The sequence below is a fragment of the Miscanthus floridulus genome, chromosome 3 (assembly GCF_019320115.1).
Source record: "Miscanthus floridulus cultivar M001 chromosome 3, ASM1932011v1, whole genome shotgun sequence".
NCBI lineage: Eukaryota > Viridiplantae > Streptophyta > Magnoliopsida > Poales > Poaceae > Miscanthus > Miscanthus floridulus.
In genome coordinates this window covers 131,656,005-131,728,093 of record NC_089582.1, presented here as the reverse complement: position 1 = coordinate 131,728,093, position 72,089 = coordinate 131,656,005, and the positions used below count along the sequence as shown (strand labels likewise).

The window sequence follows — 72,089 nt, the reverse complement described above, 5'->3', positions numbered from 1 at the left end:
AGGCATGGAGAGAGATGGCGAACGCGTTGGCGTCCGCGTCCGGGGCCGCTGGTACCGCCTCCACGGCCACGGGCGCACCTGCGGCGTCGGGCGCCGCGTCGTCGTCGACGTAGTCGGCGCCCTCTATATAGAAGAGGCGCTGACACACGTGGCCCGGCACGTACGGTTCGTCGCAGTTGAAGCAGAGGCCCTGTCGACGGCGCTCCAGCTGCTCGGCTGGAGTAAGGCGGCGAAAAGGTCGCGCGCCCGGGGCTGCGGCGGCCGCCGCGGCGCCCGGACCAGCCAGTGCGTGGGGCGCGGCAGGGGCACGGCCTGGTGGAGGCAGCGCGGGACGCGGCGGAGGGCGAGCGCCACGCGCGGCCGGCAGTGCCTGCAGGGCTGCCGTGCGCCGCTCGAACGCTCGGGCGTAGTACATGGCCGTTTGAAGATCCGGCGGAGCGCGCATCTCCACGTCCACCCGGATATGGTCCGGGAGGCCGCCCACGAACAACTCGGCGCGCTGACGGGTAGAGAGGTCCCCGGTGTGGCACGCCACTGCCTGGAAACGGCCCGCATACTCCTGCACAGTGGACGTAAAGGGTAACCGGCCGAGCTCAGCCAGGCGACTACCTTGCAGCGGTGGACCGAAACGCAGACGGCAGAGGTCGCGGAAACGCTCCCACGGCGACATGCCCTCATCCTGCTCCAGGGCGTAGTACCAGGTCTGCACGTCGCCCCGGAGGTGGTAGGAGGCAAGCCACGTCCGATCAGACGCCAATGTCCGCTGGCCCCGAAAGAACTGCTCGCAGTGGTTGAGCCAGTTCAGGGGGTCGGCCGAGCCGTCGTAGCTCTGGAACTCGAGCTTGTAAAACTTCGGCGGTGGAGGCTCCGGGCCGATGACCGAAACAGCGCCCCCGGCAGTGTCGTCGTGTGCCGGGGACGACGATGACGAAGGCTGCAGCGAGCCCCCATGGAACAGTGGTCCGTCGACGCCCCCGTACAGGATGCCCGACGCGGGCACCCCACCGTGGGCAACCACTGGCCCTGACGAGGGCGGCGGCGGCACGTAGGGAAGTGCAGTCGCCGTAGTGTAGACGGGTGCCGGCTCCGAAGGCCAGCTCGGAATGCGCAATGGCGATCGGGGAAACGGAATCTGGGTGATCGGCACGCTGTGGGGCGGAGGCGGCTGCGCGATCAGTGCTGCGGAAGAAGGCGCGCCGTCGTGGGGCATGCCGTAGATGTATCCGGCCGCAGCAGGCGCGGCCGCGGACGGCGGCGCCGGTCGGGTTGGTGCCAACGACGCGTGCTGGACGGACGGCAGCGATGGCGCCGGCAGGAGCTGCTGGCTGTAGGGCAGCGGAAGGGCCGGTTGCTGCGGAGGCAGGGGCTGGGTCGGCGGTTGCGGCCCGTGAGGACCAGCGAGGAAGGCGTGAATGGCCGCCACAGACCGCCCCAGGTCAAGTATGGCCGCCGTCATCTGTTTGGCGGACATGACGGGCGCCGTAGCCGCGGCCAATGGCGCGATCGATCCCGACGCCGTGACGAGGGCCGAGGACGACGGGGACAGGGGCGCGGTGGTTGCAGCGATGGTGGTCGAGGACGCGGAGACCGCTGGCGAGGGATGGCCAGTCGACATCGAACCTGAGACTGCTGATACCAGTATGGGATGCCCTACGACGGGACCACGGCGCCGGTCATCTCGTACCAGTATGGGATGCCCTACGACGGGACTGCGACGACCCTCGCCGCGACCACGGCGCCGGTCATCTCGTACCAGTATGGGATGCCTACGACGGGACTGCGACGACCTTGTTCCCAGCCGCGCCGCCGTCGTCCCAGGGCGTCCCCATCCAGCAGATCCAGTTCCCGCCGTCGGCGGAGCTCGCCCGTCTCCCCTTCGTCTCTATTGTCCAGGACTACTCAGAGCGCTACAACGCCGTGCTCTGCCATGCCCGCGACCTCTCCGCTCGCCAAAAGGCGGAGTTGTACGTGGGCGGCCTCCCGGACCACATCAGGAAGCAGGTACGGATGCGTGCGCCGCCGGACCTCCAGTCCGCTATGTACCTAGCGCGGGCCTTTGAGGACTGCGCGTCTATGCCGGTGCCTCCATTCACACGTGCACAGCCGGGCAATCAGATCGCCACTGCGGCAGCAACCGTGCAAGTGGCGCTTGCGCAGAAGAGCGATTGTCAGTCTGCGACGATGCGATTACAGGCTGCAGCACGCGGCCTCCTAGCGCGGCGCCGACTGCAGGAGATGCGCCGGCAGATGCATGAGGCGGCCTTGATGGCGATCGACCTCGGCAAGGGGAGGCACGACCTCGCCCCGTCGAACGGCCAACAACAACCGCGCCGACCCGTTGCTGTCTCCAGGCGCGAGCATGGTGCTGTTCCCGCAGGCGGCGCACTCCAGTTCTATGGGAGTGATGATGGAAGAAGCGTACTCCTCTTTGTCACCAGCGGAGACATACTGCCTAGCGCTGCCGCGTTTCGCTGTCGGCCGCCACGAGGTCGTCTCCGCTGGTCGCTGTTGCGATTGTTTCCAGACAGCCATACCCGTGCAACCCTCTCGTTTCGATGGTCTCCATGGGATCCAGGCGGCTACACGAGCCTGTCCAGCACGCGGAGGGTGTCCGCCGCATCTTCAGGATTCAAGAATAAAGAGTCGAGTTTATTTGAAATAAGCCGAGATGTAAAAGGCTTGTTCTTAGGTGTTCAGTTTGTGTCTAGTGAAGCCATAGTTAGCATCATTGTTAGGTCGCAGCTCGAGGACGAGCTGCATGTCCGGGTGGGGAGTAGTGTTAAAGGAGTCAAGGGCCTATTGGGCCTTAGCCCGTTAGGGTTAATTAGTCGCTTGCTTAGAAGTCAAGTAAACCTCTCTATATAAGGAGAGGAGATGTATCAATCTAATAAAGCAAGAGATTAGAAGGAAATCCCTTCTCTCTTGCCGGCCGTGGGCGAAGCCCCGCGGCCGGCCTTCCCCAGCGCCCTTGCAGCCCTAGCCGCCGCTAAGTGAACAGTACCCGCGCTACTGTAGCACCGCGGGTACTGTAGCACGCCCGCCGCCGTCGCTCCCCTCGACTCTCTCCTCTCAATCCTAGCAGCCACATAACATAACCCAACTTGAGTGCAAACTTCCATACTACAAACTGAGCTGTGAAGGCTCATGAGACAATGATAAGTATTTGGTAGACGCAGCAGGAGTGAAGGCTCATGAGACAATGATAAGTATTTGGTAGACGCAGCAGGTTTGGGCTATTTGGGCAAATGAACATTGGGGGGAAGATACAGCCAGTTTTGTTTCTACATTGAAGATCAATGAACTGAAAAGAGGTGTACCCACATGTGTACAGTCTGCTTGTAGTTAATATCTTTCAGTCTTAACCACTTAACAAGTCCTCCACAACTACCACGGATGCCAATTATTTTCCATTTGTTGATTTCTGAAAACTTCTCAACAACTTCCAATCAGTTGATTTTTTTGTTTAATAATCCACATAACACATAAGAATGATATCCAAACCAGATGTTGCTGCTTTATGTCAATTAATGGAGCATATTGTACTAACACATTTCACAAGCCAAGTCAGAGCAATATGCTTGAAAAATCCACAATCCTCACATCCAAAGGTGCATTGCAGAAACAATTTCCTAGTCGTTTGGAACAGCATGCATGGAGCGCACATACAATTTGGTATATAAATCAAGGTATTGACACATTGAGAAACTATTCATGGCTAAAGTGTATTTTCAACATAAAATTGAGGAGGTATCTCATGTTGGAAAACCTGAGGGGTTTCGAATTTATAAATGTTAAATCAAATTTAGGTTACAAGGAAATTTCCAGAAAAAATGGATAATAGAGGGAGGCTGTCGCTGGGCCACTTCAATGTTTGGGTCAAGTTAGCCAGCTGGCTGCCAGCTCCACCCATGCCTTACCTCGTGAAGGAAGGCAGCAGCTCCTGCCTCCACATTCTGCAGCTTATCTCCACAATGGGCACAGATCAGCTGGCTGTGAAACCCTACCAGAGAGGCTTCAAACACAGAGCAGAGTCTCCCTTCTCCATCAGAACACACAACTCTCCACCAGATCTCCACATCTCCCTGTTGTCCAGTTCCACTGCTGTCCCTGTGCTCCTTTGGGCTGTGTGGCAGAAGCTCAGCGGCTCACTAGTATTGTGCTGGCAAGCTCGTGCTGTGCTGTGCATGTGGGTGCGGCCCTGGTGCTTTTGTGCCAGCAGTTATCACAACCACACTATGGACATTGTGTTTCCGGTGCAAGGTGGCTGTGCACCAACCAGAGGTCGCCTATCCCTGCGCGACACAAGCAAAGCACAATGCGTGCACAACACCACCCATGCCAGTGAGCTGATCGAGCTCTGTCACCATGCCTCAGCTACGCGCAGTCACACAAACAACCACTGCTTAGGGCTGCAAGCTCACCAAGATAACACCATGGCTGAGCACCACCACCAAGCCACAGGGATCACATGAGACCGGCACAAACCATACTGACCTAACCAGGACACAAGCACGCCACAGCCTTTTCGTGCTTTTGCTTAGTCACAACCGTACAGTCACTAGGCGCCATGCGCAGAACGAGGAGACGAATACGCACAGGGCTAGCAGACTAGCACTAAAGCATCACTGAACAGGAAGATGGAGAGCAGGTGGAGGAGCAATGGGGAGGTTTCTGCGCTTTGATTGCCAAGATTGCAGAGTCTGATGGCATGCCACTCCACGCCCATTGTAGAGAAGTGCCGCACCAGTAACCCAGTTAGAACAGAGGCACGAGCTGCAGCCACTGTGTTCCTTCACGAGGAAGCAGGGCCGGCCCTGATTTTTTAGAGGCCCAGGGCAAAACTACAATCTGGGGCCCTTTATACATACGTGACATTGATAGTACTAAATGTAAATACATATATATAAACACTTAACTGCGGATGCAATAGCAATATTCATATGAAACAATTCATAAATATCAAATTACCTTAAAAATTCCTATATTAAATTACCTTAAAAATTCTTTCTAACATTCCTCGATGCGAAGTCATCGATGATGGTATCAATATGATCTCATCCAACAATTGCTTCTCAATGCATAATGCTGCCAAACCATTTAACCTCTCTTGAGACATTGTAGATCTCAAATAGTTCTTCAACAATTTTAGTTTTGAGAAGCTTCTTTTGATGGATAAGTCTCATGTGTGGCTGGTCTTTGTGGGGCTGTGATGCTCACATGGTCCTTGTGGCTGTTTTTCTGTTTTTAGGACAGCATCTTAGACTAGAGGACAGCATCCTAGAGGACAGCATCTTAGACTAGAGGACAGCATCTTAGCTAGGACAGCATATTAGCATCTTAGACTAGCATCTTGGCATATGCTTGGCTGGCTAGCAGCCTATAAATATGTAACCCCAACCCCTCAGGTTGATATGGCATTTGTGTGAGCTTGTGTGAGAAATAGACAAGAAAATTGCCCCAACTCCTAGTGTCATCCTCTCTCGATGAGAGTAAGAATTCTCCTACTACCAAGAGTGAGAATTCAGCGACTAACATCTTTCAGCTGATGCCACAGTAACAGACATAGTAAACAAGATCCGATAAGCAATGGAAGCATTAGGATAACAATCAGCCTTTGTAACAAACTCAAAAATCTCCATAGTTGTTATTGGTGTATCCGGCAAAGTGAATTGTAGAACACTCAACTCAAAAATTAGATCATTTAAATCAATGTCAGATGAACCATTTAGAGAGAAAATTGCTGCTAGTGTCGTGCAACACACTTTTAGCTCAGGACCATCCAATGCCTTCAAGTTTGCTGAACTCGTTAAAAATCCAGATAATTCTCTGATTTCAATTCTTGAAATCTAGTCTCCAATGAACGGACTGCCATATCAATTATAACCGCGAAGTAACTAACTTTAAATTCCTTCTCACCTTCCAAGAGTGCTTCCTCACTATTATTTTCATCAAAATGCTTCTTTCTAAGAGCACGGCGTTTTACTGGGAACGATGGCTCGACGCCCATTTCAGATGCAATTTCCGTTGCATTCACCTTACTAGAAGTATACCCATCATTTCTATAGGTTTTAAAGTAATCCATTATGCCTTGTATCTGCTGCATGGTAGACTCAATGCACATAGATGGTGATTGCAACTTCTTGCTTACTTTATTGGCAACAAATAAAACATCATGCCAAATAACCATGCCAAATATAAATTCAAAGCTGCCAAGTACTTCAAATAAATTCTTTGCATCACTTCTATCATTTGGTTCTACATCTCTATCTTCACTCAATGCAAGTAAAGCTGCCCTTAGCTGAGGAGCTTGATATCTAATTGCTGCAACACTTTTAATACGACTCTCCCAACGTGTGTTGCATAAAGATTTCACAGTTAAACCATCAACATGATCAAGCAAAAATTTCCATCTTTTAGTAGAACCAGCAAATAAGACATATTCGTTGCACAATTCCAAAAAAAGAGTCAGCTTTGCTACAAGACTTAGCCATATCACAAAGAGTAAGATTAAGACTATGGCAAGCACATGGCATATACAAAGCTCTTGGATTTATATCACGCAATCGACTTTGAACCCCTTGTGTTTTCCTTTCATACTAGAACCATTATCATAACCTTGTCCCCTAATGTCATCAATATTAAGACCAAAGGACTTAATGGAATCAACCAAAACATTGAAGAGCCCAGAACCAGATGTGTCATCTACCTTTAGGAAACCAAAACATTAATTTTACCTTCACTCATGTTAACACATCGAACCAACAAAGTCATTTGTTCTTGATGACTAACATCTGGGGTGCAATCAAGAATAACTGAGAAATATTTAGCCTCTTTAACAATCTTGATGATAGAATTTGTAATGTCAAAAGCCATAGGAGAAATCAACTCATTCTGAATTTTGTGGCTAAGATAATGATAATGAAGATCATTACTTTGAATACGTCTAAGATGGTCTTGCATTACCAAATCAAACTCTGCGACCATATCAACACAAGCTAAGAAATTGCCATTTTGGTCATTATAAAGCTGCTCGTTAGATCATCTAAAAGCCAAATTACGTCTACCAAGGAATTTAATAATGGCAACTATTCTCATCAGTACTTGCCTTATGTGCTCTTTCTCCTTGGAGATTTGCTGCTGTAACTCTTCATCAATTGTCTCTTGTTTGCCTAATCTAGTTCTTAATTCATTCCATGAGTTCATATTGGTAATATGCTCAACAGTAATTTCATGTTCCTTCAGCCTCTCATTGATATGTTTTCAGTCTCTATACCCATCATTCCCCAATGAACTGTTGCACTTTTTAGAATTAAAAAGCTTACAACAAAAGCAAAATACTTTATCCAAGTATTTGGAATAAACTAGCCATTTCTTGTTACGTAGCTCTCCGTTACTCATTTTTCTATGATAATGAGAATATGCAAAATGCCTTAATTTGTTTTCTTACAATACGTGCTCATCAATACTCACATTGTTTTCTTCCATGTTAATGCCAACATTGTCATCAAGAGGACCTTCAATAATCTGTGTTGGTTCCTTCCATACAACTATCGCCAACTCGTTTGGATCTCTTGAAGTCTTTGGATTATTCTTCAAAAACTTATGCATAAAACCCCTCTGTGATGGTATGAACTCATCTATTCGTGCTTTCTTTTTTCCTTTTCTCACCGCCGGAAGCATACTTTCTTGATGACATGATGTTGTTAAGATTTAGAGAAATAATTAGCTAAAAAAGGTAACTCATCTACTCGTGTTGGCTCGTTGCTGGCTCAGTGTGGGCGTGTGGCTCACCGCCGATCGTCGATTCGTCGTCGCTCGTTTGGGTCGGGCGGAGTCGTGGAGATGGCAGCGCGTGCGTCGCGTGGCGTCGAGTCCAGTGTCTCGCGGTCTCGCCTCGTGTCGTCGCGCAGGCGCAACAGCCGCGCCCTCGCGTCTCACGTCGCTGGTCGCCGGCTTGCCAGTCGCTACCGCGCGTGTCGCGTCCGCCCGCCGGTCCGCGTGACCGCAGACCCGTCGCCGCCGCGGAAGAGGAGTCGAGGAGTCGAGTCGCGTGTCGGCGTGTGCGTGTGGCTTCTCGCGGACACTAGTTCTTTCTTTCTTTCTGTCTGTTTTTTTAATACGGACACCATCCTTCTCGCGGACGCCAGGACTTGCATGCCGGCAACGTTCAGTACTGGGCCAGATACTAATATACCTAGTGTTTGCATACTTGGGGTGGGGCCCTACCTAGTTGGGGGCCTAGGGCGGCCGCCCCGCTTGCCCGCATCCAGGGCCGGGCCTGCGAGGAAGGGCTAAGGCACCGTCAGAGCAGGCAGGTAGCTGGTCCGCTCGGCCTTGGACCTTGAAGTGGCCTAGCAGCAACTGCTCCCCTTATTCCTTTTTTTTCATTTTTTTCCTCTTCTGTAAACTCCCTTCTAATTCAAATTTGACTTCCAAATTTAAAATCAAAGTTTATGTGAAAACACCTCAAATTTCAAACACTCCTTGCCCATGTGCCCCTTGTGGCACTCGATTGTGTCAGTGACAGTTAACACAATCACACATAGAGAGATAATTACAAGAGCAGTCTCAAAAAAATTAGCGCTGATACACACCAAAGTCCAAACTAAAAGGTTTCCCTACCTACCAAAGCAACCTAGCTAGCAAACACGGCGAGCATATCAACCCACATTGACATATTATTATTGTTGGATTGAGTTCCAGTGTTCCACCAATAACAGTGTCACAATAATATGGCAGGTTATTAAAGGCCCGGCAAAATAATTGACAGAACGAGCCTCTGTGCACACATATATAATTATAAATATAAAAGTAATAGTAATTGCTGCACTGCAATTAGCTTACTTGTTGATCGAACCGAGCGCCGCGGTGGCCGACGATGGCTGCTTTCCCTCGGACGTATCCATTGCTGCCGGGCAAAGAAAAAAAAATCATGAACCGAGCCATCTTATCGAAGCTAAAATAGGCGAACACAAAAACACCCCAAAAATTAAAAGAAAATGAAAGGGGGGAATTACGTTGTGGGGCGTCCGCGGCAGTGGATGTGGCAGGGCCGCCCTCAGAGGTGTCCATGGCGGCGACGCCGCCGCTCTTCTTGGCCTTGTTCTTCTTGTTCCGGTTCTTCGCCATGGCTGCGCGGCGCCCCCTGCTGGTCCAGGCCCTAGGGGCTAGGGTTTCTCGGGGCTTTGGTTTGGTGGTGATCACGGAGGTCGGAAGTGTTGGAAGCCGGGAAATACACACGACAGTTTGGGCTGGGAGTTGTGAGGAATCAGGTGCATTTTGATGGGCCGTTGTTACATTCCATATCTGGGCCAAATACAATTTTGAACCCAACCATTCGACTTTATTTTTTTTCCTCTCTTGTGTTTACTGTTCTTTTCCTAAAAGAAACTGCTTTCAAATCAAATGTATTGACAGTGTACAGTGCATGGGCTTCTTTGTTTTATTGCAACGAGAAAAAGGCTCGCATATGCAGAAGTGCTGAACTTGGATTCGTCCTCGACAATGAAACCACCCTTACTATTCTCAATTTCTCATGTAACAAGTTGGTGGAGCCGAAGCTTACAGTTATAGGCACATGAAGTCAAGAACCAACCACTGGCACGTAAATGAGACGATTTGACGAGAACATATGAAAAGAATTGACAGTTGGTGGTGGAACTTTATCTTCTGCTCTACTGCATGCTATGTCTGCATGGACCAATCATGCATGCACCTCAGGTAAAGCGTAAGCCGGTCGGCCTGCCATTCTGAAGTCAAACGTCCTGACTGCACGGCCGCCACGCGTCCGAGCTCCAACCCACGTCACAGCAATTGAAAAATCGCTCCTGCTGAATTTCCAGCGCTCCAGAGGTCGCGGTGCAGGCCGTTTCGCTGAAAAAAAAAAACAAATCGAAACATTGTTTTAGCTGATTTATTGTGAGAGAGAAAAATTGTTCCGACTAAAAAAAGGTTAAAAAACAAACTGAAAAAGTACTGACTAAAAGTACGGATTATAAGAAAAACCAACGGGGCCGCAGATCGGTCGTCAAAGCGTCACCACCAGAAAAAGAAACGTGGAATAGCCGAATAAAGGTATCCGTCGACGACGACGAAGTCCTATGGATCATCTAGCGATTGACAAACCCAGGCCATGCATCCCAATCACCCCTCGCCGCCACGACCGCCTGCCCCGGCGGAAACCGCAACCACGCACTGATGCACAGCACGTACGCCGGCGTCAGGCGGGCGTGCCTCCGTCAGCGGGGAGCTCCCATCCGGTGCGTGTAGCCGCCGTGCGTCCGCTTGGTGCGATCCAGGCCAGAGAGCATCAGGGATCAGGCCATCGCCCGTGAACGATCGCCTGCCGTCGCTTTCCTCCCAGTCCCACCTCCGCTCCCACCAAACAGAGCACGCACGCGGCGTCGCTTTCGCCGGGACTGGACTGGCGCGTCGTGATTGGCCGGGCTCACCAAACCTGCAGGCTGCAGCAGCAAGCAGGCGCCGGCGGGGCGAGGAGGATGGACAGATAGCACGCAACGTGGTGCGCTTTTCCGGGGCGGTGCCACGGGCCGGCCGGCCACGACAAGCGTAAACGGCAAAGCAAAGCGAAGCAAGCATGCACGATGCACCCGGCCCAGGCCGGCCGTCGTGTCGTCCGAGCGGCCACGCAGAAAAAACCGCGGCGGCAGGGCGCGTGATGGGGAGGTCGCCTCATGTCGTTTCCCTGTCACCGCACTCTGAAAGTCTGGATGGTGCATGCTCCCGTTCGTTTCCGTTTGGCGTACTACGGCCGCTCGGCCTTTTCATTCGGTCATGGGAAAGGGAAGAGATTTTTTGCTTGCATGAAAGTATTATTACTATTACACGTACAATTCACACATGAATCAGTTCACATAAAAACGAGTGAGTAGGAGCAGAGACGCGGGGGGGGGGGGGGGGGGGGGGGGGGGGGGGGGGGGGCGGGCTTTCATGAGATAATATTCCTCTAATATATTATTTTCCGTCGTCCTCTGAAAACATATCATCTCGCTCCCTCCTAATGTCGTTGTAGGTCGTGTTTGTTTCCGATGGCCGCCCCACCGCAAAATCAAAATAATCCCACTAAGCAACTTGCGAGAATCTTCGATTTTTTTCAACGCGCGAGACATGGCCACCGCAAGAAACTCGTGTTTTTCGTGCCAGGTACAATGGGGACATGCGAGGTGGACACGACAAGGCGAGACGGGGGTGGCTGCGGCACGGCTAGGCTCCTAGGGATTTCGATGGATCCTCGTTCCTCGATTCCTAATAGGGAATTCCCTTATCACGTATCGTTTATATTCCAAGATGTATGGGACGGGGATACTTCTAGAGATTATTCCCGGCACGGAGACAAGGATGAGGACCAAATCTTCCCCGTGAGCTTTGGCGAGCGGCGACGGTGATTTTCCCTCGTATGGGAATGGGGATGGGGATTGGGGAGCCATTCCCCTACGGACAATTCCCATGTGATGCTCTTAATGGGGATGAACTAAGAAGATGAAAGAGACTACCATCCGGGCCCTAGCTAGCTGACGGTTGTCTAACGATCCAAATGACCATTTGTCCTCTCGTTTCCGTCTCTTGTAACAAACATAAGCTAAACATGGATAACCCCGATCTCTCCAACTGAATAAAGATGACATCCCGGCCCCTCCCATAAATTTGAGACGGCACACTTCATCAGCAAATCAAACACATCATAGTACTATGCAATGTGTCAAAACATGTACTCACTTCATCTATAAAAGAACGCAACTATAGGATCTGTGCCGGTCAACCTAACTTAAATAGTATTACTATTTAGGTCTTCAAATAAATTTATTATAAAAATATATTATATAACTAATCTAATAGTATTTTGACTCTTTGAAAAACGAGAATCACATTATTTTATGGACAGATGATTTTTTTTTTATCAGGTCAACAAGTGTCAGTCAGGAGAGAGGACAATGGCGTTTCTCTTGAATAGGTGTGTCCCTTGCACTTTTATTATTGCGAGCCACTATAGATGTAGATAAATGTTCGTAATAGTTGTATTTTAGGCTGAGATTATGTGGACTAGAGAGCGATGTGTTTGGTCGATTCTTGAGCCCAAGACTCGTGACAACTAACTACTTAAGTTTAAGTAGTTAGTTGTTCAGAAAAATGTGGCTGACGCTATGCAATATCACATCTTAAGCCGGCACATCCGATTCTGCGATAGCACAGAGAAAAGCATGGCTGGATTTAATTGCAGCGGTGTTTAATTGTCTTCTATAAAAAAACAAGTTAATTAAGCTGCCAAACCAGGTCCAGTTCAACACGGATGTCATCCGGTGAGTTGGTTCTGTGGCTGTCAAATAGTACTGCTCCTTGTTAAATAGCTACTCCTACTCCCAAGACATTGCTACTAGTGCATCAAACTAAAAGCGACAATTAATTTGGATCATATGGGGGTGTGAATGTATATATTTGCTACACATGGAAGTGCAAAAGTAACCATTCAGGTAGTAGCTTGCTTGCGGAAACATGGAGGGTTTATGGTTTCCGAGTGACAGGTAGATCCTTCATTCCATTATACAATAAATAGATCCTTCGCTCCATGTCGCCTTTGAAACAAAGAAAAAGGTAATGGAGGAATTCCATAGGTTCAAAATCTTGTAGGAAAAGCTCCTAGTGAGCTATCTAGAGCAAGTATGATAAGATTACAAGCAGATGTTAGCTGAGGTACAGGAGACAAAAAAAAAGTGTGCAGTAAATTTACAGCCAGTTGAGCACGAGCTCCAACTTTAGACTGTCTCCAACAAGGGAGACCTAAATACGACACATATTCCCAGTTTTGGGTTATGCACAGTAAAAGGTCACACACGCATAACTCCGTCATCTCCAACAGCGACGCAAAAAGCAGAGCCCGAAGCGGAGGACGACCGCACAGCCGAGGACGCCACCGAGCTGACTGACTCGCCCGCCGCGGCCTCGACGTTCACCCGCGCCACGGCCTCCCACACGGGCGCCTCCACCTCGTGGAAGTAGGCGGCGCACGGGTACGTCGCGCCGGCGTTGTTGACGAGGACGCCCACGTCGCGGCCCTCCACGGCGGCCACCACCCTAGCCACCCCGCGCCGCGCGTCGTCCTCGGTGACGGCGAGGTCGAACGCCATGCTCCGCACCTTGCACGACGGCGACGGCGCGGCGGCCAGGACCTCCTTCGCCACCAACGCCGACACGGCCTCATCGGTGACGGTGTCCACGGGAACATGGCTCCGGCGGCGGAGTCCAAGCCATCAAGGCCGCTCCCCACCTCCACTAGCTCGTCGCAGCAGCCGACGAGGCCGAGTGCGTTGCTCCTGTCCTCCTCGCAGAGCAGCGTGGAGGAAGCACCAAGGCAGACGATTCCCATCCTCAATCAATCAAAATCGCAGCAAACTGCGGCCTCCTACTGCTAAAGTAGAAGTAGAACTAGTAGTACTACTTGGTACTGGAAGACTCGTCTCCTTGGGTACTCATGTGAAGTAGAGGAGGAGGACAGAAGGGAAGAGGCAGACCGGAGGGGAAGGGATGGAGCAGGGCAGAGCACGACGACGGCGGCAGCCTCGACGCTCGGCTCCGGCGGTGCTTCGACGCGGCGGCTTCGGGCGGAGCTGGCCTGGCAGCGGCGGGCGACGAGCCGGCTGCGGTTTCATCTCTAGCAGGCCAAGACAGAGCTCCAGTGTGGGCGCCTGTGGATGGAGCAGTGCATCTCCGAGCGACGGGCCGGCTGCGGAGCACGACGGCGGACGGCGTCGGCGGCGCTCGGCCCGGTTCGGCGAGTGCGCGTGCGAGCTTGAGCTCGAGTTCCCCGAAGGCAGCAGCGGCCCAAGGCTACGCCGGCTCAGCTTGTGCTGCGCAGTGAGCGGCGGGCCGAGGTGGTGCTCCCAGGCGGCGGCCGTGTGTGCCGAGAGGGAAGGGAAGCTCGGCCATTCCTTGCTTCCGCGGGCGAGCTCCACCGTCGAAGATTTGTCTAGCGAGGAGAGAGGCGACGCTTTTTTGCGTTTCCTTCGGCCTGGTACCCAGAATGCGTCTCGTGGTTGGGTCAGCCATTGGAGCCGGTATCTGATAGGCAAATCACTGTGCGCGACTTATTTTTGGGGTTGGGTAGCTCTGTTGGAGTCAGTCTTACGAGAGAATAAAGTAGGTCATGTATTAATGAGAAATATGTCCTGATAGCCAACTAGAGCTGTAAACGCACGTACAACCAACAAGGGGTTTTGAAAGTGCATCTAGCCCTTTAGTGGGTTTTGGATGATTGAATGACAACGTGATTAAAGGACTAACCCGTTTGCTAAGTGTGGACAGGTAATAGGTTATCTCACAGGCACTTAATGAAAGCCAAAATGATGTGTTGTTGTATAAACAATCTAGTTCAAGCACAAGATAACAATGCAAATGGAATTCATATGAAGGCTTATTTATTGTGGGATTTCCATATACTATGTGAAAGCAAGCTTGTGATTATTAGTTAATGAGACATGAGGGATTGCATATGGAATGGTCTCATATTTGAAGCTTGCTAAATTAAAATGAAAAAGATAACAATACATATGAATGGATGATTCAACACAAGATGTGACTTGATGGCTTGAGATGGTGAAGATAGCAAGGAAAGGCTTCGAGGTACTAAGCAAGGGTGAAGGGCAAGCGACGGCTTGGCGGTCGAAGAACCTAGCTAGGGTGAAGAAGAAAGTACTTGCATTTAGTTGAGGTACTAATCAAGCTTAGATGGTCATATTGATGTGAAGGATCAAATCTATAATGAAGTATTTGATGGAAGTGACTTGATATATTTGGGATTATTCAAACTTGATGAATGGAATCAAGTCACATGCTCAAGATGGCTATGCTCAAGTGAAAAGATCAACATCAACATGTTAGCACCCTTACTTGATGAAGATTGGAAGGGACGGCATCAATTCAAAAGAACAACTCAAGTGGTACAAATTCATATTTCTGTTTATCTTGAGTTTAATAGGTATGCCGTACTATTAAGAGGGATGCATCATGTTGATAGATAATGTTTCATAAGTGCTCAAGCCAACCCATGTGAGTTTTGAGAATTTGAGCGACAAAAGAGCTAACTGATTTGTTGCTGGTCTGGCAATACCGGACGTGTCCGGTATTCATACCGGACGTGTCCGGTATTTGTCCAGCAGCTGTAAAATTGTTGTTCTCGGGTTGGTTAGTCGGGAGTTCCGACGTAGGTCGGGAGTTCCGACGGTCGGGAGTCCCGGCATGGGTCGGGAGTTCCGACGTGTCGCACTTCAACTGACTTGGAGGGTTCACTGTCCTGGTCATACCGGACGTGTCCGGTATGGATGACCAGAAGCCAACGGCTAGTTTTCAAAAGCCGTGAGGGTCGGGAGTTCCGACGTAAGTCGGGAGTTCCGACTGTCGGGAGTTCCGACATATGTCGGGAGTTCCGACACCTCACTAACTTTAACTCAGTTACATGTTTTTTTTAAATTACTGAGGGTCGGGGGTTCCGACTTGGGTCAGGAGTTCCGATGGTCGGAAGTCCCGGCGTTCTTCGGGAGTTCCGACGCCTCACAACTTCACTGTAACTTAGTTACCGTTGGCGCAGTATGAGTCATACCGGACGTGTCCGGTATGCATACCGGACGTGTCCGGTATTGCAACGGCTATAAAACGGCTAGTTTTTCAAGGGGGCTATAAATACCCCCAAGCCTCCACCTTTGGAGGCTGCTGATTCTGCTGAGATAGACACACGTTTTTGAGCCTTGCCAACTCTCCTAAACCCTCTCTTAGTGAGTGTGTGATCCAAATTACAAAATCAATTTGTGGGTTGAGAAAGAATTTGAAAAAGAGAGGAAGCCACCACTTGAGCACTTGTGCATATTGTCAATCTCGTGATTCGCATTTGTTACTCTTGGACTCTTCGGTCCTAGACGGCTAGGCGTCGCCGGAGAGCAACCGAGAGATTGTGGTTGCTTCGGAAAGTTTGTAACGGTCGATTCCGCCGACTCGGAATCATTTAGTGGAAGGAGGAAAAGGAGTTGGAAAAGACTCCGGCTAGAGTGACCTTCGTGGTACCCTCTAGGGCTGACCTTCGCTGGGTCGCCCGCAGCCCCCTCAACGGAGAGTAGGACTCGAACGAGTCCGAACTTCGGTAAAACAAATATCGTGTCTTAATTCGCATTCCATTTGATATTTGTGTTGCTCTAGCTGTGCTGCAGGTTCTCTGTGTATATTGTCATCTCTATTAGGTGCCTGCAGTTTGGTTTGAAGATAGAAAACGAAAGGAGCAAGTTCGGGGCTGATCTGCAGAAATCGTGTATACCGGACACGTCCGGTATTCATATCGGACACATCCAGTATTTCCTGCCTACACTGAAAATATTTATTCTCTATTCTAACTTGGTGTTGCAGGGTTGTAGCTTCTAGATATATCCTTTATACCTTGTTTACTTTGTGGCTAACTTGTGAGGGGTGGTAGTACTCTTGATTTGGAGTTTCCATTTTGGAAACTCCCCTTTCTAATTGTTTCCGCATTTAAAGGTGTTAATTTTCAGAAACGCCTATTCACCCCCCTCTAGGCGGCATCCTAGGTCCTTTCAATTGGTATCAAAGCGAGGTTCTCACCTAAAGCTTTACCGCCGTGAGAAAAGGATGTCGACGCCTATCAAGTCGGAGCCGGTGCTTCTCCAAAATGATGGTTCAAACTTTCTACCTTGGTCTATTCATGTACTCAATGCTTTTAGACATATTAGTCCTATTGTTGAGCATATTGTGTTTGCAAGCATACCTCTTCCTATAGTTAATTGGAGCAACTATAAGAATTTATCAAAAGAGGAAGAGATATGCGTGCAACTCAATGCTCAAGCTATTAATATCATTTTGAGTACATTGAGTGCAGAGGTTCAAGATGAGGCAATATTCAATGGACAACCACCTCCGGAGAGTGCTCATCTCATTTGGACCAAACTCGTTGAGTTATATGGAGAATCCAAATGCGATGATGCACTTGAGGTCGAGTCAATGGAAAGTATGTCCATTGTGTCTTCATGCAGCAAAGAAGCCTCACAAGACCTCACGAGCACCGAGCCGGAGCAAGAAGTGCAAGCAGCACATGACGTGCTGTCTGCCTGCACATACCGGACGTGTCCGGTATTCCTACCGGACGTGTTCGGTATGGCCGAGGCAGTCGGACAGCAGATAGTCTGTGATGATGAGGCTCAAGCCCGGTGGCGGCCAAGTGATGAGTCAACCTCAGTATCTCATGATACTCATCAGTTGTGTCTCATGGCCAAGAAAAGCAAGAAGAAGAATAACAAGAAAGATCAAGAAAAGGAGAAAGCACAAGTAGATGATCAAGATAAGAGTGATGTTGAAATTGAAGACAACTACAACCTTGATCATCTCAACCATAAAGACAAGTTCATCATCATGAAGATAATTGAAAAGAATGATGAGCTTGAAGAAGAGATTGAGAAGCAAGAGCAATCGCTTCAAAATCAAGAAAAGTTTCTCATCTCCAAATTGCAAGAGCTAAAGGCAATAAATGAGAGGTATGAAAAATTGTCAATTGAGCATGCTTTAGTTACTAACTCCTCTTCTAGTGTTTCACAACTAGAGAAGGAAAACTTTGAGCTCAAGGCAAGGCTAGATGAACTATCAAGCAAGTATAATGAGCTACAAGCAAATTATGTTCATCTAAAGTGCTCTCATGAGGAAGTAGTAGAATCAAGCATCATGCTTGAGGTGGCTCATGAGGTTGTGATTACATCGGTAAAATTCTCTCAACCTCTCATACATCCGCTCACTAGTACACCATCTCAATTAAATATTTCTTGTACTAATGAATGTGCTACTCAAGCAAGCCAATCTTCGATTGAGCTAAATCTTATAGAAAACCTAAAGCTCAAAGAAGAAGTGCAAAGATTAAAGAAAGATGTGATTCGGTTGAAGGGTAAGGAGAAAACACAACCTTCTCAAGATAACCGTGATAACATGGTGAAGAAGCTTGAGAAGGGTTCAAACCTTGCTTCCTCCCAAGCCCAACAAAAGAATCACATCTCAAGCAAGGCCAACACAACCAAGAGCAAGAAACATGGAAAAAGGATGTGCTATGGTTGTGGATTGTATGGACATGAGTGGGCTATATGTCCACACAAGAGTTGGGCCGACAAGGTTGAAGCCGCCAATCAAAAGGCTTCTACCAAGGAGGCCAAGCAAGTGAAGAGTCATGGACAAAGTGCTTGTCTCATGAGCAAGAAATTGGGGCATCTTACCAAGAAATGCCCAATGTATAAAGAAGCAAGAAAGGAAGCCCAAGTCGCAACGAGAAGATGCTATGGGTGCAATGAGATGGGCCACAAGGTTGATAGATGTCCATACAAGCAAAGCAAGCATAGAGCACACAAAGGCCGCATATGCTATGCTTGTAGAAGAAAGGGGCATCTAAGCTATGAATGCCCAAATGGTATGACTCCTAAGCCAAACACATTTGTTTATAATGATATGCTTAGGAAGACCACAAATGGAGTTAGCACTAGTAAGGTGATGTGTTCACCACAAACTAATGCTAAAGCCATTTGGGTGCCTAAGCACGTATTGACTAACTCAAAAGGACCCAACAAGAGTTGGGTACCAAAGTGTGCTTAGGTTAATGATGTAGGTACTTGGTGGTGAGATGAAAGCTTCGGGGTGGTTGAGCAAGCAAATTGACAATATTCACTCAATCTATCAACCAATTCTCATCATAATCTCTTATATGGTTGACCCGAAGATAATTCAAAGAACATATCATAGATTTCATCCTCAACATTGGTAACAAGTACCTAAAACCTTGTAGGATAGCCACTTTGTTTGTTTCGTGTTCTATAGTTCACAAATAGGTACATTTGTGAAATAATGAAAGTGGCTAATTAATTTCACTTGAGATTTATCATGTTTGCCATATGATGCTTTTGATCGTTCTCTAGTAGAGTAATTTATCTGTTGAGATGCTAGTATACAATAAATAATAAAGCTAAACAAAAAATTACATGCAGTGAATTAATTGGTTCTGTCCTGAACCTATCGGACGTGTCTGGTATTACTTCTGGACGTGTCCGGTATGACCTGCTCAAGATGGCTATGCTCAAGTGAAAAGATCAACATCAACATGTTAGCACCCTTACTTGATGAAGATTGGAAGGGACGGCATCAATTCAAAAGAACAACTCAAGTGGTACAAATTCATATTTCTGTTTATCTTGAGTTTAATAGGTATGCCGTACTATTAAGAGGGATGCATCATGTTGATAGATAATGTTTCATAAGTGCTCAAGCCAACCCATGTGAGTTTTGAGAATTTGAGCGACAAAAGAGCTAACTGATTTGTTGCTGGTCTGGCAATACCGGACGTGTCCGGTATTCATACCGGATGTGTCCGGTATTTGTCCAGCAGCTGTAAAATTGTTGTTCTCGGGTTGGTTAGTCGGGAGTTCCGACGTAGGTCGGGAGTTCCGACGGTCGGGAGTCCCGGCATGGGTCGGGAGTTCCGATGTGTCGCACTTCAACTGACTTGGAGGGTTCACTGTCCTAGTCATACCGGACGTGTCCGGTATGGATGACCAGAAGCCAACGGCTAGTTTTCAAAAGCCGTGAGGGTCGGGAGTTCCGACGTAAGTCGGGAGTTCCGACTGTCGGGAGTTCCGACATATGTCGGGAGTTCCGACACCTCACTAACTTTAACTCAGTTACATGTTTTTTTTAAATTACTGAGGGTCGGGGGTTCCGACTTGGGTCAGGAGTTCCGATGGTCGGAAGTCCCGGCGTTCTTCGGGAGTTCCGACGCCTCACAACTTCACTGTAACTTAGTTACCGTTGGCACAGTATGAGTCATACCGGACATGTCCGGTAGTATACCGGACACGTCCGGAATACACAGAACACTAATTGTGTTGCAACTGAGTATTCGATCCATACATTTTTCATATATCCCTAACATACTCAGAAGCTTGTGTTTTATCAAATCTAAGTGGATTGTGAGCATCTCTTAAACTCACTTTTAAATATGGCAATCTTTTTTGGTTCATGGTCAAAATGAAAATTGGCTCTCAATTTCTTATCAGAATAAAAGTGCTCGTTGAAAGTCATTCAAAATACTTGAAGCACTTATTTAGGGGGAGCTAAATTTCTATTTTGCACCATTGTGGACTAACAAATTTATCTAGCACTCTTTGTAGTCCTTTGGATGAAAAATTGAATTTGTATCAAGCATGATTACTTGGCAATCAAGGTCAACATAAAGATTATCATGCCATGTGTCTTCTTAGTGGTATTCTTGTGGGCTCAAGGCAAAGGTATGTTTTTACATACATGTATTGTAAGTGCATCTAAGGCCCTTTACATGTTAGAATGTGCATTTGTGTGACATAGGAGAGATGTTTTTCAAAACCCACAACTAGCATGTGTAGGTGGTGTGAATTTGAAAAACTATTTGAATCTTGGTCTTTGTGACCTAGCCTTGCCATGTGATGATTATAGCTCTCCTTGATTGTTTGATTGGCTAATCACACATGACATGGCTTTCTTAAGTCCACAATCTACTTTGTCTCACTTTATCTCTCTCAAGCAAGCAAATTATTGATTATGTCATTTATTTGGAAAAGAGAAAATAAATTGATGGCATTCGATAAGAAAAGTGATAGTACTTGGTTTGGATCAAGATCATACACCTTTTTGGACTGAGCAACAACAGAGAAAGGGTTTGGAAGAGTGAGAACACTTTTTGAAATTATTTGGGCCAGCCCGCGTATACCGGACGTGTCCGGTATGCTACCGGACGTGTCCGGTATGAGCGGGACTATAAAAACAGAGCGTACCCCTTCGGCCCAAACAGACTTGCCTCCTCCAAACCAACCAGCCAATGCCCTTCTTCTCCCCTAAGGCGACCAAGGATTTCACCAAGGAAAAGAGAGAGAGGGAGATTGCATTGGAGAAGGCTTGGATCAAGGATTGAAGGCCCGTGGATTTGGATTTCACATCGCTCTCTCTTCTCTCCTCTCAAGGTACCCTAAATCACGGACCTCGTCCGATCTACATGGTTAATGCATGATTTGGAAATTCCTTCGGTAAATATGCTGCATTGGTGATATAGAAGCAATGCCCAAAATTTGGAATTGATCCGTGGTGGTTTGAATCGAGAAACCCTGGTTAGGGTTGCTGGTCGCCCATACCGGACGTGTCCGGTATGGCCTAGCAGAGCAGACTCCCTACTAATCTCTGACTCAATCCTATCTAGAATGGTTTGTTAGGCTTAGTTTCTTTTGTATCTACGTTTTGCAAACCTTGTGACAATGGTGTGTCGAGGTGATTGTAAAACCTTGGATGAAAGAATCTATGTCTAATTACAAGCTATGGGCATGTATCTAAAATTCTTTGGAAATCTTTGGATACAGGACAGCTGCCATGAGTGGACGACAGGAGCCGAGGTCCAAGCACAGGCATGATCCAGCACTTGAGAAGTACAAGAAGGCGAGACAAGATATGCATCCTGGATTTCAGCCGACCAGCAGGAGGTCCACCAGGGCTGCCACTAGTGCAGCAACTCAATATGCAGAAGGGTCCGGGAGCTCTTCTTCTGGCACAGACACTGATGAGTTCAGAGTGGAGTCTAGAGATGAAAGAAAGAGGAAGAGCACTGACAGAGGATCAGATGGTGACAGCTCAGATGAGGAGCAGGAGATTGAGGAGGAGGAGTCAGTTCCTCCAGTTCAGCACCAGCCTGGTCAGGGGATGCATTATGGTCTTCTTGAGACACGTCTGCCCAATGTGCCCTCCTATGTTCCCAGAGTTGATTACAGAGGAAAGGGTATGACCAGGAGAGCTAGAGATGAGCAAAGGGTTGATCCGAGGGGCTTACCTAAGGTTCAGTACGATCACCGCTTCCAGACAGCCTTTCACTTGGACTTCTACTCCAGTGTGATTCTTACCAGGAACCTAGTAATTGCCAGGTCTCAGTGGATTGACTGGCAATATATTAGAGAGTTGCAGAAGGCCTCAGTTGATCATGCTATTGCCATCTGCCAGAGCACAGGAGTTTATGAGATCATGGAGTTCCAGCATGACTGGAACACAGAGGTAGTAGCTCAGTTCTATGCTACTCTATTTGTTGAGGAGGATGAGCGGCGGATGCACTGGATGCTTGAGGGCCAGTGGTACAGTGTTGACTATGATGTTTTTGCCGCCCATCTTGGCTTCTCAGAGGATGATCTCCAGAGGGACAGGATCCACACTGAGCAGGTGTTACCTCCTGAGCAGCTCGCCTACATGTATCCTCCTGGTGGTGAGAGAGGAGCTGTGGGGAAGGTTCTAGGTCTTCACCCTACCTACAGGTACCTGGACAGGATGTTCAGGAAGACTATTGACTGCAAGGGTGGAGACAAGGGCACCATTGCTGATTACTCCAGGAACCTACTCCACAGGATGGCACCTGATGCTCGGCCCTTCAGCGTGTTTGACTTTATTTGGTCCGAGATCAGGAGTGTTGGAGAGAGGCCCCTCAAGGGCTGTGGTTTTGCTCCTTATATCATGCATATGATTGAGCAGGTGATAGGGCACACATTCGAGTATGATAAGATTCACAAGGCCCTGAAGATTATTGCAGATCTGCCTGAGACCGGGTTACCTCCAGCTAGACCAGGAGGAGCAGCAGCAACACCAGAGGCAGATGCACCTAAGAGTGGTGCACCAGCAGGAGCTTCACCTTCACCACGTGCTCCTTCACGTTCTACTTCACGCCGTGGCAGTCCTCCTTCGCCTATCCGTAGGCTTTTCAGCTCCATATTTGGGATGTGCCGTGACATCCAGACTAGGCAGCAGAAGGAGAGGGAGGCTAGGAGGAAGGACACTCAGACTTTGAAGCAAATTGCTTCTAATCTTGAGCTTGATCCTCCTAGGTCTCCTCTATCAGATGAGGCAGCTAGTGAGCCTGAGACTGAGGAGCAGCAGCAGGCTAGATATGATAGAGAGTATGTTGAGTTCATACAGCAGCAGTAGCAGCAGGCACCTGAGCACCCTGACACTCTACCACTTCAGGCTCGTGTGCCTACTCACTCTCAGCCACGTCCCAGCACTGCAGACGACTATGCTACAGATTGGTGGAGTGACCTGACAGGTGGTGGTGGCTTCTACGGGTCTGGTGGCTATGACGCGTCTGGTGCGGGTGGTTCTCATCCAGCCGGTGTTGCACGATCAGATGATGAGGATGCTGGTCGAGATGATGATGATGAGTGATCTCTGCTTTCCGTGACAGCTTGTAGCCCCTTTGTCCGTAGTATGTCATTGTTGGACCTTTGTGGTGATAGATGACAAAGGGGGGGAGAGACTGATTAAAGCTTCAGGATAGTTTCATTTGCTTATCTTTGTACCTGAAGATATGTACTGCAGGCTGTAGTTTGTTTTTGAGCTTCATTGATGTATCTTGGATTTGTGATAGATTGTATCATGTGAGAGATGAGACTTACTTATGCTTTATCTTTGTATCTCTTGAGACATGATCTTTATCTATATATATCAGTGGTTTCTGGACTTGAGAAAATTTGTAATGAGTGCTATGTGTGAATTACATATGTCATATTTATTTTCATAAGGACTATGCATGCTAGAATGAAAATATTTGATGTGATGCTTTTATATTTATTCTTGTGTGATATATCTTGTCATATGCATCATGGTTTCATTTGTCACACACACATGCACCCCACGGATGCAATGATTTAGGGGGAGTCTCCTATATGTTTTAGTATGTGCAATTGACATTTGAGGTCATTTTGTGAATTCTAATCATAAGCACATATTAAGGGGGAGCCTCTCATAAATCATTGAACCCAAAAGTTTAAATGTTTATATCATTTTGTAAGCTTTAATCAAGTTGTCATCAATCACCAAAAAGGGGGAGATTGAAAGTGCATCTAGCCCTTTAGTGGGTTTTGGATGATTGAATGACAACGTGATTAAAGGACTAACCCGTTTGCTAAGTGTGGACAGGTAATAGGTTATCTCACAGGCACTTAATGAAAGCCAAAATGATGTGTTGTTGTATAAACAATCTAGTTCAAGCACAAGACAACAATGCAAATGGAATTCATGTGAAGGCTTATTTATTGTGGGATTTCCATGTACTATGTGAAAGCAAGCTTGTGATTATTAGTTAATGAGACATGAGGGATTGCATATGGAATGGTCTCATATTTGAAGCTTGCTAAATTAAAATGAAAAAGATAACAATATATATGAATGGATGATTCAACACAAGATGTGACTTGATGGCTTGAGATGGTGAAGATAGCAAGGAAAGGCTTCGAGGTACTAAGCAAGGGTGAAGGGCAAGCGATGGCTTGGCGGCCGAAGAACCTAGCTAGGGTGAAGAAGAAAGTACTTGCATTTAGTTGAGGTACTAATCAAGCTTAGATGGTCATATTGATGTGAAGGATCAAATCTATAATGAAGTATTTGATGGAAGTGACTTGATACATTTGGGATTATTTAAACTTGATGAATGGAATCAAGTCACATGCTCAAGATCGCTATGCTCAAGTGAAAAGATCAACATCAACATGTTAGCACCCTTACTTGATGAAGATTGGAAGGGACGGCATCAATTCAAAAGAACAACTCAAGTGGTACAAATTCATATTTCTGTTTATCTTGAGTTTAATAGGTATGCCGTACTATTAAGAGGGATGCATCATGTTGATAGATAATGTTTCATAAGTGCTCAAGCCAACCCATGTGAGTTTTGAGAATTTGAGCGACAAAAGAGCTAACTGATTTGTTGCTGGTCTGGCAATACCGGACGTGTCCGGTATTCATACCGGACGTGTCTGGTATTTGTCCAGCAGCTGTAAAATTATTGTTCTCGGGTTGGTTAGTCGGGAGTTCCGACGTAGGTCGGGAGTTCCGACGGTCGGGAGTCCCGGCATGGGTCGGGAGTTCCGACGTGTCGCACTTCAACTGACTTGGAGGGTTCACTGTCCTGGTCATACCGGACGTGTCCGGTATTAATACCGGACGTGTCCGGTATGGATGACCAGAAGCCAACGGCTAGTTTTCAAAAGCCGTGAGGGTCGGGAGTTCCGACGTAAGTCGGGAGTTCCGACTGTCGGGAGTTCCGACATATGTCGGGAGTTCCGACACCTCACTAACTTTAACACTGTTACATGTTTTTTTAAATTACTGAGGGTCGGGGGTTCCGACTTGGGTCAGGAGTTCCGATGGTCGGAAGTCCCAGCGTTCTTCGGGAGTTCCGACGCCTCACAACTTCACTATAACTTAGTTACCGTTGGCGCAGTATGAGTCATACCGGACGTGTCCGGTATGCATACCGGATGTGTCCGGTATTGCAACGGCTATAAAACGGCTAGTTTTTCAAGGGGGCTATAAATACCCCCAAGCCTCCACCTTTGGAGGCTGCTGATTCTGCTGAGATAGACACACGTTTTTGAGCCTTGCCAACTCTCCTAAACCCTCTCTTAGTGAGTGTGTGATCCAAATTGCAAAATCAATTTGTGGGTTGAGAAAGAATTTGAAAAAGAGAGGAAGCCACCACTTGAGCACTTGTGCATATTGTCAATCTCGTGATTCGCATTTGTTACTCTTGGACTCTTCGGTCCTAGACGGCTAGGCGTCGCCGGAGAGCAACCGAGAGATTATGGTTGCTTCGGAAAGTTTGTAACAGTCGATTCCGCCGACTCGGAATCATTTAGTGGAAGGAGGAAAAGGAGTTGGAAAAGACTTCGGCTAGAGTGACCTTCGTGGTACCCTCTAGGGCTGACCTTTGCTGGGTCGCCCGCAGCCCCCTCAACGGAGAGTAGGACTCGAACGAGTCCGAACTTCGGTAAAACAAATATCGTGTCTTAATTCGCATTCCATTTGATATTTGTGTTGCTCTAGCTGTGCTGCAGGTTCTCTGTGTATATTGTCATCTCTATTAGGTGCCTGCAGTTTGGTTTGAAGATAGAAAACGAAAGGAGCAAGTTCGGGGCTGATCTGCAGAAATCGTGTATACCGGACACGTCCGGTATTCATACCGGACACGTCCGGTATTTTCTGCCTGCACTGAAAATATTTATTCTCTGTTCTAACTTGGTGTTGCAGGGTTGTAGCTTCTAGATATATCCTTTATACCTTGTTTACTTTGTGGCTAACTTGTGAGGGGTGGTAGTACTCTTGATTTGGAGTTTCCATTTTGGAAACTCCCCTTTCTAATTGTTTCCGCATTTAAAGGTGTTAATTTTCAGAAACGCCTATTCACCCCCCTCTAGGCGGCATCCTAGGTCCTTTCAGGTTTGTATTGTTAGAGCACTCCTAAATCAGAAACTAGACTAGATGGCTTCTATTCCCTCCATGTTCTTAAAAGAAGTCGTTTTGGACAAGTCTTGGATCAAACATTGAGAATATAAATCATGAATAACTTTTAAGTTATTGAGTTTGGAAATGTGAAAATCATATGAATAGATCTGTCTTGAAAAATACTTTTCATAAAAATATACATATATCACTTTTCGATGAATATTTTTATAAAAAATAAGAAGTTGAAGTTATGCTTTGGATACTGTGTCGCTGTCCAAAACGACCTCTTTTAGAAACCTAGAGGGAATATATTACTCCATCTATCGACAAAATATGCTCGGCAGTCCACCAAGGGGTATCCCACGATGGTAGATTTATCGTAAAGGTGAGCGAGATCAAGAACGAGATAGTAATACAAACACCAAGACACAAGATTTAGACAGGTTCGGCCGTCAGTATGACGTAATACCTACATCTTGTGTTCTGATATATTGCATTGAGATATATGGATCGTGTCCACTAGGAGACCCCTGTCTCTCCTTATATACTCTGGAGGGGTAGGGTTACAAGAAAAGTAGCCTATTTGGTATTATACAATATCTTGAGGTGTACGTCGAGCAGCGCTGCGCATGTCTTGATCGGTGGAGAAGTCCGATCACCAGGTGGTCCGATCACCTGGACGATGATCCTACAATACAAACATGTAGAACGGGTAGTACATGGTGTAAAAATATATGAACTCCAGAGAAAAAATAGCGTATGTAGCTTGGCGATCAGTTGGAGCGAAGATGTATTTATATTTAATATAAACCCTAGCTAGCCTATAGTCCATAACGTTGAGCGCGAAGATGGAAACTAGCCCTAGCTAGCCTATAGTCCATAACGTCGAGCGCGAAGCCCGTGCATGTGTAGGAGGAACAGGCGTCGCTAAGGAGCCGCTGCCGACCACCCATAACATAGAGGGCAGACGCTCGTGCACGTGTAGGGAGGAGTCGGAGACATGGTCGTCTCTGGAGGCGTCCGAGCATCAATATGACTGTTCGAGGGTTCGAAAAATCATTTGGAGAGCAAATATGGAGAAAATAGCTCGGAGAAACATTATGACGATTAACAAAGATTGGAGAATATTTAGGAAAATATTAAAGCATGACTTAGCTTTAGACAGAACGACTGGTCAGCGGCATATGGTGCTATCTAGTCGGCGAGAGGATGGACGTCTTCAACCTGGTCGGCGAATCTGCCCCTCAAGGCATGTTGGTAAGCGGTGGCGGCATTGGTGAACCCGAAGGATAGGGTCGTAATCCCTGGAGTTTCCCGAGCAGCCTCTGATAGATCTGGATCGGAGGGTGGTTGGCGCTGAACCAGAGTGTCTAGAGCCGATTCGGCAATGGAGAGGCAATCGGCGAGCTTCAGATTGATCCGGTCGATGGATACGATCAGATCGTCGTTGTTGATCTACCTCCTCTGGTAGCGAGGAAGCGGGTGGCGAGTTGTTGATGAAGGCGACCTCAGAGGCGGTTTCGAGATCGGATCTGTAGTCGCGGGGGCTGATGTAGCCAGCGATGAATCGTCGTCGTCGACCGGCATGGATCTCCACGAGATTGATGACAAGAACGTGCTGTTGATTTAAGGTCTATCTGGCTCGCCATGGATAAAGCGCACACCCCTACCTAACGCGCTAACTGTCGATAAAAGATGCTCGGCAGTCCACCGAGGGGTATCCCACGATGGTAGATTTGTCGTAAAGGTGAGCGAGATCAGAAGCGAGATGATAATACAAACACCAAGACACAAGATTTAGACAGGTTCGGTCATCAGTATAACGTAATACCTACATCCTGTGTTCTGATGTATTGCATTGAGATGTGTGGATCGTGTCCACTAGGGGACCCCTGCCTCTCCTTATATACTCTGGAGGGGTAGGGTTACAAGAAAAGTAGCATATTTGGTACTATACAATATCTTAAGGTGCACGTCGAGCAGCGCCGTACACGCCTTGATCTTGTGGGCTGAGCCACCTCTGATGGTGCGGCCCATGTCTTGTCTTGTGGATACCTGGGGCCATACCCCCACACCATCCGTTCAAAATTATAAGATATTTTAACTTTTCTAGATACATTGGTCTACAATATATGTAGACACATTGTATATCTAAGTGCATAGCAAAATCTACGTATCTACAAAAGCCAAAATATTTTATAATTTAAAACAGGTGGAGTAGTTAATTAGATGCCAACTAAGCAAAATAGTAATGGAGGTGATATTGAAATTAAAGAAAGGAGATGAGAAAATGGTATCTTAGATAAGAAACTATGTCTACACGAGATGCATATGTAAATAAAGGAGAGAGGAGATTGTGATTGGACAAAATATTATTCTAAAGAAACTAACTATTAAAAAATTAAAATTATGATTTCTATGTGATTTAGCAAGTACAAAAATTATGTCATAAAGAGCTCGGCTGTGACTGCCATTAGCCATGCTCTTCACTCTCTTCGCTTGATCGTTTCTGTGGCTTATAAGTTGACTGATGTTATTTTATTGTGAAAGAAAAACACTATATCATAACTGATAAATATAGCTGATACGATTAAGCAAATAGAGTGAAGCTTAACAAAGGATCTAACGCCTAGGATTCGTAGGTACACACTGCTAGTCTACTTGGAGGCCTTTCCGAAAGCTGATACTTTACTAGTAGTAGGCATAAGGAGCGCATAGAAAAAATGTGTTTTGGCTTGCAGAAGCTAGAAGCTACGTATGTTTAGAGAGAGATTAGATTGTCCATGCTAAAAACGAAGATAGTGGAAATAAAGGTGATGCAGGATGAAAAAAAAAAGTTTCGGTATAGACTACAAATAGTGATAGTTTATATAGTGTAAATAGTATATTTAACCTCCATGGCTCGTGCCCTGACGGAGGTATACCTTTCTAGACTACACTAGAGTACGATGTCAGCAAAACTGTAGAAGTGGTGTTGCGAGTGCACGTAACAGATACGCGTGGTCCCGATCGAAAATAAGGTGCCCCACATTGAGTGGAATGTTAGAAGCAGAGGAGGATTATGGAGTGCATTGGATGCACTGGTTGGTTGGTTGGTTGGCTGTCCCCCTGCCCTGCCCTCGCCGTAGTCCCGGTGCGCCCTCGCTTGCAAGCAAGGCCCTGGAAATGACGCCGCGTCCCTCATGATCCTGACCCAGCTTTGCCACACCTAATCATCCCATGGAGACGGCCGGCAATAGAGTTTCGCCAACCATTGCGGCATTGCCCACACGAGGTGCGCGGCGCCAGATTCCTCATCATGGCTCATGCTCATGGGGGTGGCCATTATACATGATCTCTGGATCATTAAGCAGGCTAGTGGCGGCGCAGCAGATCCTCTCCACTGTTAATTAATTCTCTAGTACTGTACTAGCAAAGTTTGCAAAAGGCGTTGGAGGCAGCACTCGACGAGCAGGCTGATCTTTGACTTGCTCGTGTGGATTTCGGAGGCCTGGCCTGGACCACCCTATTCCCTGTATCCAGCAAACCAAAAGGGCTCACGTGTCATGAGTCACTCACGCAGTCACTCCCGACAGGGACAGGAGTCGGTACATCACTCATGCGCTCCAGGGCCTGTTTAGTTCACCCGCTGAATCGGCGCCGCCAAAATCCGCCATGCACTGTAGCTACTGTAGCGTTTTGTTTTTATTTGGTAATACTTGTCTAATCGTTGACTAATTAGGCTCAAAACGTTCGTCTCGCAAAGTACAACTAAACTGTGTAATTAGTTTTTTATTTCGTCAACATTTAGTACTCCATGCATGTACCGCAAATTTGATGTGACGGAGAATCTTCTTTTTGCATAGTGCCAAATTCTGAAATCCAAGGAAACTAAACAAGGGCCCACTCCTATCGCCATCTTGGGATTAGGCTGTCCGCACGGCTACCCGGTAAAACGGCCCGTACGCCAGCGGTGCAACGCGCGCTAGCGTATCGGTCGGGCCCGCTATAGACAGCACGCAGGTGAGGGAGTCGCGCTAAACACTGTATCCCACTGTAGCAGAGAGAGTTGGTGAAAGAGAGAAAGGGGGGAGAGGAATAAAATATGGAATAGTAGATATAGAGTATGAGATAGAGATAATATGGGTGCAGGAGAAATTGGTATAAAGCGTGTGTTTAGATGGCACCCAAAATCCAAAAAAGTGCTCCGGTACCCATCATATCGAATCTTATGATACGTGCATGGAGCATTAAATGTAGACGAAAAAAAACTAATTGCACAGTTTGATTGGAAATTACGAGACGAACGTTTTGAGCCTAATTAGTCCATGATTGAACACTATTTATCAAATAAAAACGAAAGTACTACAGTAGCCCAAATTCTAACTTTCACCCAACTAAACACACCCAAAGTAGAGAATCTCGATGACTATGATAGAATATTCCTTTTAAGAGATGGAAATAGAGGTAAACGAGTGCAGATAGCCTTACCCCATATTCGACTTGTTCGGTTTCTTTTTTCAACCAAAATAGTATTTTTCTCTCACAACAATTTAACCGAAACAATATTTTTTAGCTAAGTTTTAGACCCGCGAACGAGGGCTACGTGCTCAGGCCAGGCCTCCGGACTCCGGTAGTATCCAGAATCCTGGACCTGGACGGCCATCGGCCACGACAGCGACTTGTATGAATCCAGCAGCTGCTGCACACTGCACTGCGCCTTCCAACAGGCCTCACCTGGCCGGCCCTTTTCTTTTGGCCGCCGACCCCTGCCTCGAGATCCGCACCGAAGACCGCGGGTCAGTGGGTCACGCATCATGCATGCCACTGGCTTTGGTGGCATGGGACCGTGGCCAGGAGATCCGCGCTCGTGTGTTTCCCCGTCGCCGAGCAGCCAATCGAAAGCCGCCTGCCACCGCGACCGCGAGTGACCCACGACGCACGCTGCTATTCAGCAGGGGGGACTGTTACCTGAAGCAGTGAACTGAACACGGAGTACAGCTTGCACCTGTTGGTTGGTTGGGTTTTTTTTTTTTTTTTTTTTGGCTGGTTTAAGATGGTTGGTGCTGATTTGTTGTGAGAGAAAAATACTATTAGCTGGCTGATTTGGGCTGGCCGAAACCGACGAGCGAACAGACTATAGGAGGATTGCAGGCCCCCTGCCCGGCATCATACGATACGAGAGTGGTTCTCGTCGAAAGGAAAAGGAGCTGTCCTGTCCCGTGCAATTACCAGGGCGGTTAGTACGTGCTTTAGCTCCATGATCTTGGTTTAGATTTCATCGTCAACAAAACCAAAGCTGCAAAGATGCAAAGGTAAAGACCTAACCACTGTCTCCAACCACGTTCCCGTTCCCGTTCCAACTTCCAATCCAATTGAGGGTCATTCTTCGTGTTGCAAAGGAGAGTGGCACCAGCTCTGCCACACCCACGTGCCTTTGCCTTGTCTGGTGTGCAGCGCGATGCTTGCCGCATACGCGTCTCGCCGCGGTTGCAGCCAGCCGCTGCGTGCGGGTCCAGCGACCACCGTACGTACGTGCGTAGTGTATGGGTCTGGCTGGCATACGGTGGCCATTACGAGATGGGGGATGCTTATGTACACGTACTCCCTCTGTCCCAAATAAAAAGTCGTTCTATGATCTAGCACATGTACCGAGACCAATGAGAAAAGTCCAAGATATCCCTACTATTCTCTCATGCACTTGTATTTCACAACACCAAAAGCTGTTGTCCACCTTCGTAGAGAGTGCAGGTAGACTCCGGTAAAGTAGCAGGATGTGAGTCACGATGATATTTTTATTGGGACAACGTTCACATGCCAGAACGAGCTCCTTCTTTTCGGGACGGAGTGAGGAGAAGAGTTGCCACTTGCCCTCCTACTCCTCGTGTACGGTGTACCCTGGCCTGTGGCCTGGTCCCCGGGCGACGCCACGTTGTCCGCTTGGATCTCCCAGCTGCTACGAGTTTGCTCTGCACCGGGAACGAGAGTTGGCCACGAGGGTAGCTTTCACATTCCACTAGTAGCCAGCGCAGTATATAAACCAAAGGAGAAAAAAAATGTACTGCAACCGGCAGGAATTTCAGCGTTACTGCAGCCGGCAGGTATGTTTCGGTTCGTTTTTCCTTCGTTTGGTGGCGGTACGTGCTAAAGTTGCCAGGGGTAGTTATCCAAAAAAAAAAAGGTCGCCAGGGGTCTCGCTCGCAGCGTCGTGGCGTTATCCCTTATCCGTTCCGCTTCTAGCCGTAGCCGTCGCGTGCTCCGCCTCCCCTCTCGCGTTGAAGGTAGGCCGTGCTCCTTGCTCCTCGTCACGACGTCCTGTAAAAGCCGTGGTACGTCGCCCGGCCCCCGGACCCGGGTGGGCGGTGGCGGCCATGGAAAAATTTGCCGCACCAGCACGCAGGCTGGTACCGCCGCGGCGTCGTGTAATAGTACTAGGCTTTTGACACCCGCGGCATGCAGCGCTCTACGATTAGGCTTAGAGGGAGTTTTAATTTTTAATTAGAGGACCTCTTCCGTTCATTTCGTGTAACCTGTCTGCTTCTCTTTCTTTTCTTAATTAAACAATCCTAAAAAAACCTGAGCTACCGAATAGTTGACGAAATCATCATCTCGTATCTACCGTAAATAAAAATGATAAATTTGCTAAATCTTAGTATAAATCTAGAAAAATATGAAAAACCTATGGACCTGTTTGGTTGAGCTGTGATCTCTGAAAAAGTTTATGTGAGCTGTGGTCTATTAAAAAACTGATGTGAGTCGTGGGCTATGAGAAAGTTAAAAGCCGTTTGGTTACACAACGATGACTTCAAAAAAAATATTTTCAGTGGCCTCACATGTCATATGTGATCCCTCCTCTCAATCACTGAATTGCATATTTCTTCTTTTTCTGTGTATTTCTTCTTCCTCCTTGGTTCGCCGATCCACACGGAGAGCAGGAGGCCGCGCGAGGGGTGGTGCTTCGACGAGGGGCGCCGGCAGGGGCCTTGCCCGATGGAGCCCGCTGAAAGGTCCTTGTGTGGTTTTGGTAATTGAGTGACAACCTATGTGGGCTAATTGTGTTTATGTGAGATACACAGGTGATTAGTCCATAAGTATATGTGTGTGAGCAACATATGCCATGAAGGTAAAAATGACTTGGAGATGTTACAAAGCTCACACATGTGATGATGAAGGAGCTCATTGCAAATGAGACATGAAATTGAGTCATGTGATCAAGGTGGAGACGATCGAGACATGACTTGGCTTGATGGACCGGTTGCAAGCGTGAAGGGCAAGTTGGAGGCTTTGGAGCGATGGACCGCGTGGCGGTGAAGCTTGAACAAGATTTGGCGCCGATGGACGAAGGCAACGGTGAAAAGCAAGTGAAGTCAAGATCGATGAACCAATATGATCACGTGATGATATGAAGTGGATTATATCATTGTTAATCGTGTTGGTGCATGTGTTGCATCGACATTGGAGGAGATGGAATGGAATGCGCAAGGCAAAGGTATAACCTAGGGTATTTTATTTCACCGGTCATAGGTGTGTAGAGAAGTTAATGACCGGGTTTAGGATAGATGGCCGCACTATCAATAGGGGCAAACTTGTTTGCATATCGGTCATCTAGTGCCACTCGAGTGATCTAACTTTGCATCGTCGCTAGGATTGAGTGGCGTGGCAAATCGAGTGCTAATCCTTTAGAAAATGATTATGAAAATGCTAACACACATACACATGGTGGTGTACACTTGGTGGTGTTGGCACATTTACAAATGAGATGAAGTTGAAGTTGATGTGGATCAACTCGGCGACGGAACGGAGGCGAAAAAGGTTCAGAACTCCACCGACGGAGTGTCCGCCCGTAGAGTGCGGATAGTCCAACGGTGCCACCGGCGCCCTGTATAGAAAAGACATGGTTTCACAGTATGCACTAGACGCTGGTCACGTAGTGACCGGACGCTGATGCTGCGTCCGATCGTGACCGACTAGACGCGTCCGGTCACGAATTTTCACCTCTGGAAGCTTACTGGAAGTGACCGGACGCTGGGGTCCTACGTCCGGTCACTTCGAGCAGCTACGTCCGGTCATCACTTGACCATTGAGATCAAGCGACTGAGGTTGAATGGAGGCGACACGTGGCGGACATCCGTTGACCGGACGCTGAGGTCCTACGTCCGGTCGATATGACTGGCGCATCCGGTCAACCCGAAAAACGCCCAGTGAAGGAGTAACGGCTATTTTAGCCCGTGGGGCTATAAATAGAAGGGGGTTTCGGCCATGGCTTGGGATAAGCACCTAGGGGGACTTTGTGTCCATGTGTTGAGAGTGCTTGGGAGCTCTCTGTCTTACATATTCTTAATAGTGATCATCCGATTGTGTGAGAGAGCGATTCTAGTGTGATTGCGTCGTGAGGTTGCATCGAGTGGCACTAGGTGGTCGAGTTGTAAGCCGGTGGTGCTTGTTACTCTTGGAGGTTACCACCTCCTAGACGGCTTGATGGTGATCTCCGTTGAAGCCCGCAAGAAGCTTATGCGGTGCTCCGGAGAAGAGCTTTGTGAGGGGCATTGTGCTCGCCCCGCGGGAGCCGCAAAGAGCAACTCTAGTAAAGCGTGTCATTGAGCTACCCTCACTTTCAGGGTAGGTTCTTATGGTGCCCGACGTGCGGGCTTAGCCGGTGATGCCAATTAGCCGCTGAACTACCAAGTGACCGGTCAACACAACGGGGACTAGCGTGTTGGCAAGCACGTGAACCTCGGGAGAAAAATCATTGTGTCAACTTTATTTTTTCCATTGGTTTGCATCCTCGTTACACAAGCTTGTAATTACTTTCATATACATTGTGCTCGTGTAGTTGCTCTTGTAATTAGTTTGCTTGTATAGCTCACTAGTTACCTTCTTGCTTATGTAGCATAGAAGTAGCTCCCTTGCGTGACTAATTTGGTTTTGTGTAACCTTGTTAGTCACTTTGCTTAGTTTGTGTAGCTAAGTATTTGCGCTCTCTAATTTGGCATTGGTTGCCTTGTTATTGAGCATTGCTAGTGAGCTTAGTTGGCTTTGTGCTTTTGCTTACTAGCATGTGTAGGAGCTCCCCGTTGGTTAAAGTACTGGTGGCATAGGTTTATGTGACATTGCTTTTAGAATTGATTAGGTGAGCTCTAGTTAGCCCGACACCTTTGTTGCTTAATTAGGATCTTTGTAAGGTGCTAGAGAACATAGATAGAGTGGTGTAGTCTTGGCTAGATCAATAGTTTAAATTCCGCATTTGTTTCGGTTAGCCGACGCGATTAAGTTTTAGAAATGACTATTCACCCCCTCTAGTCGCCATCTCGACCCTACACCCGCGCATGGCGACGAAGGCATGGCCCACGCCCAAAGAAGCATCGCACTCCCAAAGGCCTCTTTTGGCAGCCGTCAACTGCAGGAGGCGTCGCGTTCCCATTCGCCACTTCCACATGCTTTTCTCTCCTTTTATCTCTCTGTCTGCTTGATGCTGGCTATGGCGGCATCCTCATCGCCCGCCGATGGGAGCCACCTTGATATGGACCTAGGCTTCCTCTCCTCTAGGGGCTAACCGCGCCCGTGGGAGCTGGCCGCATTGGGGAAGACGTCACGTTGAGGCAGTTGCAGGGTTAGGTGGGAAAGAGATGCCGTGGACGGGAAAGGGGAAAAACGTACCGATACAGAACATAACCGATGGTAGGTGGATAATTTTCGTGAAGACTTAGAAACCACAACAGGTGAAAGTAGGGGTGAGGGTGTTGTGAAATTTGTACTAGCCAAAATCTTTGGGTGGAAGCCACCCCTTTGGTTGGCATTTGTATTTAAAAAGCTAAAACATATTAAAAAAGCCCAACTAAAGAGGACCTAAGTTGGTAAATTCCATTACATCGATTCCCACCAGATTTAAAGGTTTGAAAGTATTCTCTGTTTATAAATATTTAATTTGAAAACTTTTCAAACTTTAATCATAGGAAGTTTCTAAGATATTTAGTTTGAAGAACATAAGAATTATATGTATCAATTTTTCTTGAACTCTTGGTAAATGCTTTCATTATTTATTACTAGATATTATAACTGTATTCTACCCCACCGTCCACAAATATAAGAACTTTTAATTACAGTAGGATTTAGAGCGTGTTTAGTTGCCCAAATTTAGGAATTTAGGCTACTGTAGCACTTTCATTTTTATTTGGCAAATAGTATTCAATCGTGGATTAATTAGGCTCAAAACGTTCGTCTCGCAATTTTCAACCAAACTGTGCAATTAGTTTTTTTCGTCTACATTTAATGCTCCATGCATGTATCGCAAGATTCGATGTGATGGGTACTGTAGCACTTTTTTGGATTTTGAGGTGGGAACTAAACACGCTCTTAGGAACTGTCCTGAGCACTGTTAGTTGCGCCAGTCAGGGGGTGACCGGACAGCTTTAACGAGTAGCATAAAGACAATTCGCTCTTGATTAATTTGGCCTCATCAAAATCTTAAAAGTCCATACATTTGCGGATGGATGGAGTAAAACAAAAAATAATGGCTAAATATGAAATAATTTGTAACCGGAGGGAGCAGCTACTACTACTACCCCATCCAAACTCTGTCGTCGGCTTGACGGATTGAGAGTTCCACGCATTGATGGTTTCATCACCCAAGGAGATGGAATGGCGGAAAATTTTCGTTTAGTCAATCCATACGCACACTATCCTAGCTCATAGAGCTTTGCAAACTCTCCCACTAAACAAAAGCCTGTCAACAAAAGTACCAGCGGCAGCAAATACAAAAACATTAACAAACACTTATACCATCGTATCGACCAAAAACAAAACACTACTTTTTAGGGAAAAACATTTATACATCAATAGGAGAATTCAATTACAGAAATAAATTTATAAGTCCTGCTTAGAATGTGAGTATTTTTTTCATTTCTATATTTTCCTGTAAAATTAATCTGATTCCACTAAAATTGTATTGGCCCTGTTTGCTTATCTTATAATTTGTACTTTTCAATTTTTTTTTTTCAGCCGAAACACTGTTTTCTCTCACAACAAATCAGTCAAAACAATGTTTCGGTTTGTTTTTTCAGCGAAGCAAACGGGGCCATTGTATACAAATTTTATAAAATTTATTTATGTATTCCAAATGGACATTATACTCCATCATACGTGGGTCTTTCTAGACTCCCCGTTGACCATACCACACAGGCACAAAGAAAACGGAGACCTGCCTAATAGAAGCTTCTCTCCCACAAGATTTTTCTCCTATATAAAATCTCCATCACCTCTTTCTTTTTTCACAACATCCAAACAAGATTAACAACATCCAAATAAGATCCGTTTTCAAAGAGTCCAAATGATGACGTGGCAGCGCACTAAACTCCGGGGGTAGTTGCGTAACTTCCCACCCCCAACTGAAACCTTCAAGGGGCAGCCGGCAGCCGCAGCCGCTCGCATCCAACGGTCCCAACCGCGTCTCCCCCACCCGCGGCGCTCATCCATGAAGCAAGCCCTCCATCCGCCGCGGGATTCACGAAAATGCCACTGGCCTAATTAGCGAGGGGGCGCGAGGGTACAGGCGTCATTTGGCTTGCTTTGTCCTAAACTTTTTTTTCCCACTGCCTAGTAACGGATCAAGGGGGGCAGGGAGAAAAAGACACGGAGATATGGGGACGAGGGGAGCGGAGAGGTTTGAAATGTGAGGGAGAAGCAAAAGCCTCCAGAAAAGAAAAAATAATCTCGGTTTCATTTTTGCGTCTTCCGTTTTCTATTTGGAGGAGCGGCGGTTCGGAGTGGGCAGGCTCGCTGTTGGTTCTTGCAGCGGCGAGGCAGAGGGGGTGTGCGGTGCGGCCGTGCGGTGCGGGGAATTATCCTGTTACTCTGGTGATGATTTCGTGGCCACCTGCGTGTGCTGCTGCTGCTGCTAGTACGCCAGCGCTTTGATTCGGCAGAGGCTTTGCTTTGGTTTCGGGTTCTTTCGCCTTTCCTTTGGCCAAAGATTGCAGCTTTCGCAGCCGCAGCCTTTTCTTCTCCGGCCGATTCCAACCTTGGCCCGGCTATTTCCCCTTCAAAAATCGCGCATAGGGTCGGGGTTTTACCCGGCACCGTTGTGCGGGCAGCGCCGAAATTTTTCCTTGGGCGTGCGATTGCCGCTTAGTTGAGCTCCAGAACCTGGATTTTTGAGAGATTTCTGAAGGAATTTTGAGACTGGTGTGGAATTTGGGGTTTGGGGGTTGCCAGTTTTCAGCCCTTGGAGAGTTAGAGGCTATTGCCTCTGAAGTTATCGCCTGTTTTGATGCGAAATGGGGAAATTTCTGGTCCATGTGCTGTCCGGCTATTGGATTTGGCGAGTTGGTGTCTGAGCCCTGGTATAAATCACCGGTCTGTGCTGGTGGCCTTTTGATTTCCCGGTGGTGATGCTCTCTGCGGCCGCCGTGATGGCGCCGGCAGCAGCTACACAGAAGAGCTCCCTTGAGGTCTTGCTTGAGACTCTAAAGAAGCGCGATGAGCAGCCCAAGGATGCGCCTCCAACATTGCCAGCCCGGCCGACGTGCCGTGGCCGGCTGCCCACCACCAGACGGCCATCACTGCCTGCTGGCTTTAAGCTCGAGAATGGCATGGCAACAGTTGCTGCCACAGAAGCTGCAGTGGTTGACAAGAAGGCAGATGCTAAGATGGAGATTGCTGGGCTGGAGGCCAAGGAGGAAAAGCCGGTGAAAGGCTGCATCTTTGGGACTAAGAGGAAGTTCCCTAACACAGAAGCGCTGGAGGAGTCGCCATATGTTGATGAATTTCATGAGGAGAGGAAGGGTACTGCAGTTTGTAAGGATCCCCCCTCTGTTTCCTCGGCAACAATAAAGACGAATGGGAAGCCAGCATGTACAAATATCATGGACTATGTTCTCCAGAAGGTAAGAGGCTTGTTCATTGTGGAATTTGTAAGAATTATTTCTATTATTGCAATGTGAACAAATGGAAGTAACCTGAATACTTTGTCTAACATGATGGCAAAATATCATTCATGAGTCAAAACAGGAAATGTTGATCAAAGTGTCGCTTACATGTGTTTGTTATATGCTGAATTTATAGACCCCTTTTTCTTAAAGATCGTTTCTTTATGATATGTGTGAATAAGACTTTCATGTGAAATCGCAGTTATGTTTGGGTTATGCTGAACTTACTGTTGTTTCACATTTACCAGAAGATACAGTAGTGGCCGCTTAATGAATTTTCCTGGTCTCATACTTCAGACTTGTTTTGGCCAGTTTGTTTATTACATCCACAAATAGTTTGGCATGTCATGTTACTTTAAACCTTATAAGTATGGATATCGGGTGAAAGAACCTGTTGTTTTTAACCTTAGGATGTATGGATACTGGACAATCAGAAAGTGTTGTTTCTTACAGCAGTATAGGTCTCAAGGAACTAGTTTTCTTATCCCTTGATGGTTCGAGTTTGATATTTCTGAATTTATATTGTGATTGGAAGAACCATACGAGATAATAATTTTTGGACTTTTTTCAGAAGCTACGAGTTTGGTGTTCTTCACCAAATGCAAAGTGGGAACTTGGACAGATCCAATCAATATCTGGAGATGATGCTGAAATACTCCTGGCTAATGGAAAAGTGAGTGTCTTATATTGCCATGGCGATATAGTCATTTGGGGAAACTCCTGTACAATTCTTACTCAATGTTTATTTGCTTAGGTTTTGACGGTGTCACCAGAACAACTCTTGCCTGCCAACCCTGATATCCTCGATGGAGTGGATGATTTAATCCAGATGAGTTACTTGAATGAACCTTCAGTTCTTTACAATCTGCAATTGCGATATTCTCACGATCTTATCTATGTAAGCACTATGCAATAGTTTCATCGTGCTATATAAGAGTATATATATGGCTTACTCTAGGTATCCTCACTTGTGTGTACTTTACTTTGTAGACAAAGGCAGGACCTGTTCTGATTGCTGTCAATCCATTAAAAGAAGTTGCACTCTATGGGAAGTCTTCAATCATGCAATACAAGCAAAAGACCAACGATGACCCACATGTGTATGCAGTTGCTGATTTGGCATTTAATGAGATGCTGCGAGGTAGGTGCTAAAGAGTAAAGAGAACATTTATGATTTATAATATTTTTCGAGAACTGTCTTTTAATGCAACTCCTGATACTCTGCAGATGGCGTAAACCAATCTATAATAATAAGGTTAGTATGCCTTATCTTCTTCTCTTAAACCGTGGGGGTCTGGATTACAAAATTTAAATATGCTATCTGTGCTCCTTGTCACATTTCAGTGGTGAAAGTGGAGCAGGAAAAACTGAGACGGCTAAAATTGCAATGCAATATTTGTCTGATCTTGGGGGTGCTAGTGGTACGGAGTCTGAGGTTCTTCAGACCAATGTTATTCTGGAAGCATTGGGGAATGCAAAAACATCACGAAACCATAACTCGAGCCGATTTGTGAGTTTATCTTCCTGTATCGTTGCCACACTGTCCTCCGCTAACTTTCTGGAGTTATTCTTATGGTGCTGTGATGATTTTGATGTAGGGCAAGCTTATTGAAATACACTTTTCTGAAACTGGGAAAATGTGTGGTGCTAAAATCCAGACCTGTAAGCCTTCTCTACCATTTATTGTTTGAATGGCTAGTCACGATATCTTTGAACTCCCTGTTAACTTATTTCCTTGTCTGTGCATGTACCTCTTACTGAATCTCATGGGCCAGTCCTGCTTGAGAAGGTAAGGAAATTCATGCATTGCTAACAGATCCATATTTTATTATTTCTGCAAGGTCTAATATGCTCTGTCTTCCCCTGTAGTCGAGGGTGGTTCAAAGGGCACAAGGAGAGAGATCTTACCATATTTTCTATCAACTGTGCTCTGGAGCTCCTCCACTTCTCAAAAGTAACCATACCTTCATGTTTGATGTGCTTATATTACAATTTAAGTGTTTCAAATGGTGCTTCTGTCAAGAAAATTGTGTGCCACATTCTGCCTGTATTACATCTTATACGTTTTAGTGTGATCTGTGAAACTATCTTCATCTTCCCTCTCTTTTTCTCACTTCCTAATTCCGTTACATGCACATGCTACTGCAGAAAAATTGTTTCTGAAAAGCGCCAGTGACTACATTTACTTGAAGCAGAGTAATTGCTTGAAAATCGATGGTGTTGATGATTCAAAAAAGTTCACAGTGCTAGTGGTAATGTTACTGGAAAATCCAAAAAACTTCTCCAACCAAAGCTGTGCGAGTATTTTATCTTATTTGCTATTTATCCTTTGTTTCATGTGCAGGATGCATTGGATACTATTCAAATATCTAAGGAAGACCAAATGAAATTATTTTCTATGCTTGCAGCTGTCTTGTGGCTGGGAAACATATCATTCTCTGTGATTGATAATGAAAACCATGTGGAAGTTGTTTCAAACGAAGGTATAATTCCCGGTGTATATAATTTCCATTTATCTCTTTGCCTTATCCAGTAGAAAATGTCCCCAAAATGCAGACATTTGATTGTGTAATGTATTCACAGGGTTGGCTACTGCTGCAAAGCTATTAGGCTGCACTGCAAATCAACTAGTGACTGCTATGTCCACTCGTAAAATCCGAGCTGGAAATGACAGTATCGTTAAAAAGCTGACATTAACTCAGGTATGTAGTATCCTGAAAAATTATCTGCATGGATCTATTGATTTGATCTTTTAGAATTTTATTCAAGATTTCTAATTTCTGTAGGCCATTGACGCAAGAGATGCACTAGCAAAGTCAATCTACGCCAATTTATTTGACTGGATTGTTGAGCAAATTAACCACTCACTTGGAACGGGGAGGCAATTTACATGGAGATCCATAAGTATTTTGGATATTTGTGGGTTCGAGTGTTTCAATGTATGGAATATTTGCATTTTGTTTAGTACTGATTTACTTGGCATTTCCTGAGTTGTAACATTTGGTTAAACCATTACAGAAGAATGGTTTTGAGCAATTTTGTATAAATTATGCCAATGAGAGGCTGCAGCAGCACTTCAACCGACATCTTTTCAAACTACAACAGGAGGTAAGATTCTAACAGTTCCTTGCATTATTTATGTTAGCATCAAAGATATGAATGAATGTGAATTGTATTATGCATGATTTCTTCCTGCAAAACAGTATCAGGTTACGTTGTTGTGTACTAAAGATGTAAACGACCCTGCAAACTTTGCCACTTGTCATAACTAGGAGATGTGATCACATGCTGAAGTTGCACTGTCTAACCTGAGTTAGATATGAATGGTCCAATGTGATCTGAATATTATTTATTTTGTGGTTTGCCTTTCGAGTGATTCTGTGCTTCTGGGGACAGAAACCACTTGGATGTCTTGTAGCTGGCACCAGGATTCCAAATCCAAGTGGTTGTTAGTTATGATCAGCTACCCAACTTATTGTTATGGAAACCAGTCAACCTTTGTGAAAATGTTGACATCTAGTGATTATCAAAGGAGAAGTCAGAAAAAAGTTATTCTAGAAAACACAAAAACCTAGAAAACCGCAAGAAGCAACTGGTTTCTGATGTGCCGGCAAGGCCCTGATACTAGTTCCAATTCTGTTTGAACTCTGGTTTTGATTATTTGTTCTGGTCTACTGTGCACATGACCTGCCTGTTTGCTTTTGGATCCATTAGCCAGCATTATCTTTCTTTTCATAAAATTGTAGAGCGGCTTCCCTTGTTTCCATGTTTCTGCTCCTGCAATATTTTCCTTGGACCTTCTGTGTCAGTGTATCAATATGCTCATGCTGGCTTTGTTCCACTTCCAGGAATACTTGGAAGACGGAATTGATTGGACCCCCGTGGAATTTGTGGATAACACTAATTGCTTATCCCTCTTTGAGAAGGTATGCAACATTTTTTTCATGCAACCCTGTTACATATGGATCATATATTCACTGTTTCTATGTGTAGTTTAAATAGTTTTTAAGCCTGATATCGATAAACATATGTATTGTAATTGCTTACCTGGCATGTGCTGAAGAAACAATGACTGAATTTTAGGCTTCTATGGCTGTTTGGCCCCATTCTCATATGCTTTCTGGTTCCAATCCTTTTCTTTTAGTATATACAGGTTATTGCCCTTCTAATTATCTTGATATGCAAATCCGTTGTGCTTTGCCTTTTCAGTTATGCCGAAGTTACTAGAATGCCTTAGTTTTTGAGCTTATTACAGCAGAAACGAGCACCTCCCTATATAAAATGAGAAACAAAAGTTGGAACAGATGGAAACATCCTTAAGTGGAGTTACTCCATGTTTTGTTCTATAGATAAGACTATAAGAGAACTATATATATCAGAAAGTGACTGTAATTATTAATGTTTAAGTGGAATCACTGAAGAAAAATGTGCCATTATCATGGTATCATGTCATATTAATATTATAAGCTTTACTATGTAAATTTGTAAGATAAGATCCGAATATGTACTACTGTACTCACCTTTTTGTTACATTGCAGAAACCTCTAGGGCTATTGTCATTATTGGATGAAGAGTCTACTTTCCCAAAGGCAACAGACTTTTCCTTTGCTAACAAGCTTAAGCAGCAATTAAGTGGTAACTCTTGCTTCAAGGGTGAAAAAGAAGGCACATTTAAGATTTGCCATTATGCAGGGGAGGTTGGTCAATCCTCGTCTTGTTTTATCTTTAAGCTATTTCTAATCTCGAACATCCTCCAGATGTGCAAGCTTGCCCATTCAGTTGTCAGTTATGATAATTTGCTATTGAAGCTCTTCTATATGCAACATGATCACAGTCCTGATTTTGATTCCAGGTGACATATGATACAGCTGGGTTCCTGGAGAAGAACAGAGATCCATTGCACTCTGAGTCAATCCAACTACTATCATCATGTAAATGTGAACTTCCAAAACATTTTGCCTCTGTCATGGTTGCTGATTCTCAGAATAAATCAAGTCTGTCATGGCATTCAGTAATGGATACACAGAAACAAAGTGTTGTAACGAAATTTAAGGTACTGGTTCAAATCTTTCATTCTTTTATCTTTACAGATAATATTGTCGAAAATGGTTCTCTAGATATCTATGCTTTGTGTTGTATAAGTTGTATTCAGTTTCTTGGTAGTTCTTTTAGTTCTTTGTTTCATAATACCTTAATGCCTTTCCCTGTCATTCTTATATAAAGTTGTATTTAGCCATCCCAATGCTCTGTTTTGTATTCAGGCTCAACTGTTCAAGCTGATGCAGCAGTTGGAGAGTACAACCCCACATTTTATTCGATGCATTCAACCAAATAGCAAACAACATCCCAGGTTATTCGAGCATGATCTTGTCTTGCACCAGCTTAAATGCTGTGGGGTGCTTGAAGTTGTTCGGATATCAAGAACATTCTATCCAACTAGGATCACTCACCAACAGTTTGCTGAAAGGTTGCTATTTCATATAATCTGACTTAAAAAATGTACTTGTTTATTTGTTTGATACTCTAGCCTACCCCAACTTGCTTAGGACTGAAAGGCTATGTTGTTGTTGTTGTTTATTTGTTTGATACTGTGTGCCACTTGACTTACGATTTGTTCCATAATATGCAGATACGGATTTCTTCTATTGCGTTCCATTGCATCTCAAGATCCACTTAGTGTTTCAATTGCTGTTTTGCAACAGTTGAACATTCCCCCTGAAATGTATCAAGTTGGCTACACGAAATTGTTTTTCCGTACAGGACAGGTACAATAAATCGACTATTCCAAGTTCTAATCTTTTAAAGCCTAGAGTAGACCCTCAACCAGCTGCACTAGCATACAAAATTTTTAGGGCAGCCATAATGTGAGTAAAAAGGTGACCTTAAGCCATAAATACACTCCTATGATGCATCAGATACATTGTGCAGTAGACCATAGCAAAAAACAATTAGTCTCTCTCTCTCTGCCCTATGTTTATCGCTCACAGGAAGTTAAGGATCTTTTTTGGAGCGTGGTCCCACCTTAGTGCTCATCTTCTGCAGATGGAAACAACAAATGCTTGTTTTCTGTGGGCCCTACTTTAATGCTATTTTGAACTTCCAACATTGCCCTTGCCCTTATAGTTTGGTTTAGCTTGCGATCACAACTGCTCTTTTTTGTGAGCGTGGTTTCTAATCTTGATTATTCTGTAGGTTGCTGCACTGGAAAATGCTAAAAGACAGATGCTTCATGGAGGCCTCTGTATTCAGAAGCACTTCAGGGGTTTGCATTCTCGACAGGGATATCAACGACTAAAGAAAGGGGCAATGAATTTGCAATCATGTAATACACTTTATTTCTTTTTGTTCAAAACATTCCTGAATTCTAATAATATGAACGTCTATCATACTCTTCCTGTTTTCCAAACTGCAGTTATACGCGGTGAAAGAGCAAGAATACACTTTGATAATTTTGTCAAGAGATGGAGGGCAGCTGTTCTCATACAGAAGTACACTAGGCGTCAACTTGCAGCTAACATGTTTAATGATCAACTGAGTCATATCATTCTTCTTCAGTCCGGTAATTTATATGATAAAATAAAAGAGGTCATATTAACATTACCCTAGAGTAGTGCATCTATCTAATCATGTGCTGTCATATGTTACTGCAGTGATGCGTGGGTGCCTGGCCAGAAGGAAATACAAGTGCCTGCAGAATGAAAAGGAGTCAAAGGCCAGTCACAACATAGTTCAAGGGGACACAAGGAAGAATAATTCCGAGTCAAGAATTTGCCATGTGAGTTTTATACCAAAGGATATCTATACTTTTATCTGTTCCAATCTTCTAATGCGCTAGCTGCATATTGGTTTCATCCAGTACTGAATGAGAGGTACATATAATCTGTAAGATCTGCTACCGCTACCGCTAATTGACATTCTTCATCTGGAATTTGCATAAGCATGGTTACTTACTAAGTTTACTGAAATTTCTGTTATTGTGATATCCAACTGTATTCTAAAGAACTTGAGAAGTTCTCCCTGTACAAGATATAGAATCTGTTCAGCTGTCTAATACATAGGTGTAAAAGGTATAGTAGTTCCTAACATTGGCATCCAATGGCAGGAAATGAATGGGCATTATCCTCACGAACCAGTCATCACTGAGCTTCAGGGTCGTATTACGAAAGCTGAGGCTGCATTGCGGGACAAGGAGGAAGAAAATGTAATGCTAAAACAGCAATTGGAACAGTATGAGAGGAAATGGTCGGAATATGAGGCCAAAATGAAATCTATGGAAGAGGCATGGAAGAGACAGCTCTCTTCTCTGCAGGTAATTATCTAGTTGATTATTCGTATGTTTGCTTGTATGTTCAAAGAATGGATCAATATATTCTTGCAACATGAATTCATCTGTTTAAGAATGACAGACTGCAACATAACCTCCTTATGCGATGACATACGAAAATATTCAAGAAATTTTCTAATGGTGTGTTAAACAAAATAATGAGCAATTGCTCTGATATTGAATTTTATGGTACCTGTCTAGCATAGAAGCCAGATGGCTGATCTGTTAGAAAATACACAGCAACAACAAAGCCTTTTAGTCCCAAGCTAGTTGGGGTAGACTATAGTCGAAAACCAACATGAGCTCCAACAAAAAGGGAAAGGAAAGAGAGACCAATCAAATATTCTTAGAAAATAGTGGTATATAATTATGTGGCTTGAGTTTTCTTTTTAATTATCCTTCAGAAGACGTATTCATTTGGATTTGTTCCTATTTATTCGTGTCAGCTGAGCCTTGTTGCTGCTAAGAAGAGCCTAGCTGCTGATGATGCAACCACTAGAGCCGCTCGGACTGATTTTACTCCAACACATGCCCAGTATGACTCTGAAGACACATTGTCCACTGGGACCCATACACCTGAAGCGATAGAGTCGAGACATCACAACCACAACCCTGAAGCTAAAGTTTCAGCAGGAAACTCGGATAGGCGAGTAAATGCTGTGAACCACCTAGCAAAGGAGTTTCAAGACAGACGGCAGGTGTTCGAAGATGATGCAGGCTTCCTTGTTGCAGTCAAGACCGGTCAGTTTGGTTCAAATATGAACCCAGACGAGGAACTCCGGAAGCTCAAGGACCGCTTTGCGACATGGAAAAAAGATTATAAATCTCGGTTGAAGGAGACGAAGGTAAACCTTAATAAGGTTGGCACCCATGATGAGAAATCGCGGAAAAGATGGTGGGGAAAGAAGAGCTCGAAGTGAAACGTGCAAGAGAATCCCCACAACATTTTTCCACCACTGGGTCAAGGAAAGTGACCAAGAATGCCAGGGCAGGCTTGAAGAATCTGCCTCAGGTTCTTTTTTCATCGCAAAAGCCTGGTGAGATGATGATTAACTCCATTGTTGGTGGCGGTGCTGTTACTCGTCTGATGTTGCAAGTGTCAGAAAGATCAAATTAGCCAATAGGTGAAGCCAGAGTTCTGTACATGTATATTAGTTATTAGTTCCGAGTTGTCACTTGACAGATCGTGTATGTAGACTGATAAATCTGAGGTGTGGAAGGGTTACTAAATACAGATTATCCACCATGAGCGAAAGCAGAGTATTGTAAGATGTGTACAGTAAGAAAATTGTTGAAATGTGCAAGCCATTTTACTCTGAAAACTGTGATTGCATCGCGCCATATTCTCCACTATCATTTGAGGTCTTTACACTTACACAGCAGTTTTTTTACAGAGATAAATCCAGCTTTTATAGAGAGCACATAATGTCACCAGTACTGCAGTACAAACACACACCAACACATGCTGGAGAGTGGAGATACCAGCTTAGAAGCAAACGCACAAAAGAAGAGACAAACTTGAAACCGACCAGAGTTCAACCCAAAGCTACTACCAACCTACATGGAGCACAAAAAATCAGGCTTCACAATGCAAGCAAACCATCCACACACTAGTCACAAAAGAATCACCCCTTCCACTTCCAAGCCTTCAATTCGCTTCTAGAAGTTCATCAACCAACTTCTCATCTGCTTTACCTTGTCGTTCAAGTGAATGGCATCGTGCTCCTTCAAAAGAACCCCACTTCTGAGCAAAACCAAAAATTTTGTAAAAAAACTTTGTTAGATGATGACTTTGGGAACCTTTTCTCTATCCCCATCTTATTTCTAACATTCCCACAAACTCCAAAGGACAATAGCCAACATGAAAAGTTTTATATGATAGTTATTCCCTCGCAAAGGAATCCATTTGTCAAAAACAACTTGCAAACTAGAAGGCATCCTATCCCAGCCTAAAGCCTCCTTAAAACAGAACTAGACTACTCTTCCAGGTATGACAATGGAAGAAAATGTAATCTGTTGTCTCATTCACCCCACAAAGACAGCATTTTTTTTTTCATTTCCATTCTCTTTTCTTGAGATTCACCCCTGTTTGAAGTCTATCTTGGACAGCCAACCATATAAAAACCGATCTTATTTGGTAATCTTCTCTTCCACAGCTTTATCATTCTTTTTATACAAGACCCCCTTGAAAATTAGTCCTCTGTACATGGATCTTGTAGAATAGTTTCCTGACTTATCCAGTATCCAAACAAACTGATCATCTGATCATCCTCCCCATTTAATCTATATTACTCTAAGATATTCATTAATATTTCCCATTCTCTCATGTCAGCCTCCCCTAAAGCCCTTCTAAAGTTTATGTTCCAATCATCTCCCTCCCAGCAGTCACATATTAAACAATCTATATCCAGCCTTAAAGGTGTATTTCCTGTAAGGGACCATGATGCCTAGGAGAGGGAGGGGATTAGGCAACTTAAAATTCTACTTCTAACTATGGCCTATAATTCCACCTAGTCAAAACCTATGCAAAAAAGTAATCTATCTAAATGTGCAATTATGGTTTTGCTAGGTGTGTTGCTATCTCTACCGCAAAAGAGTTATACAACCTAGGTTCCAATCCTATCAACTAGCCTATCACTAAGCTAGGAAAGGTAAACACACAACCAAGGTAAGCAATATAAATACGGAAGCTAAAGATGGGGTAGAGATGCAAACTCCCGTCGACGACTCCGATATTTTTACCGAGGTATCGAGAAGCGATCAAGCTTCCCCTAGTCCTCGTTGGAGCCCCTCGCAAGGGCCAAGATCTCGGTCGGGTAACTCCGTGGATAGCCCCGAGCCTTCCCCGCGCGCAAATAGGTCTCCGGTGTGCCTTCCGGCAAGCCTCTCCCGGACGTTCCCGCCGTCTTCACTATCAAGCTTCCGGCCGAACCTCCGCGGGCCTTGTTCTCTTCAGTACACGGTGGCGGCCACAACACAAACACGGTTGGTGTGATCTCGCAAGACTACAAACCCCGCCGAGTACAACAATGGTGTGCGCAGGCACCGAGTGGCAAGAGATGTGCAAAACTCACAGGACACCTAGTTGCTGCCGAGGGACAGCTGAAGAATAAATGCTCACTAGTTTTTTCGATGTCAATAACCCTCTTCAAGAAACTTATTCCTTCTTCTCAGCATATTTCTAGTATTCAATTTATCATTCAGTAGAAGCCAAGCAAAGAACTTGATTTTTTGAATACATTTGGCCTTCCAAATCCAAGTGATAGCTCTGGGTGGATGCAAGGAGGCAAAGTGGTACTGATAGAACTTGCTGGAAGAATAAGACTGGCGCCCCCAGATGAAGTTCCAGCAATCATTCTCCTCGGGAGAAACAGGCAGCAGTATGGAGTGATTATTCTGTAGGTCTAAGAGCTCATTATATGCTTGCCTGGACATAGGGATCCTGAAACAACTTAGAAGTGATTCAGAGTTTCTAAGCTTCCATAACGATATATCAGGTTCTTTGGCAAACGCAAACAAATGAGGATATTTCTGAGAATGAATTACTCCAAAATGGAGATCAAACCAGAAGCTGTCAGTATCTCCTCTTTTTGGAATCCAGAAAGCCACTCCTCTATATTGAATATGAAGCCTTAAAATATCTTTCCACCAAAATGAACCTTTTTCTTTTTTTAAGATGAGGGACACCTTCATAGTAATACTTCTGCCATATGAGTTTCACCCATTGAGTATTTTCTTTCCTATAGAATTTATCTAACTGCTTGAGCAGCAGGGCATCATTTTGAAGACTTAAATTGAGGAGTTACAAAGGGTACTCAGATGGAACCGTTACGCTCCCCCGCTCCTCCGCCCCCGCCCCCGCCCCCGTACGCCGCCCACCAGCCCAGATCCGCCGCCGTCAGCCGTGGTCCCCGGTCACCGCGTGATTCAGTGCGCTCCCCTCCCCGCGGCCGTCCTCCCCATCCTACTCGCGTTGCTCGCGGTGGCTCACAGCCACAGATCGAGCCTGTCTCCCACCACTGCTCACCCCGTGCGTCGCCTCCCCGCCGCCCGGGCCCCGGCGCGCCCGCCGCTGCGCCCGCTGCGGCTCACGGCGCGTCCCCAGTTCCCATCCCCACCGCTGCGGGGCCGGACCTCCGCCTCGGCGCTACCACCGTCACTCCCGCTGCTGTTGCTGTTGGGTCGGACAAGACAGGAAGCACATCGACCAGGCGCGTCAGGTTCGCCTCCCCCCTTTGCAATCGGCCGGTGAGGCGTTACTACTCCGCCAGCACTACGCCTACCAAATCTTGCCTCAGATCCGCTACGGAAAGGCATATCGCTCAATCCGTTGGGCATTCATCTCCACCGCTCTAGTCTGCATCGCCCGGCTATGAAAGGGATTTCCCTTCCCGAGGGGGCGACTCGGAGCTGTCACCGGGGCGTGGCAGAAGGCCGGTGGGGCGCATTCACGCGCGAGCCTCGAGTCGGAAGATGAAGACGGTTGGTCAATGGTGCGCCCGAGGCGCTGGTGGCGTCTCCCCGAGTTCAAAACCACGGCGCATTCAACGCCCTCAACCACCCTCAACCACCCATGTCAATTCGGCGCGCCAACTCCACAGCGAGGAACTACAGCAGCGCTTGAGAGGTAAATGCTTCCGTTGTCTCTCCCCTGGCCACGCCGCGGCGAACTGCAGGGACCCGGTACGCTGCTTCACTTGTGGCCGCTGGGGGCATAAAAGCAATGTGTGCAATGGCAGATCATCCTCCTCCAGGCACCCCCCCCGCCCGCCCAAGACTGCTCCTCCTCCCCTCGACGACACCAACTTCCCACCTCTATGAACGAGCATGATGGCCAGGCTCGGGGACCCCTCGGTCCGTCCCCTAGACACCTGTGTCGTCGCCTTCTCCGTCGATGTCGACGAAATATGGTCGGCAGTCTACCTAGGGGTATGCCTAAGGTAGTAGATTATCGGTAGACAGATGCGCAAGCTATAAACAAGATGGTGACGCAAGACAGACACGAGGTTTTATCCAGGTTCGGCCGCCGTGAAGGCGTAATACCTACGTCCTGCGTTTGATTGTATTGTTGTATGTTAATAAGAGATGTTTTTTGAGAGGGGTCCCCTGCCCGCCTTATATAGTCTGGGGGGCAGGGTTACAGATCTAGAAACTAATCATAACCAGTTATAATTACCATAAGTGGTCGGATAAGGATTCCTATTCTAACCGACCAGGATCTTGCTTGATCTCCAAGTCTGCCTTGATCCCTTGCGCGGGACTCCAAGCAAATTGGCCGGGCCGCGCGTCGTCTTCTAGTGGGCCAGACCCCCTGGTCCGGGCCGGCCCAAGCCTAGCCATAAGGGTATAAGGGTTAATACCCCCACAGCTAGTCCCCGAGCACCATGTATTATATTGCGACACGCCGTTCAATCTTCTTCGACTAATGCGAGCTGTCTTCATGTCATCTCCAACTGGTTGAAACATTGACCAAGCAAATGTGCTAGTATTCTGGTCAGCACAGAGAACAGTAGACCACGATTATAGTCGAAGATTCCGGTTGTCCGAAGAATGCATGGTGCTCTAAAGAAAAAAGAAAAAGATTTCTTTCCTGATCAAGTGTGCCCACTTGTATTTCTGAAAAGAAATGTAAGTGACCCTTGTACAATAGTAGTTATGGCCAACAGTCAGAGCGTAGGGGTCGATAAAATAAGCACATTCACCGCAAGGTGAAGTGTGCCCACTTAGTCTCCGAGCCTGGTAGTAGGTGACGCAGGCACGTGGTGCCAGGGTCTAAAAAGAATTCCCAATTAAGTTGAGAATCCAATCGTCGTACAAGCGATACGAGATGCACCGGCAGGTGCATCGTACCGATGTAGTCCCCGAGCTTGCTGGAAGGCGAGGTATCAGCCTTGTAGCAAGGTCTAAGTTAGAAAAAATAAATGTCTCTCAACTGTATGTGAGTACAAATCACATGTAGCCGAGGAGAGCGGTCTCCGAGCAATGGTTGGAGAGTGGTCGGGGCAGTCCCCGAGCACGAGAGTGGTCAGAACAGTCCCCGAGCACGAGAGTGGTCGAAACAGTCCCCGAGCATGATGGTGGTCTGGATAGTTCCCGAGCATGATGGTGGTCTGGACAGTCCCCGAGCACAAGGATAGTCGCGACAGTCCCTAAGCACGAGGGTAGTCGGGACAATCCCCAAGCACAAAAAGTGTGGCAAAAAACCATATGCCACTTGTACTATTATTGTATGTATTTATTTACTTACTTGTTCTGTCAAGTCCAATCTGACATGTCTGGTCAAAAAAGTAGACGGGTATAGCACATCATACTGCCTTTTTGTCTTGTCAAGCAAACAGTTGCGTGGCACCTGTTGTAACACCTCGGGTGTTAGCCTTGCATAACTTGACTTGCATAACATGAGCATGAGCATCAAGCATTCATAAATCATCATTTACAATTGAAACATTTGATCGAAACATATGAAACATTGTTTGTTATCTCGTGTTTCTTGGAACATATGCATATGACCATGTGCAAATGGATGCAAGTGGGTGATGTTGATCACTAAAACACCTTAGCTACACTTAGGTTAACAAAAGGAACCTTGTTCATGAAGGCCACATTTCTTGATCAAGCACTTAAGTGATATTTCATGTGTTGACCTGGATAGCTCTATGAGTGACCACTGCATAAAATGATAGGATGACCTTGGAAATTTCTTAAACATGCTTAGGATATCATCATGAACAACTTTGGTATTTAGGGCTAGGGCTAAATTGGTCATTTAGTCATGGTTTGAGTATGTATCATGTTTTCAAAGTTACATGTTTGACTAAAGTTGAACTAGGTGTTAGGGACCTTGCATGGAGGAGTTCACTAAAGCAATGTTGTAGTGTTTGACATAAGGAACAACTTTTATTTTTGGGTCATTGTTTGATTCAGCTCCTAACATGCTTGAATGGGTCCCACAAAAACCAGCAAAACCCAGCTTTCAACACTTAACAAATTTTCTAAGTGGTGGATTGACTGACAGCCTGACAAGCCAACTTTGAGCCCGATTTTTCTCCTTAACCATTGCGAATTAGGTCTTGATCGTTTAAGATGAATTACAGATGGTACTTAGAGCTACAACTTTGGTGTAGATTGTGTGCACTAATACTTCACGGATTAGAAGATCAAGCTCCACGAAAGTACGTCGTCAGGCACTGCATCGCGCGACTGAATCAACTGAATCGCGAACGTTCAGTGGCCAACACCGGTAGAACCCGTGCGCCGCGTGTCCCCGGCGACGGCCGCGCATCGCCAGCGCTCCACCCTTATGTACCACCTGGAGCCGCAGAAATGGATCTAGAAGGGTACGAGGAAGAAGAAGAAGTGGAGCCTGAAGAAGAAGTAGAACCTGGGGAAGGAGATGATTCTGCGTCTGACCTCGATAGTGATCATGATGAGGATTAGATCGCTTAGCATTTAGTGGAAGGACTAATGTATCACCTTTATTTATGTAATGGACCTGTAGTTCCAAGTTGGCATTAGTAACCAGACTATCATGTAATGTTAATCGCACGTTTGGTTGAACGTCAATGCAATTCCAGTTCTTTGTCGATAATCACGCTTTAAATTGCATGCGTTATGAGCACGATAAGTGGTCAAATTGGTGATGTCATGTTGCGAGAATGAATTATTATGCCTCTGTTTTTATTGTGCTTTTGAGAATTTTCTCCAGTAATTTCAGTTTGGCATGAGTACCTAATTCATCTGCAATCTCTTGCATCAACCAATAATCGCTTATTGTTGCAACTTCGCAGATGACGCGCACCCGTGCTGGAGCTAGTGGTAGCCAGGATGGCAACCAGGATGACTTGCCACCCCCACCGCCACCGTCGGCTCAGGAATTCTTTACCCAGTTCCTAGGGAGCCAAAGGACAATGGAGGAAGCTTTGCGCCTCATCGCGCAAAACACTGCTCGTGGCCATCCACATCAACCAGGGGCCGAACCAAATCAGCACAGTTCATTCAAGGAGTTTCTGGACACGAAGCCTCCAATCTTCAAGGTGGCTGAGGAACCACTGCAGGCCGATGAGTGGCTGAATACCATCAAGCAGAAATTTCGTCTGCTAAGGGTCACAGAGCACCTGAAAGCATAATATGCTTCTCATCAATTGCAAGGGCCAGCAGGAATCTGGTGGACGCACTTTCTATCGTCTCTGCCTGCTAATGCGAGAGTGACCTGGGATCAATTCAAGCTGGCTTTTAGGGGACACCATATTCCCCTGGGCCTGATGCGCATGAAAGCAGCAGAATTTATGAGGCTCACTCAGGGAACAAAGTCACTCACAGAATATATGCACGCATTCAACAACTTGTCAAGATATGCTCCAAGTTTCGTGGATACTGAAGAGAAAAAGATTGAGAGTTTCAAGCGAGGTCTGGGTACCAAATTAATGAAGACTATGGCAAACTCTCGATGTGCCACGTATAATGAGTTTATTAGTGATGCCTTGACCCAAGAAAACCACAACAACATGCATGTAGTTGCAAAGGGTCGCAAAAGGACGTATGAAGCCGGTGCATCCGGATCTTTCCAGTCAAAAGCGCCTATCACAGCTAGGCCACAATTCCGTCCACCTGCACCCAAGTTCAGGCCTCCACCACCGAAAGCTCAGAATAACAGGCCACAGAAACCATTTCGTAAGGCGTTTACTATTGCCTTACCAAAAGGAAATGGCAATCAGGATAGCTCCACCAGATTCAGAAGTAATCAACCTTGTTTCAATTGCAACCAACTGGGTCATTGGTCCAAGGAGTGCCCCCACCCCAAGAGGAATGGCAACCCAAATCAAAACAATCAGAGGCAGGTGAATGCTAGGGCACGTCAGGGACAAGTGCATTATACCGCTGTAGAGGAAGTGTCCGCCGGAGAAGTTGTCACGGCTGGTATGTTTCTCGTCAACAAGCATCCCGCAGTTGTTTTATTTGACTCGGGAGCTTCTCATTCATTTATGAGTCAAGCATTTGCATCTAGACATGATCAAGAAATAATTGAAGTAAGTAAAGGGGGTTATAACATAAGTTCAGCAGGGGGAACTGTTACTACCAAAAAGATAGTCAAAAATGTACTCATCTTGATACAAGGGAGGGAGTACACAACAGATTTGATAATATTGCCGGGATTGTTGATAAGTGTAATCTTAGGCATGAATTGGATGAAGGATCATGGTGTTCTTATTGACACTAGCACCCGCACTATTATGTTGAGAGAACCCACGGGAGGGAATGCTTTTCTAGTTCCACTCTCCCGCGATTTCGAACCCCAACATTTAGCCTGTGCAATCCAAACCACTACCATATGTGATATCCCCGTGGTTTGTGAGTTTCCGGATGTATTTCCAGAGGAATTACCAGGTCTGCCACCGGATAGGGACGTGGAATTTAAGATTGAATTAGTGCCAGGTACGGCACCCCTATCCAGAAGGCCCTATAGAATGCCACCCAATGAGTTAGCAGAACTTAAAGTTCAATTGCAAGATCTATTGGACAAAGGTCTTATCCAACCTAGCTCATCTCCGTGGGGATGCCCAGCCTTGTTTGTGAAAAAGAAGGATAAGTCACTGAGGATGTGTGTAGATTACAGACCACTCAATGCTGTGACCATCAAGAACAAATATCCATTGCCCCGCATCGACATCTTGTTCGATCAGCTAGCGAAGGCAAAGGTATTCTCCAAAATTGACTTGAGATCAGGGTATCATCAGATAAAGATCAGACCGAAGGATATACCTAAGACTGCTTTCTCTACTAGGTACGGCTTATACGAGTATTTGGTTATGTCTTTCGGACTAACAAATGCTCCAGCCTACTTTATGTACCTAATGAACTCGGTATTCATGCCCGAACTTGATAAGTTCGTGGTCGTGTTTATCGATGACATATTGATTTATTCAGAAAATGAGTCAGATCATGAAGAGCATCTGAGGATTGTCCTATCCAGACTGAGGGAACATAAGCTATATGCCAAGTTTAGCAAATGTGAATTCTGGATGAGCAAAGTACCTTTCTTAGGTCACATTTTATCCAGAGATGGAATCTCAGTAGACCCATCAAAAGTACAGGAGGTCATGGATTGGAAAGCCCCAACTTCGGTTCATGAAGTTAGGAGTTTTCTAGGGTTAGCAGGATACTATCGTCGGTTTATTCCAGATTTCTCAAAGATAGCTAAGCCTATGACCAGACTACTTCAGAAAGATGAGAAATACAAATGGACACCAGAATGTGAAACAGCTTTTCACACCCTCAGAACTTTGTTGACTACAGCGCCTGTGCTAGCACAACCAGACATTGAAAAGCCTTTTGATGTATTTTGTGATGCATCAGGAATAGGTTTGGGATGTGTACTTATGCAAGAAGGGAGAGTAATTGCATATGCCTCTCGGCAATTGAGAAAACATGAAGTCAACTACCCTACACATGATTTGGAACTCGCAGCCGTTGTCCATGCATTAAAGATATGGAGATATTACTTGTTGGGCAATGTATGTTATATCTATACTGACCACAAAAGCCTCAAGTATATCTTTACCCAGCCAGAACTGAACATGAGACAACGTAGATGGTTGGAATTGATTAAGGACTATAATTTGGAAGTGCATTACCATCCGGGTAAAGCTAATGTGGTAGCCGATGCACTTAGTCGGAAGTCCCATTGCAACACTATGGAAGCACTATTGGAAGATGGATTCAACTTGCTACATCCTGCTGTGCTACACAATATCACGATCAGTTGTTCGCTTGAAAGCAGAATCATAGAGCTACAGCAGACAGATGTAGGAATAAGTCACATTAAGAGAAAAATGCAAGAGCAAGAAACCAAACATTTTAGATTGGACGAAAGAGGTGTATTATGGTTTGAGGACCGACTAGTGGTGCCGAAAGACCGTGAGCTAAGGAATCAAATTTTAGAAGAAGCTCACTCGTCCAAATTGTCTATCCACCCGGGTAGTAGTAAAATGTATCAAGATCTAAGAAACCGTTTTTGGTGGACTAAGATGAAGAAAGAGATCGCAGCCTATGTTGCTAGGTGTGATAACTGCAGCAGAGTGAAAGCCGTCCATATGAAAACCGCTGGATTACTTCAGCCACTGCCTATTTCAGGATGGAAATGGGAGGAGATCAGTATGGACTTTATCACAGGCCTTCCAACAACGCCCCAAGGTCACGATTCAATCTGGGTCATTGTTGATCGTCTCACCAAGTCAGCACATTTTGTACCAGTTCACACAACATATCACGCGGGTAAATACTCTGAGTTATATGTTTCCCAGATCGTGAAATTGCATGGAGTACCTAGGACCATAATCTCAGATAGAGGACCACAGTTCATAGCTCGTTTCTAGGAGCACTTACACCAAGCTTTGGGAACCAAGCTAATCAGAAGCTCAGCTTATCATCCGCAAACTTCAGGACAGACAGAGCGAGTGAACCAAATCCTAGAAGATTTACTTAGGGCTTGTGTTATATCTTCAAAAGGTTCATGGGAGAAATGGTTACCTTTAGCTGAATTCTCCTATAACAACAGTTATCAAGCGAGTATCAAAATGGCTCCATTTGAAGCCTTGTATGGCAGAAAGTGCAGAACTCCATTGAATTGGATTGAACCCGGTGAAAGGAGATATTTTAGTATCGATTTTGTCAATGAAGCCGAAGAACAAGTACGTATCATCCAACAACACATGAAGGCAGCTCAATCAAGACAGAAGAGTTATGCCGATAGAAGAAGAAGACCACTAACTTTTGAAGTAGGTGACTATGTGTACTTGAGAGTATCACCCATGAAAGGTGTGAAGAGATTTGGGATGAAAAAGAAGCTTTCACCAAGATATGTAGGGCCATACAAAATTTTGGAACGAAAAGGAAATGTTGCGTATAAGCTACAACTACCACCAGAGATGAGTGCAATCTTTGATGTGTTCCATGTTTCTCAGCTAAAGAAATGTCTTCGGGTACCGGAAGAAACTATTGCACCCACCAATGTGCAGCTTCAATCGGATTTGACTTATGAAGAAAAGCCAATTCGAGTATTAGAAGAGATGGAGAGAGTGACAAGGAGTAAGATTATTAAGTTCTATAAGGTGGTGTGGAACAATCATAGTGAACAAGATGCTACGTGGGAAAGAGAAGATTATCTACGAGAAGTTTATCCCGCCTTTTTCCAAGAATGGTAGGCCTTGCAAATCTCGGGATGAGATTTTTATAAGGGGGAGGGGCTGTAACACCTCGGGTGTTAGCCTTGCATAACTTGACTTGCATAACATGAGCATGAGCATCAAGCATTCATAAATCATCATTTACAATTGAAACATTTGATCGAAACATATGAAACATTGCTTATTATCTCGTGTTTCTTGGAACATATGCATATGACCATGTGCAAATGGATGCAAGTGGGTGATGTTGATCACTAAAACACCTTAGCTACACTTAGGTTAACAAAAGGAACCTTGTTCATGAAGGCCACATTTCTTGATCAAGCACTTAAGTGACATTTCATGTGTTGACCTGGATAGCTCTATGAGTGACCACTGCATAAAATGATAGGATGACCTTGGAAATTTCTTAAACATGCTTAGGATATCATCATGAACAACTTTGGTATTTAGGGCTAGGGCTAAATTGGTCATTTAGTCATGGTTTGAGTATGTATCATGTTTTCAAAGTTACATGTTTGACTAAAGTTGAACTAGGTGTTAGGGACCTTGCATGGAGGAGTTCACTAAAGCAATGTTGTAGTGTTTGACATAAGGAACAACTTTTATTTTTGGGTCATTGTTTGATTCAGCTCCTAACATGCTTGAATGGGTCCCACAAAAACCAGCAAAACCCAGCTTTCAACACTTAACAAATTTTCTAAGTGGTGGATTGACTGACAGCCTGACAAGCCAACTTTGAGCCCAATTTTTCTCCTTAACCATTGCAAATTAGGTCTTGATCGTTTAAGATGAATTACAGATGGTACTTAGAGCTACAACTTTGGTGTAGATTGTGTGCACTAATACTTCATGGATTAGAAGATCAAGCTCCACGAAAGTACGTCGTCAGGCACTGCATCGCGCGACTGAATCAACTGAATCGCGAACGTTCAGTGGCCGACACCGGCAGAACCCGCGCGCCGCGTGTCCCCGGCGACGGCCGCGCGTCGCCAGCGCTCTGTCCGCGCAGGCCACGACGCGCCTGGGCGCGCCTTCATCACCGCCAGCGCCCGCCCGAGCCACCCCGCGCCTCATTTCCCAATTTCTGCTCCGTCTTCCTCGCCGCAGCGGCAGCCGAGCTCGGCCCGCACCTCCGCCGTCGCCATAGCCAATGCCAACTCGCCCTCGCTGCTTCTCCACCCCGGCAACGCCTCCACTAGTGCCCCAGCGACCCACTGCCTCCTCCTGTGCTCGCTGACCGAGCTTGGTAAGCCCCAGCGCCGTGCAACTCCTCGTCGGAACTCTTCCGCCACACTCTGTCACCATGGTCCGGCTGACTCCGACCACCGCGTGCCACGCTTGAGCGCGCAATAGGCCAACCATAGCTCGTAGATGCTCGTTCGAGCTTGTGTTTGTGTCACCATAGCTTCCACCGGCGTTTCACCGTCAACCCGCACCTCCACCCCGCCATGGCCGCCGCCGTAGCCGCTAGCTCCGACGAGAAGGCCACCCACGTAGCTCAATCGATGCGCGAAGTCGTGTAGATCATCGTGTGATGATGTCACCGCCGGCGAGTTCGCCGTCGGCGAGCTCTGGCCGCGCCAGCACCGCGCAGTGCCGCTGCTCTGCTCCGTGTCACTGACGCGTGGGGTCCCCTGACCAGCGGGTCCCACCGGTCAGCGACAGCAGTGTTGTAGGCTAGTTCAAATATTCCAGTTTTTGATTTGTTTTGCGAATTTTGTATCTTCAGTTTGGTAGCTCCTAAAATTTTGAAATAAATATGATTGTGTTGCTTAGGAAGTGTAGTATTTAAGAAAAATATGTTCTTGGTTTCAACAGTAGAAATTTCTAGAGATTTAAATAGGGATTTCAAATGTGCTTTTGAATGCATTCAAATTTGTTTATTTTATATCTAGAGTTCCTGTACTCCAAAAATTATGAAATTTTTGTGGTAAGCTAGTCTTAGCATATGTGAACTCCGGTAAAAATTTGAGGACCAGTGCATGTGTAGATCTATAGTTATAGATTTTTATTTTATAAATAGTTAATCCTTGCATAAATTTTTATAAATTAATTATGAGTCCAAAATTCAAGAAATTTATTGGAGGTAATACTAGTACCATATAGATGTTAAGAAAAATAGGAAATCTGTTGCTTGACACTTTTCAATAGGATTTTCCATTTATGCTATTTCAAGCCTTGCTTCCTTATCATTTTTGTATAGAATGTTCTACTTAGTAAAATGACATGAAATTTTTATAGTAGTCCCTTGATAGCATTAGTAAGACTCTGTAATTTTTTGAGAATTTATTAAGCACATCTGATATATATTTATTATTTAACCTAGATATCTAAATAAAATAATAAAGGCAATTTAATAAATAGTTTGGGCTTCACCATTATATCATCTTAACTATATTTGGTATGCTTACACTATTGGTAGGTTCTAGGTTGTCAAATTTTGAATGATTACCTGAAGTAGAAGTATTCTTACTTTATATTGCATGTTAAATCATTTCCAGACTGATTCTAGAGTGTAATGAGTTGCATGTTGAAACTGATGTAGACTGTAAAAATGGTTAGTAACAAAGTTGTAGAGAATTTGATAAGCTTTCCAGAAAGTCCAGGATCACTAGATTTGAATTTGTAGAACTCCAGTTATGAGTGAAGCAAGTAGCTACTGTTTATGGCATAGTCGATGCATTGTAGAAGTAGTTAAGTAATAATCGAGAAGAGATATGCACCTACTCAAACAACGTGATGCACTTGTTAACATATATGCATTCGTAATACTTATACCATACTCATGCATTTAGGATCGGAGGAAGAGATCACGTTGCTGGAATTCGAAGAAGCAGAGGAAGGGAACCAGCAGGAGGATCCGCAAGCCGCAGCTCCCGAAGGCGTGGAGCAGAACCCTGAAGAGCTTCTGGAGTGTCCTGACCATCGCCCTACTTCCTTTCTGCGAGGCAAGCCCCAGAGCATTATAAGTCTCCCAGTAATTTACAACTGTTTACTTACGTACTTATGATTGTTGCATTAGGTTATAAAAGTTGATTGAAACCACTTGGTGCATGTACATTCCTTGTCCAGATATCACACCTTTAACCGGTATAGGTCCAGGATCGAATATATGCTTAGCCATGCTTAGACCGGTAGAAGTCGGGTGATTTCCTGTCACCTGCGAGATATAGGTGGATACCGGAGCACGGTTGGTTATAATTGTTATCGTGGAAAAGAACCATGGTTAATGTAAATGGAGACCGGGCGGGATGTCGATAGAAAAGCAACAAGACATGGAGGTCTTGGGTGTGGATCTATCCCCGTCTGTGTCGATTAAGGACCGTACCGTTGTTGGAACTTCTGACAAGATTGAACGCATGCCTCTCACTTAGCTGGCTAGATAATTCGTTCCGACCGTGAAGCCGAGTAATTCAACTCAGGCCAGGAACCGTTCTGTTGTGCGCTCCTTCCGGGGAACGATCAGACTGAGCCCAAGGGTAGGCTTGGCCTGAGCATCCTGGCATCTGGTGTTCCAGATTGTGCGGCGCGGTACGGACCCACGAAATGTGTACCTGGGTTGTATCAAAGGTGACCTAAGGCTATCATGGCTGGTAGACTTGGGTTTGTGTTAGGAATAAACTCCCAGCTGGTTGAAATCGATTCGAATCGCCGTCTCTCCCGGATAGTGAGAAACTTGGCTAGCTCCAACATCGTAGTAACTGTGTTATGAAACATGATGGTTCGGATAAAATTGGAATTTCAATACCGGCTATGGTTACTATTGTATGCTTCTAAATGATATACCACATGTTTGGCACAGGATAGTTGCTAATCTAGAGAGGAATAGTTATAATTAACTTGATAAAGGAATCATAATTGTTCAACGGGTAAGTTGCCTTTTTCAAAAAATGTTGCCAAGTTACGTCCACTTATATAGCCTTGCATAATCCTTGGAGTCATTTTATTTCTGGTTTATGACGGGTAAGTCTAGCTGAGTACCTTCTCGTACTCAGGGTTTATTTTCCCATTGTTGCAGATGGCACTGTGTATCATGGTTATTGCAAGAGTTGCTTCTATCCCGCTGTGGATGAGGAGTAAGCTTTGGGCAGGCTTCCTTAGTAATTCCTATCCTTGCTTTTGTGGACCGTGATCTGGCTTGGCACTGTATCAAACTACGTTGGAAAACTTTATCTTGAACTTATTTGCTTCCGCTTTATTTATCAAACTCAGTTTGTAATAACTTTTTATTCGTACTCTGATGATGAGAAGTATTTGTGAACTTTATGTAATATGTGGCATGTATGTTGAATCCTGTACGATCTTGGTTGTTGTAAATCGTTTATCGAGACCCGTCGCGGTACTCGACGGACTACCGGGTTTATATGGGTTCAAGTATGACAGTGCGACCGCTTGCGGATTGCCATTATACTTGTATTCTTATAAATTGGTCGGTTCTGCGACACCTGTCAGTAGGTGCGTCAGCGTGGGCCCTCCCACACTGGCAACGAAGAGGCGCATATACTAGCGTAGATCTCGAGGCTAAGTAATGCTGCAAACGTGAAAGCAACCATCTGCGGCACGTGCGCACGTCCCCCAAGAATCCCTGGCAGACGAAACGGCATAACTCTTGGGTTAAATACGGTATATGATAGGTCAGTTACTATTTACTGAACCCCATTGCCATTCGCAACCGCAGCTTTCTTCTTCCTCTCGCCAACCCTAATACATCCGAAATCGCCACCAATCAATCCACCGCCATTTCCCCGTTCACCAACAAGGCCGGAGTCATGGCGAAAAGTGACGCACAGAAGAAAACAGGGGTCATGGCGAAGGAATGGTGGAAATCGAAAAGCAACGAGTAGACCATTGAAGACCTCGTCACCATGGGGGTACTCCACAACAAGGAGCTCGCAGGATGGCGTGCGCCGGAGGGTGAGGGGTACCCCGATCCACAACCAGGTGAGATCGTGCTGTTCGAGGATTTCTTGAAACGGGGATTTGGGGTTCCGGTACATCTGTTTCTTCAGGGGCTCTGTCTTTACTACGAGATTGGGATTTGCAATCTGCATCCCAACTCGATCCTCTTTGTCGCCACTTTTATACATCTCTGCGAAGCATATGGCGGCTTCTAGCCCCATTTCAATTTTTTCCTCCATCTTTTCTGTCTGCGGAAGAAAGGAAGCGGTTGTTCGAAGATAGCCGGGGGTGTGTACCTCAACCTCCATGACGGCATGAAAGCCCAGTACCTGCACTACCCATGGAACACGTCGCTCAACGACTGGTACAAGAAATGGTTCTACATCCGTGAAGAGCCGAACACGATCACGCTGTGCAACGTGGGCTACATTCCGGAGAAGAAGACAAGCTGGTCGGAGAAGCCCGAGCATCTAGAATAGATTCTAGAAATATTTGGAATGATCCCATGGAAAAAACTGGATGGTCCGAGCGTGGTCGGGAGCTTCATCAGCCGACGGATCTAGCCCTGCCAGAAGAGGGTACATCCTAGCTATGAGTATCAAGGGAGCGCGGACCCGACGAGGACGAGGCAGGGGGCGCTTGACAAAATCGAAGTCAAAGCCAGAATTGGCGAGCTATTTAACTTAGCCGATCCAAATTATGCTAGATTGAGCGACATCGAGCACGCTTTTAAGCTTGCCCAACCTCCCCCAAAGGTAACTCATCTTGCCTTGTACCCATAGTCTTATACTGTGGTAGGATAAGTGGAAACTTACTGTGTTCACTCCCTTTTGTTACCCAGGTTAATGGTCAGGATAGAGCGACAGTGTTTGTGTCACCACTCCCTAGAGTAGAGTGGCCACAAGGAGCTGATCCCACCACCCAGACCAGCGTCGAGATCGAGGACAAGGACATCGACTGGGCGGTGCTCGGAGCGGGAGAGGAGGCAGCGGCCAAAGCTGCTGGTAAACGGCCGGCTGCCCCCAAACAGTCGAAGAAGAGATCAGTAACCACCCTGTTCACCGGGGGGGGCGCTAAATATCAATGAGCCCGAGGGGACCCAGAGGAGAACCCGGCCGGCAAGCGTCGACAGGCGATTTTTGCCTAGCTGGACGATGGCGCAGAGGAGGGAGAAGATGCAGACACCTTTCAACTTGTCCCTCGAAAAAGGAGGAAGCAACTGGAGTCGATGGAGCAAGGAACGCGACCGGCGACGGGAGCGACAACTCAATCGAGCACACCACCGACCACTGCAGCGTGAAGGACAAGCGGTGAAGGAGTCGAGGACCAAGGCCCAGCGACAGTGCTGGATGTAGAGGGAGACCAGGAGCCATCCGCACAGCACGTAGAGCAAGTACGGCCGAAGAGACGCGCCTTCTCCACATCATTTCGCGCTTCCAACATGTAAGTATTTGTAATCTTGATATAAATTAGCAATTTGCATTTAATATGATTGCCTTCTGAACTTATCTTGGATGTACTAGCTCGGCCTCCACCGAAAGTCCGGACCAGCTAGCCGAAAGTGACATGGCGCCACCAATAAGTGTAGAGCAGACTGCCCAGCAGCCGACCACCGAGGAACCCATAGTAGAAGATCCGTCGAGGCTTCAGCAAGCAAGCAGTCAGACAATAGTCTCCGAGCAGGTGGTCAAGGGACCAGCCGAGCCGGGCAAGAGTGCTCCGAGCGCTAAACCTACTGAGGGCAACACCTCAATGTCTAGGATAACAGAGTAGACCGAGGTGCAGCGGTCGGAGGTGAGAGCACAGACCACATCTACCGACGCTGCAGCTCATGGGAAGGCAATGGTGATCACAGATGCTGCTGACGCCGGGCCAGCACTAGGACCCAAAGAAGAGCCCGAAGAGGACGAGGTGGAGGAGGTCTTGGGCCATCCGCAAGACAAGCGACAACATGTGTATGTGTCGCGTTGGTGGAACGACCAATGGGTTGTCCATGAGGAAATCCCAGAGGTTGAAGAAACCAAGAAAGTTGAACGGGCGGCGAAACGGCTTGTGATGGAGGTGCAGGTAAGCTTTGCTTCACCCCCTAATCTTGATGTCTAGTTGTAGCTGTATTACTTAGCTATCTGCACACAGGACTTAATGAAGACTGCAAGGTACCGCAAGAAATGCTTCGACCAGATCAAGAGGATCGCTGCAAGCAACAAGGAGCTGACAGCGGAGGTGGAACGCTTGCGCCAGCGACTTGAAGCCACCAATCATGAAAAGACAGTGCAAGAGTCCTAGAACCAGAACCTGGTCATCCAGCTCAGTAATAAAGAGTGGGAAAACAAGTATGTAGCCATTTTATCATACCGACTACTGACAAGTGCTGTTGCGTTGTTGGTAGTAACAGCTGTAGTGCAGGCTTAGAAGCTGAAGTGATCCGTCTCCGAGAGGAGATCAGTCGTGTGGTCGGGGAGTGTGATCGCCTAAACGAGGACAACAGAAAACTAGCGCAAGACCAGTCGCAGCTTCGGGACCACACGACCAAGATGACAGAGGAGCTGAAAGGTAAGTTGTCCAACCACCTTTGCTCATTTTTGTTGCCTACCGTAGTTTGGCGTAGTATAGCGTCTTTACAGCATGTGCGGTTTACAGTTATAAAAATCAATGCAAAGAAGCATCTGGAGACCGTGATGAAAGACCGTGACGGCTGGAAGGCACAATGCCAAGAGATCACCAAGGACCATGACACCTGGAGAAGCCGGTGCCAGGAGGTGGCAAAGGGCATTTTGCTGGTCCTTAACCTCATCGATCTGGCGCTAGCAGAAGATGTGACGCCGCAACTGGGATTGATTGAGAGATGCCAAAGGGCATGGGGATGGTTCCAAGAGTTCGTGAAGGAGGCGGGAGAGTACGCAGGCGCACATGTGCTAAGCATGGTACGTGCTCACTACCCCTTGATCGATCTCAAGCGCCTGGAGGCTAGATACCCGAAGGAGATAGATCTAGACAAGGCCAAGGAGCTACGGATGACCCAGCTGGACTTGTTGACGAAAATAATTGGTGATATTAACCCGTGTGGAGGTGCGACACCACCCATACAAGGAACGCCGTCAACAAGTCAGCTGGGAGTGCCGTCATTTTCAAGCCAACTGGCGAAGCCTGCAGTCTCGACCAGCCAGGCATCGGCGGGGCCATCTTCTTCAGCTCGATAGTGCTAGAGTCCCCGAGACCCTTGCATGATGTCAGGCCCAGCGAGCAGCAGGTGTCGTGTGCCTCGACCAGCCAATAGTATAGGCTATAGCTATGGAAGAAGATGTAGTTGTGTTATTGTAAACTTAGACCTTTTTAGGCAAGCTTGTAATAACGTGACTGTATATCAACATAAGCTTGTTTGTTTTGTAGAAAACGTGTTTAAGCTTGGATATCGTGTTGATGTAACTAAGTTAGAATGTGTTGGCGTTCTGTTTAGTTGTACCAGTTTAGTCGACACGTCATCCTAAAAGGTTTGTATGGCCCTGGTTTGTCTTGTGGTTGGAGTGTAAGGTGAGTAGCTTGTGCACACGTAGAAACACACAAGTCAAACTAGAGAGCACCTGCCGATCACCCGTAGCATAGAGAGCAGACCCCGTGCACGCGTTGGGAGGAACCAGAGATAGGGCCTGCTTTGAGAACCCGAGAAGGAATGGTGGTCGGTTTTAACTGGTAGAGTTAGAATAACAATAGACTTCGAAGTGACACATTAGAGTGGTCGGAGAAATCATAATAGCTTTATTAAAATAAATCGAAAGTACAAGAGGGGTACATATCTTAGTAGTTAAGCATAGAAACGCCTAAGCTTGTCGATGTGCCAGGAATTGGGTACGTCTGTTCCGTCTAGGTGAGCTAACCTATAAGATGTAGGGCGTGTAACCTCCTTGATCATGAAGGGCCCTTCCCATGGGGTTGCGAGTTTGTGGACACCAGCCTGATTCATCTTCCACTTCAGGACCAGGTCCCCAACCACGAAGAACCACTCCTTGACATTCTTGTTGTAGTACCTGCGCAACACAGCAAGGTATTTGGCTGTACGTACACAAGAATCGAGCCGCTTCTCTTCTACACTATTCACTTCTAGCTCCCGTACTTCATTGGCCTTGTCTTCATCAAAGTTCTCTACCCATGCTGATCTGAAGGCTATATCTGCTAGGAGCACTGCCTCAGTGTCATAAACCATAAAGTATGGTGATACGCAAGTTTTGCGACTGGGCTGGGTTCTGAGACCCCAGACCACGGCTGGTAACTCTTTGAGCCATCTTCCAGGAGCTTTGTCATTCTCTCTATACATCCTCTTCTTGAGTGCGTCTAGGATCATACCATTTGCCCGCTCGACCTGTCCATTAGCTCTAGGGTGTGCCACCGAGACGTATTTTACTACTATGCTCCTTTCATCGCAGAAGTCCCAAAAAGCATTCTCGGTGAACTGAGTACCTAGATCAGTGATGATGCTGTTGGGTATGCCAAAGCGATGGATGACCTGGTCGAGGAATGCGACAACCTTTTCTAAAGATGCCTTGACCAAGGGCATGTACTCTATCCACTTGGAGAATTTGTCGATCAGCACAAAGACGCATGTAAATTTCCCAGGGGCCGGTTTGAAAGGCCCGATCATATCTAGTCCCCAGCATGCGAAGGGCCAAGAGGCTGGTATAGTCTGAATCTCATGTGCTGGTACGTGGATTCTTTTGATGAAGAACTGACAACCTTCACAATGGCGGACTAGCCTCTCTACATCGGCTACGGCTGATGGCCAATAGAACCCTGCTCGGAAAGCCTTGCCCACCAGCGTTCTCGAGGCCACGTGATTGCCGTAGGAGCCAGAGTGGATTTTGTCTAGGAGATGTTCACCATCCTCCTAGGTTATACACTTCATCAAGATTTCCTCCTTCGCATTTTTGCGCCACAATTTGCCATCGACGAGCAAATACTGCTTACTGCGATGCATCAGGCATTTGTTTTCTATCCGATCGGTGTAACCACTGCCATCTATTAGGTATTTGATGAAAGGTACTCTCCAGTCGGGCTCCTTAGTGGTCGGAGGTGGTTTGGTGGTGTTTGACGCCGGAACCGTAGCCACCAATAGCTGGTCTAGAGGCTTGTCGACCGCGGGATCCTCTTCTTTGATGGAGGGCGTGAGCAGGTCTTGAACAAATACGCCATGTGGTACTTTGGCTCGGGATGATCCTAACTTTGACAGCGCATCTGCTGCTTGGTTTTTGTCCCGGACCACATGTGTGTACTCGATGCCATAGAACTTGCCTTCTAGCTTTCTGATCGCTTTGCAGTATGCATCCATCTTTTCACTGGTCGTATCCCAGTCCTTGTTGAGTTGGTTGATGACTAGAGCTGAGTCTTCGTAAACATAGAGACGTTTGACACCGAGCTCGACCACAATGCACAGACCGTGTAGGCATGCTTCGTACTCGGTGGCGTTATTAGACGCCGGGAAATAAATCCTGAGGACATATCGGAGCTGCTCCTTGGATGGTGATACAAAAAGGACTCCTACTCCTACACCGTCGATGTTGAGAGAGCCATCAAAGTACATCTTCCAATACTCGATGGGCCCCTAGGAGGTAGGTGTGCTTAAGTCTATCCACTCGACGATGAAATCGACAAGTGCCTGAGACTTGATTGTAGTACGACTTGCAAATTCCAAGGAGAAAGGGCATAGCTCCATTGCCCATTTGACAATGCACCCATTTGCATCCTTGTTGCAAATGATGTCTCCTAGAGGGTACTTAGTCATGACCACCACACGATATCCGTCGAAGTAGTGTTTCAACTTTTGGGATGTGATTAGTATGGCGTAGATCAGTTTCTGAATCTGTGGGTACCTGGTCTTGGATTCATTGAGCACCTCACTGACGAAATAAATTGGTCGCTGTACCTTGTAGACGTGGTTGGGCTCATCGCGGTCGACCACCATGGCAGTGGAGACCACTCAATTAGTTGCCGCAATGTAAAGCAGGAGGGTTTCGTCTTCTCTGGGAGCAGTGAGGACCAAAGGTGATGTAAGGAATTGTTTCAGCTGTGTAAAGGCAGCGTCTGCTTCCTCTGACCACTCAAACTTCTCGGATGCTTTGAGCAGCTTGAAAAATGATAGTCCTTTTTCGCCTAATCTTGATATAAAATGACTGAGGGTAGCCATGCATCCGGTAAGCTTCTGAACATCCTTCACCTTTTTGGGTGGCTTCATGTTCAAGATAGCTTTTACCTTCTCTGGGTTAGGGCGTATGCCGTCGTGATTGATGACGTTGCCGAGCAATATACCAGATGGAACACCAAAGATGCACTTCTTTAGGTTTAATTTCCATTGGAATGTGTTAAGGGCTGCAAAGGTATGTTCTAGGTTGTCAACAAGGGTGTATGCTTCCTTGGTTTTAACAACTACATCATCAACATAAGCCTCGACGAGGTCGTCCTTTATCTCGTCTTTGAGGCAGGCCTGTATGGCGCGTTGGTAGGTAGCCCCAACGTTCTTGAGCCCGAACGACATGGTCATGTAGCAGTAGGCGCCGAAGGGCGTGATGAAGGATATCTTGATCTGGTCGTCCTTTTTGAGAGCGATCTGGTGATAACCAGAGTAGCAATCGAGAAAGGAAAGCAACTCGCAACCGGCAGTTGAATCTACGACCTTGTCTATGCGAGGTAAGTCGAAGGGGTCTTTAGGGCAGTGTTTGTTGAGATCAGTATAATCAACGCACATTCTCCATTCATTATTCTTTTTGCGTACAAGAACCGGGTTGGCTAACCACTCCGGATGATATACTTCTTTGATAAATCCGGCTGCTAAAAGCCATGTAACTTCTACCCTAATAGCCTCCTTTCTGTTGCGAGCGAACCGTCGTAGCTTCTGCTTGATGGGTTTGGCCTTGCCATCAACATTTAAGGAGTGCTCGATCAAGTTCTGAGGTACACCAGGCATGTCAGTGGGTTTCCACATGAACACACTCACATTGCTTCTCAAGAACCTGACAAGCGCATCTTCCTATTTAGGATCCAGATTGGCCCCGATAAGGGCCGTTTTGCTGGGATCGCCATCGACCAGCTAGATCGCTTTGTGCTCTTTGAACTTGATGTTCTTGCGTGGGGCCTCGAGCTCTGGGATCTCCAGGTGATCGGCTGGGGTCTTCTTGGCGTCGAGCGTGGTCTCGACCATGTGAATAGAGAGGTCGTGAGCCTCTGCTATTTTGAAGCTGTCATCCTCGCAGGTGTAAGCTGTGTATACGTTGCCCCTAAGAGTTAGAACCCCCTTCTCGGTAGGCATCTTGAGCACCAAATACCTATAGTGAGGTATGGCCATGAACTTGATGAGCGCTGGTTGGCCAAGGATAGCATGGTAGGTGCCTTCGAAGTCGGCGACCACGAAGTTGACGTAGTCGGTGCGGAAGTGGTCTGGGGTACCAAATTGCACAGGTAGCGTGATCTGCCCGAGAGGAGTGGAGCTCTATCCGGGGAGAACACCCTAGAACTGTGCCTCGTATGGCTTGAGATCAGCCTGGGTTATCTTGAGGGCTGGCAAACTGTTCTTGAACAGTATATCGATAGAACTGCCGCTGTCAATCAGCACTCTATCAAACTGAACCTTGTTGATACAAGGATCGAGAACCAAAGGAAAACACCTTGGCTCAGGTATTGCAGCCCATTGGTCCTTTCTACTAAAGGAGATCTCGTGGTGAGACCAAGGAGGGAGCCGCAGGTCAGCGATGAAGGTTGTCGGTATTGGCCACGTTCAAGCAAGCGCGGGCGAGCAGCTTGCGTTCTCGTTTGGTCTCGATGGACACTCTGCCTCCAATGATGGTGTGGATGCGGTCAGTTGGCTTGACGTACTTGTGATGGGGATCTACGTCTTCATCATCATTGTCCTTGTTACTCTGCTCCCCTGCGTCGTTAGGCTTGTCGGATGTATCCAGAGCCTGTTGGCACGTGTAGATAGATTTGAGAACACAACAATTCTCCATGGTATGGTTTGACTTGGGATGGAGCTGGCAGGGTCCTTTCAATGCTTTGGCATAGTCTTCTTCGTAGTTGCGACGTCCGCCACCTTTTTTAATGGTGTTGACTTTGTCGTCATCTTCCCGAGCACGCTTGCCCCTATAATCGTCACGGTGATTATGCCGCTGATTACGCTGGTCGTGGTGGTCGCGGGAATCGTTGCGCTGGTTGCGGCGATCAAAATTGTCATTCTGACCACGGTTGCCGCGGTAGTCGTCGTGGTGTGGGGGGTGGTCAGAGCGTGGAACCCTTGCTGCTTCTTCGATGATTATCTTTTTAGCATCATCGGCATCCACATATTTTTTAGCAGTGGCTAAGAGCGCTGTGACCGATTCAGGTCTTTTACGGAGGAGCTTGTCCCTTAGGGCATCATGGAAGCGGAGACCAGTGATGAAAGCTTCGATTGCCTCATTGTCAGAGATTGACGGGACCTTGATGCGC

General features: G+C 46.3%; 2 protein-coding genes across 2 annotated transcripts in view; one reads left to right on the top strand and one right to left on the bottom strand.

The window, feature by feature from the left end:
• LOC136546976 (uncharacterized) overlaps positions 1-9,207 on the bottom strand; it is a 10,939-nt gene extending 1,732 nt beyond the window's left edge. The window contains exons 1-2 of the mRNA XM_066538934.1: positions 9,018-9,207; positions 8,845-8,908 (exon numbers count right to left, since the gene is read on the bottom strand). Coding sequence (XP_066395031.1) covers positions 8,845-8,908; positions 9,018-9,129 — 176 coding nt within the window. The 5' untranslated portion in view covers positions 9,130-9,207. The remainder of the gene's footprint in view (positions 1-8,844; positions 8,909-9,017) is intronic.
• A 28,694-nt stretch (positions 9,208-37,901) lies between these two features.
• LOC136542458 (myosin-3-like) lies at positions 37,902-47,881 on the top strand. Its single transcript, XM_066534888.1, has 24 exons — positions 37,902-39,176; positions 39,790-39,891; positions 39,973-40,116; positions 40,209-40,359; positions 40,446-40,473; positions 40,563-40,728; positions 40,817-40,880; positions 40,994-41,007; positions 41,088-41,172; positions 41,367-41,470; positions 41,563-41,701; positions 41,802-41,920; positions 42,005-42,157; positions 42,237-42,326; positions 43,067-43,144; positions 43,757-43,915; positions 44,071-44,271; positions 44,480-44,685; positions 44,848-44,983; positions 45,411-45,540; positions 45,631-45,777; positions 45,869-45,993; positions 46,321-46,527; positions 46,989-47,881. Exons 1-24 carry the CDS (start codon positions 38,682-38,684, stop codon positions 47,460-47,462), a joined length of 3,717 nt encoding a protein of 1,238 aa, XP_066390985.1. The 5' UTR covers positions 37,902-38,681; the 3' UTR covers positions 47,463-47,881.
• Positions 47,882-72,089: the final 24,208 nt, after the last annotated feature.

Coding starts and splice junctions, on each gene's coding strand:
- LOC136542458 (XM_066534888.1), top strand. CDS start 38,682: ATGCTCTCTGCGGCCGCCGTGATGGCGCCGGCAGCAGCTACACAGAAG. Junction 40,117..40,208: donor ATTCTCACGATCTTATCTAT/GTAAGCACTATG, acceptor TTTACTTTGTAG/ACAAAGGCAGGACCTGTTCT. Junction 42,158..42,236: donor GTGGGTTCGAGTGTTTCAAT/GTATGGAATATT, acceptor AAACCATTACAG/AAGAATGGTTTTGAGCAATT.